At 33.9% G+C, this 72,089-nt stretch overlaps 1 protein-coding gene across 1 annotated transcript; it reads right to left on the bottom strand.

Annotated features, from left to right (window-relative positions):
- Positions 1 to 27,887: 27,887 nt before the first annotated feature.
- On the bottom strand, positions 27,888 to 61,726 carry LOC143232484 (protein Wnt-11b-2-like). Its single transcript, XM_076468020.1, has 5 exons — positions 60,128 to 61,726; positions 38,881 to 39,119; positions 36,413 to 36,690; positions 34,647 to 34,939; positions 27,888 to 29,667 (listed from the first exon to the last, which is right to left on the bottom strand). Exons 1-5 carry the CDS (start codon positions 60,199 to 60,201, stop codon positions 29,493 to 29,495), a joined length of 1,059 nt encoding a protein of 352 aa, XP_076324135.1. The 5' UTR covers positions 60,202 to 61,726; the 3' UTR covers positions 27,888 to 29,492.
- Between the last annotated feature and the right edge of the window lie 10,363 nt (positions 61,727 to 72,089).

The following is a 72,089-nucleotide window of genomic DNA, read 5'->3' as shown; positions in this document are numbered from 1 at the left end:
CAACTGATAGCCTTTAGTCAAAGTTAAGTGAAACAAATCAAATGATTGTTTGGGCATCATGAGAGAACTTCAGAGAGAGAGAGGGGAAAATCTTTAATAAGTTTCTCTCAGTAAGTCAGGTTCCCAGGTAAACTATTAACCAAGAAATGCAAATAAATAAAAATGAAGATGGTTAAACAAAATTTTTAATATTCAAAGTTAAACTTTAAACAGAAATAATACTTCATCCATACTTTCTCCCATTATCATAACGTATTCGTATAGCACAATGGAACCAACTGATTTGAAACCAACATGATGATCAACTTCCTTTTAAACCCTTTTTAAATAATTTCCCTATATAGGGGAGTGGCTGACCGGACTACCCTGTTTTTCTTTTCTTATGTCTCAGAGATTTTCCTTTCTCTGTCATAAAAATTGTTAACAACTACAAAAAGATAAATCTGATTCAACATGTTGCTTTCTGTAGGTTATTACAAAAGAAAAGAAAAGATTTCATCTTTAAAATAAATGGAACACAGGGACTTCAAGTACTTAACAGTAAAAAAGAAAGAAAAAGTAATACACTTGTTAAGTATTAATACGCAAAACTTCATCGTTTAATTTTAGATTATAAAAGTGTTTATAAACCCAACTGAACAGGAATAAAAGAGAACATATTTCCTTACTACGTATTTTAAACTATATATATATTTTAGAAGCAACTTCCAGTCCCCATAATCTCTTCTAACAACTCCTTCCCCATAAAAAAAGTTTGTCTTACGATGTTTTAAAAATTCCCGTTGTTATTAATGAGCTCCTGCCATTTTAATTTCTTTTGCACATTATTGCTGTGCACATGCACTATCCAGAACCATTTACAAATCGACAAATGGGCGTTAATTCCCCAGATCACCTTGTTTACCATGAGGACATATCTGTCTATAAATTATCAAATCGTACAGTAATTATTCTTTAATGACGAGGAAGATATCTGTAAAGACTTACCTTGTTTTGTGAATAACTAAAAGTGAGATAAATGGAATCTATATTGACTGATGTTCTAAACTAAAACCAAATTAAGTTGTAATTTGAAAATTAATCTAGAAAATAAGAGGAGAGAAACATATAGTAACTCCGCGTACCACATTTCAATATTCAAGTTTAATATGATAGTAATTTTGGTTTTTAAAATTCTGTGTGAAAAACCCAAGAGGCAAACCAGGGGTGCTTAGAAATTGTTGTTTCTCTTCAGTTCCACACGCGTTCATAGGTTAGGCCTGTCTTGAAGGATAGGGGAGTATCTTGTTTTCTGTCTGGGAAAACTGAGAAATCAAAAAGGCTGTGGAGAAGGACAGCTGGGCCATTTCATTAGGGGTGAATTCAGTCTTGAGATAGGGTTTTCAGATCCAAGAGAGATCCAAGCTGCAGCCCGTCACGTTTTATCACAGGATGCATTGAGTTAAGTAGATAGAGAGGTGAGAGAGGAAAAAAAAAAAAAAAAGAGCGGGAGTGGGGAAGGAGGAAGAAGAAGTAACAGAGATAAAGACAGGAAGAACTAAGTGAAAAATAAATAATTACAAAACAAAAAACAACATTCACTTAAAAAAGAAAAGAGAGAGAAAAGGAACAAAAAACAAAAAAGTTATAGAGGAAGGAGCCTTTTCAGGGCCTGGATGCCGGGGATCTATAAATCCAATGACTAGAAACCGGAGTGCCTGGAGAAAACCACTTTTACTGAGGGGGCGCAGAAAAATCTACCCACCCAATGCCCAACCTGAAATGTAAAGCATTATAAACGTATACATAAGATAGTACTAATCCGTGTGATTAATGATCCAGTTTAGTGGTGATGTGCACTTAACCCAGGGTTGCGGTGTAGTATCACATTTCTCTCACCCATTACTTTAAATTCAGGCCAACCTGACCATCCATTATTTTAAAACGTAATAAAGAAAAACATTTTAACTCGCATGTTTGTCAAGTGAGAGGGGTAACTTGCTCTCACCCCTGTAAAACACTTCCCTAACAATATAAACAGGTCAAACCATAAAACCGACTTTATAAAAGTACAGAAGTAAAGCAATAAAACCCTTTGCTATGGGTGATCTACCATTTTTAAGAGAGGGAAGCAAACAATAATACAATATAAAAACAACTCCGTTAACAAAGATGAATGTATTAAAACAGGTATATTTAATGATTAAATAAACTTATTAAAACATTAGCCCTTAAAACAGATCAAAAATACAAAACCGTCAAGGTGTCACTACAAAGTAATATAATTCAAATAATAATAATCTCAAGCTGTGTTATAAACAATGAAGAAAACTATTTAAAATTAATAAAAAATATGATAAACCAGTTAATAATGACAAACAAGACATAATAAGAAACACCTTTTTTATTAATAAACCATGTTGAAGAGCCAAATCTAAAATAAATCCTTCATAAAGTAAAACGTATAAGACAATCTCTTTAATAATGTACTTCATGGTGAAATAAGATGTTTGACAACAAGTGAAAAATACATGTGAAAAACCACCATTTTTCCAAACTCATATTACAATACAAGATACTAAATATTCAAGTCCTACCATTGACTGGTGAGAAAACATTAGTGTTTAGAGAGAGAGAGAGAGTGCAATCAGTCATATGGTGACGCTACTGCAAGACAAAGAAATCAGTGACTTTTATGGTTTTCCACAAGCTTGTATCGTAATTTTCTTTGTTTTTCCTCTAGAGATAAAAATCTGAAGATCTACCCACTGAGCCAACAGTTGTTGTTGATGTTTTGAATTAAGCACAAAGCTACACAATGGACTATCTGTGCTCTGCCTAGAACGGGTATCGAAACCTGGTCCGCAGACATACTGCTAAGCCACTGGGGGCCTGAGCCAACAGAAGTGATCGTCCATTTCTCTACATAAGTACGCACACTTAACTTTTGTTTGTCTCTTTTTTTTCTGTGTGTTTGTAATAAAAGTGTTCATTCTTTTTGTTTCTTGAACATCTGTTCTTTTAAACGGTCTTTTAAAGTTTGAGATAAATCACACATTTCTCGTTCGACCTTTCTGTTATTACCAGTTTTATCCTATAGGTGAGAGAAATCAATTAATCTGAAAATATCACAATGCCCCATTTTTCACTCTTTTACTTGAATTGTTGTACTGTAATTATGTTTTACCTAATAAAGTACACTTTTCGTGATGGAAACTATGTAAATAACCAATTATTTCAAACCTTTTTATAAAAACGATCACCATTTCTAACTAAATAATGTTCGTGCTATTTACGTAACCACAACAGTAGTAACTTAATTAAAGGAAGATATAAATTCAATTGTTTTGTTTTAATCGGATGTCCTTATTGGAAATTAGTATTAATTTAACTTTGGTCTTTCATTTTCAATTGCCACACTGACACTAATTATCACTCATCTAGTTAGTGTTAGCTTTGAGATTTAAATTTGAATTACGTGATCAAATGTTAACCAAACATAGTTTCTAATTCTATCCGAGAGTGTGTTTTTCTTGGCACAACAGGAAGCTCAAGTAATATTACAACCGTACGGATAACGTGGTGCTTGAACATTTCTATAGATCTTGGAAAACGTTCTATAGAGTATGTTAGGCGAGAGTAAGTGAAAAGTGTTGTTTATAGTTCAGTTAGTCAATTAGCAAGTTTGAAGCCTGTTTTTCGACAAAGGTATGAGATATACGAGAAAATTAGCGAAAAAATTAAATTTTCACTGAGACGTTATTTATTTGTGAAGGAAATCCATAGTTGGTTACTTTAACGATGTACACCTTGTAGAAGTTCAAGAAATAAAACACTTTTGTTATCATTAAGCGAACTATATTTTGTATTATTTTACCTAATAATTCAAAGAAATTCCAACGATAGAAGTCATCACATCAATATTTTTAGAACATCGTGAGCTGAATAACAGATTCGTATAAGTTTTGTAAAATAAGGCATATTAAAAACAATACGAAACTGTGCATCTGATTATTTCTTAGTGTGTTATTATCTCTGAGTTTCAAGTCGTTTTATTTTATATATGTTTCATTTTGTGAAATATTATTAATTATCTTATAGGTGTTATAAGCTCTAAATCAAAACTATAATCTCTGAGTTTCAAGTCGTTTTATTTTATATATGTTTCATTTTGTGAAATATTATTAATTATCTTATAGGTGTTATAAGCTCTAAATCAAAACTATAACCAGGGTTGAAAGTCTCAACAAAAAGTGATGTTATTCGTATATGCTCACAATAAAAAAATGTTTAAATGTGTAAAATATAATACAGTTTACTTATAAAAGAAAAGTACATACAACCACTGTTTGCTGGTTTTAAAGAAACAAATGCATATTAATTAAACAAATAAATTCATAATTGTAAACTAGTCGTTGGGCATGAAAGTTGATTATATAAATAATGCTTAGACCACTTTTACATTTGTGGTATTTCATCGGACCTGATGAACTCAAGGCCTTTTCGGCCCTGGATATGACAATTGTAATGTGGTTTATATATTATAGAATATTCTTCTTTGATTTTATTCATAAGATTTTAGAATTAGTTATGCAGTTTTCTACCGTTTACACTGTGTTTGCTCGATTTGCTTCAGGAATAAAAAGACTGGCTTGTTGGTTCGCCAAGCTCTTGTAAATGATGATAAAGTTAATTAAAAATAAAATACTTATCATAAATATAAATAAAAAATCGCTGTCAGAATTAAAACGGAATAAATAATTAAGTTGTGCCTTAAACATCTAATTTGTAAATGACTTAAATAAAATTGTTAATAAATACAATTAACTTGCTAAATCTGATTCACACCAAAACAGTCGTTGTTGTTGAAGACTGGATAATGCAAATATAATGGTTGATATGTGACAACTTTTATTTTAATTTTCACACATGAATTTTTAGAACTGCAGTGTTGATGTTGCATGTTAGGTCACTTTAATTCAATCATAATTTTAACGCTTAAAATCTCTTCATGATTTACGTTTATTTAGGCCTAACATCGTAGTCTTGCGTTAGGAGAGTAATAAAATTACTATCGCATATAAACTAGGGAGATTTAACATAAAGTCAACACTATGAGATTCTGGACAATTGGTTAATGCTGAAGTAATAAGTTCAGAATTATAAATGCTATCTTTAAAAATTACCGATAATTATTTTAGTTAATATTTCATATTTACCTTTTGGCCTAGACCTAAGTAATCTGCCATAAACATAATCTGTTGTGCCTTAAACATCTAATTTGTAATTGACTTAAATTAAATTGTTAATAAGTACAATTAATTTGCTAGATCTGATTCACACCAAAACAATCGTTGTTGTTGAAGACTGGATAATGCAAATATAATGGTTTATATGTGACAACTTTTATTTTAGTTTTCACACATGAATTTTTAGAACTGCAATGTTGATGTTACATGTCAGGTCACTTTAATTTAATCATAATTTTAACGCTTAAAATCTTATCATGATTTACGTTTATTTAGGCCTAACATCGTAGTCTTGGTTTAGGAGAGTGATAAAATTACTATCGCATATAAACTAGGGAGATTTAACATAAAGTCAACACTATGAGATTCTGGACAATTGGTTAATGCTGAAGTAATAAGTTCAGAATTATACATGCTATCTTTAAAAATTACCGATAATATTTTAGTTAATATTTCATATTTACCTTTTGGCCTAGACCTAAGTAATCTGCCGTAATAATTGAGGCATCAACCTTCACAAGTTATTGTTATGGTGTTTTTCGTTGGCGAGTTCTTTTAAATTAGTTGGTGAAAACTTTTCAGCGTTCAGTCCACTTAAGAATAATAAATTACATTGTTTCTTCCCTGAACGTTTCTGCAAGTTTTGACACTTGTACACTGATGTACAAAGTATCGGTCCAAATACTTCACGAAAATTCACTGACTGACTGTTGAAAAACAACAAAATCTATATATCGTTTAAATATCTCTGCCAAATCAATTCATGAAACAGCTCTACACACTTCACAAATATTTCGTATTTACAATCACGTTTTAATATACCAGAAAAACCAAAAAACACGAGAAAACGACAAATGGGGCTAATGAAAACAACGTTGGCCAGACTATTAAAAAAATTGAAAGATGTCAATTTAATCAAAATAATTACATTTCAACTAATCGTCAATGTGAAAAATTTTCATCAAAAAGTTGCGTGAAATTTGGCTTAATATCTATTCTCAATGAGCATCTTAGCTTTGCCTCTAAATTTATGTAAGATAGTCAAGATCTTATCTAAACTTGAGAAAATCTAACGTAGAAAATGTTGACTCACACACCCATGCGGATCCAAACATGAAAAGTAATTTTGAAATTGCTATCTTTAAATTTGTAAGACTCTCATTTATCAGAATAGGGAACCACATCTCTCTGATAGAACATTTTTGTTTACCTTTCATGTGTTCTACACTTTGCAAGGTAAACATCTCGTCTTCAAATCCACACTTATCCAAAGACAGAAAGGATATAATTTCCTTATTGAACGGCTCGACATGGTTAAGTGGATTAAGGCGTTAGACTTGTAACCTGGGGTTCGCGGGTTCGGATCCCCGTCGCGCCAAACATGCTCAGCCTTTCGGCCGTGGGGGCGTTGTAATGTGACGGACAATCCAACTATTCGTTGGTAAAAGAGTAGCTCGAGAGTTGGCAGTGGGTGGCGATGACTAGCTGCCTTCCCTCTAGTCTTACACTGCTAAATTAGGGACGGCTAGTACAGATAGCCCTTGTATAGCTTTGCGCGAAATTAAAGAAAAAAAACCTTACTGAAAGTTCCAAAGTCAAATTGAAATGAATCGTACAAAAATTCAATTTCAAATTTTTAAATTCGGAGAAACGTGATTCAAATTTTTGATATAGGTTTTTTGATTCAGTTTACATAGAGATCATCTTTAGCACCAGAGAAATCATAGTCCTTATTATTTTTTAGAAAACTATTTATCTTTGCAAAATGTGTCAAATCATTCTTTTTGTAATTATTCCGCAAGGAGGTTTAGCTTTAATTGAAATTCAGGAATAAACTGTGATCGCTCGCTTATTATTTTACATCTTCCCTGAAGCTTTGTATTCAAATTATTCAAGTAAACCATCATGTCGCACAGAAAGTGCAAATCAAACTGCCATGACAAAGTTTCAATTTCAGGGAAATTTTCAATCTTATCTTTTTCAACAAGATACTTTTTTATTTGAGAAAGTAAGGAAGTAAATTGTGTCAAGACTTTTTCTCTTCTTAACCGTCTTTCATTTGCAAAATCAGTAAGATCATCAAAATTACAGTCACTGCTTTTCTTCAAAGACTCAACACACTATCGATGAATGAGAGAGCTTCCACTTCTAATATAATTTACAACAATGTCCATCATATTTTTCAATTAATCGCTTTTAGGTATCTGAGCACATAAATTTTCCTGATGCAAAATGCAATGGAAAGATGGCAGTGTGGATTTCACATTATTTTCAATTAAATGCTGCTTCAAATCCTAATTTCGTCCCAGTCATGTCGGGAGCACCGTCTGTTGTGACAGAAACCAGTTTTTTAAAATCCAAATCGATTTTTTTTTGACATTTCAAGAATTTTTTCAAAGATGTTTTTCCACATGTTCGATCTTGTAATCCAAGCATTTCTTCTCTCACTTCAAGATCTTAAGTTACATATCGAACCCAAAATATCAACTGTGTAGTGTCACTGACATCTGTCGACTCATCTAATGCTAAATAAAAATACAAACAGACTTTCAGTTGTTCAAGCACCTGATATTCTATGTCTTTTGTTAACTCTAGCATTCTGCGGACAATTGTTCTTCGACGTAATTGCAAATTATTTACTTTTTGAATAATATCATCTTTTATTTTTGGATCATAATTCTCCAACAGAGTTTTAATGACCACAATCAATATTTCTTTTACTAGTTCAGCATCAGGTGTTCTAGACCTATTACATTAATCCTGATTTGATCTGAATGTTATCAAAAAGTTCTGCGGCTCGCTATAGATAACATCTGAACAGCATTAAGAACATAATTTATGACATTATAGTTAACCTAAATATTAACCGGCTAGAAGTATGTGATAATCGAGTATGACAAAGTGTCAGAAAGTCGTTTAACCTTAGTGTATATGTACAATGTTTTGAGCGACACAATAAAAATGTTATTACATAACTTAGAATGGTTCAAGCATGATTAAAATATTAGTGTACCAGGATGTAAATCTGAGAGTCTGTGGTTAGCGATCTGTTGCTTCAAGATCTTTTCCCGTCGTGGGTGGTGTGTAAAAGTAACGACAAAATACCGGTTTATGAATTAGAGTGACCCAAAAATAGGAAGTAAGTGTTGTTCAGCAATTAACTGAAACAATTTAACATTTTTTTTTAAAGTTTTGCTTCCTGAAAAGTTTTTGCTTATTGTGACAGGTACCTGGTGGGTATGTACAAATATAATTTTGGTTTTGCTTCATCACGTAGGAACTCTGAGAAAGAGACAGTTAACTGTTTACCGGCAATAACGTATTTAATTGTGTTTATGTTTCTAATACGCTATTAAGTTCAACAAAATTAAAAGTGTTTTGCTCCCGATTTTTGTTTGTATTCAATGTCCGGTGCATCACGTTGCAGTGTTCGACAGTAGTCAGCAAGCATTGACAGATTCCAGTTGCCTGATATCATTTTTCCATTGTAACAATGTCCTGGTGAAACCTTTCACCGTATTCGTCACTGACAGCACCGAGATTTGCGGGGAAGAAGTCCAAGTGTGAGTGGAGGAAATGAATCTTGAGTGACATGTTGCACTTCATTGTTTTGTGTGCTTTGAGAAGTTTGTCTAATAGCTGAATGTAATGTGGGGCTCTGTAAATGACAAGAAAATTGTCAACAACGTCTTTGAAGGCTTTCCAGGCAATCTTTTCCGGTCCAACTAACAGATCTTCGAACCGCTTGTCACTCATAACGTGTTTGATCTGAGGGTCAATAAAAATGCCTTCTTTGATCTTGGCCTCAGTTATTCTTGGGAACATCTGTCTTAAATAACGAAAACCTTCGCTTTCTTTGTTCATTGCTTTCACAAAATTCTTCATAAGCATCAATTTTATGTGAAGAGGAAGCAAAAAATCTTTGCCAAGTCGACAAGCAGTTCATGCGCCACATTTTTCTGTCCTGGAACTAACTTTTTACGGAGTGGCCAGCTTTGTCTAGAATAATGTGACTCTTTGGCAGGGGTGTAGATTTTTTACACCCGATGGGGGGATGATTTTTGCAACCACTTATGTGGACTGTTCAATTTGCAAATTGGTAATATCTGATTACGTGAACCTGAAAGCTGTAAACATGCAGTCACAGAATAATATTGTTGCCACGATACTTGGATGTATACTTAGACCAATTGACTGATACTTACGAAGTTACGAACTATAACTTAGATCGAAAAGCTTAGAAGCACGCCTATATTAAAGACGTACATTTCGGCTACTGAAAAAGCCTACATCTAGGCCTAATTATGTAATTCGATTGGTAAGAACATGAGAATCACAAGAACAAACACAATTTGTAGGCCTGTGATGCAAGAAAACAATTCAACAGACCAAACTGTAGGAGGGGATGATTGTATGCACCATATCTCCCACCTAAAATGAAGAGGGGATGTATACCCTCCATCCCTCCCAGGATCTACGCCGCTACTCTTTGGCGCGACTGTTCCATTCACAGCTGAAACAACAATACGTTGTATAGCCGAGCTACAGTCCCAGGATCAGAGTAACGACTTTCAGATCTCCACAGATATTCCAGTTGTACTTGCTATATTGGATATGCTTCAGCAACATTTCCATGTTCTCGTAGGTTTCTTTAATGTGTGCTGCATACCCAACAGATATTGAAGGGTGAACGTTGTCATTGTGTAACAGAACAGCTTTGATGAATCGATAAAGAGACGCCACTCTTGCGGGTCATGGTCACAACCAAAGCAGAGAACAATCCTTCGATGTCAACAAAGAAACAGAGACTGTCACCTTGTGCAAAGAATTTGGTTATATCATCTGGCGGCTTTGAAAAACAAAAATTTTTGCACCTGGTGACAGTAAACACCATTCCTGCAGTCTCGAACCCAGCAATTTGGCTTTTGCTTTTTACAGACCCAAATCTCTGACCAGATGGTTTAATTTTGACTGTGTTATGAGATGCGGATCGCCTGAGGAGCACGGTTCAAAATCCGGATCAACTTCACTGCTAGTTCCCTGCATTGCAGTTTCTTCATCAGGTTCGTCTAAGGTCCATTTCTCTGGTGGTTTCAGAATTGGAAGACTGTCATCATGTGGCACGGGTCTCATTGCTGAAGGCAGATTAAGGTATTCAATTGACTTTTTGGTTTTGGCAGAGAAACCAGACACATTAGTCAAACAGAAGTAAACAGTCCGTCACATGGTTTTTCTGTTCTCGCCATATCATCGGGACTGTCTTTCGAGTGCCTCTGAGCCAAGCTCTCACACAGACAGCACATGTCGCACAACAAATATGAGGCGCCCATTCCTGGTCTTGATCACCAATTTTACAGCAAGTACAGATGATACGCTTTCTTCACAAGAGCAGTCATTAAGCGTCTCTAATGAACAAGCGTATACTCGCCACATATATAGCAGAATGTATCGCGGCTGTTACGACATTGACGAGACATACTGACCGACACCAATTGTCCTGTAAAACGTCTATAACATTTAACTTACTTGTTACAGTGCTACTGAGGCAATGATATATTCTGAAACAATACGTACACACTATAAGGTCTATATTAATCCAATAAGCAGCATCTGTGTATACAAGCCACTTTTATAGCCTGCTGAGACGGTGTCAAGATAACTCCGGCCTGCCCAGGCATGCCTGGGCTGCATACTTCCACAGAACAGCTTCCAACCAGGCTCGATTTCATGCCTGGACATGCCCAGACTGCACAAAACATTGTGCATAGGTCTCTTACAGAAACGAAAACTTTTGGACACAAATATAAGAAAAAACATGACAAAACTGAAGATTTCGATAAAACGATACGTGATAGGCAAATTTGGATGTGATTTTCGTAATCAGTAGCCAAAAATCTATAAGAAACACCCAACAGCGTTCAAGAAGCAAAGACTTTGTTGTGCAGTGTAATTTGTAAAAGAGAAAAATCTTTAACATTTATCGAACACATAGAAGTAATTTTGTGTATATAAATCTAAGGAACTTCGCCTGTTAAAACACGATTTTGTTACCCTATAACGAAAAAAAACAACAAAAAACATTAAACCACATAGTGTATATTTCCTGTCAAATTATATTGTACAAAAGATAATTATCAGTTAGAACTATTATTAGTCGTGACTACATATACGATAGAATTATTACATATAATATTAGAGGCTGCAAGACTTTTATCTTGTGACAATCTACCGTCACATTAAAAACTCAAATACTTTCGTCTTCTGATAATCTCCCCTCACATTAAAGACAGCAAAATTTCGGTCTTGTGACAATATCTCTTGTCAAAACGTGAAAATACAATTAAACAATTCTAAATGCTCTTTTCAGTCTTTATTTGTTTGTTTTTCAAATTTCGCGCAAAGCTACATAAGGGTTATCTTCGTTAGCAGTTCCTAATTTAGCAGTGTAAGACTAGAGAAAAGACAGCTAGTCAACACCACCCACCCCCAACTTTTGGGTTTCTCTTTTACCAGCAAATAATATAAATTGATCGAAACATTATAACGCCCCCACGGCAGAAAGGGCTAACATGTTTGGTGTGACGGGGTTTCGAACCCGCGACCATCAGAGTCGAGTTCCCTTACCACTTGGCCATGCCAGGTCTTCAGTCTTTGTAAAGTAGTGTTTAATTATAATTTTGTAAGCTAACTTATTTGTGGATGTATTTGTATGTTATATTTAGTAAGGTTTGGGTGAAAAGGGTTTGTCGTAAACATAGAAGAAGAGGCTTAATTTTGATCAGGAGAACAAGCAAGTTTTATAAGGGCGTCTCCAATGTATGGATCCAAAGTAAAAGAGTGAAACGGTCTCAAGAAACGCAGGTGATCTGGCTCCAACGACATATGTAAAATAACATATGCACCTGTAGGTAGAAGAGAAATGTATTTTCATGTAAAACTGTTAATTATACATAGCAAGAAAATCCCTTGTATTTGATGAGATTGAAAAACAAAGGAATAAGGATCCGTTTGGAAATTCTGGATCTTCTAGAAAAAGATCTGGATTTTGATCATTAGGTCGTCGGATGCAGCAATAACGGATTTTGTGCGATTGAACAGTTGAAACAGGTACTGGCTAACCGTTGTCCTTGTATACTAGGTGGATTTTGAAGAGCATGAAGGAAGAAGTGATGTACTTTGGACATGAAAGAGTTAGCATGGAGCCTTTTACAATGTAAACTACTATAAGGGGCAATTGTCAAGACGATCGGTGGACAGATCGATAATGACAGGACGTGGTGACATATATTGTTACGACTTGGTGAAATTCCAGAATTGTAATAACACAGTGTACTTCACCATTAATACAACACTAACGAGACTAAAGGGCTCTTTTAATTATATTTTTTAAAGTGCTAATTATTCTTAGACTGTGCAAAAATACAGGGTGTTCGGAAAGTCACTGTGCAGTTTTGTAATCATATACATATATAAGTGCACAGTGACTTTCCGAACACCCTGTATAATCGCTATGGTATGCGTTAAGAAAAAAAAGTTAATTAGTCACATGAAAATTACTTCTCCAATATAAAACCCAGCGGTGGCTCAGCATTAGATCTGGAGATTTAAAACACTAAAAATCAGGTTTGAATACTTACAATGGGCAGAGAACGAATTGCCAATTTGTCTAACAACAAGAAACCCCGGCATGGCCAGGTCGGTTAAGGCGTTCGACTCGTAATCTGAGGGTCGCGGGTTGGAATCCCCGTCGCACCAAGCATGTTCGCTCCTTCAGCCGTGGGACCGTTATAATGTGACGGTCAATCCCACTACTCGTTGGTAAAAGGGTAGCCCAAGAGTTGGCGGTTGGTGGTGATAACTAGCTGCACTCCCTCTAGTCTTTCACTGCTAAATTAGGGACGGCTAGCGCAGATAGCCCTTGTGTAGCTTTGCGCAAAATTCAAACAATAGGAAGCAAACAAAATTTAAGCATTTAAATAAACAGCATTTTTAATATATTAAAGTTGATTCACTGGAGAAACATCCAAGTAATAAACACAAAATTTTATAGTTTAACTCCAATAATTATAATGTAAGGTTTTGAATGATAAACTAACAAACTTTTAAGCGATAAACACTGCTGCCGGGAAGAAACAAAATTAATTTATAAGCTATGTATTCGCATACATACGTTTAGGAACATTTTCGTTGTTCTAAAGAAGGGCGGAGAGTTACGAACCTTAACCAAGCAGTAGGTGTAAGCCTCCATAACAAAACGAGAAAATTTTGGACATAGACAAACTATTTCGTAGATAAAGTTTGCTTGGTTAAATCTTAACGTGACGCCCTCATAACAGAATAGTCAAAGTGAAAAATAATATTTGTACCCGACCTCAAAATAAGAATTAATAATTATTAGCTGCAGCAAGTAAACCCATTAATTACGCTATCTTTAATCTATGTCAACCTGTTCTGCTTGGAGTACATTTCGTACGATAGTCACAAGCACTTCTGTATCATTAGCATTCCAAGCAGTATGTTGGTAAGGCCTCGTCCCCCAAGAACAAAACGAAGGTTAGACTGGTATCACATTGCAGATGAACTTAAAATTCAATTATCTGATAACTTGTATTACAGAGCATCGTGTGTTCATTTTCTTTATGATTATCAAGTGGCGAAAAGCTTGAACGTCGATCCTCAGGACAACGAACTCAACCACGCTATCTCACAGATACTATTAGTAGCAATTGATATTTGAAAAAAAAAAAAAAATCATTTAGCTTCATTAGTTTAGTTTTCATATTTCAAAGTAATTTGTTAGTGGTAATAAGGCTTGGCTTTGTCGTTAAGATTCAATGTTCGGTGCATAATCGTTTCAAAACCTAAATTGAACCATAAAAACAAAACTTTGAAAAGTAAGCTGGAACTGAGTTTGTTCTAGACTTGAATTTTACAGCTAGTGAAATATTGGACTAGACACCATACAGTGAGAGGAAAGAAACGTTGAATACTGATCAAAGAATATCTGAGGACGTTGTCGTTTTATCTCAGAACTACACTATTTGAGCTCTGTTTACCAGGAGGAATCGAATCCCGTGTTTTAGCGTTTCACTTTTGTAAGTGCAACGCTGATTCACTGGGATTAAGAAGAGAGAAAGTAAATTAAAAGGTACTTTGAAAGAACAAAAAATACTCAGAGCAAAGCAAGGTTTAGAGAACAGAAAGATCACATGCCACACATTGTGAATTTCCTATCACTTTACGTCATCTCAAAACATGTCTTCTTTGTAATATAGTTCTCTGACATTTTCTTACTAATTTTCTATCGAAATTAAAATAGCTAAATAACTTAGTTAATCTTCAGACCATTCAGTTTCTTTCAGGAAAACTGGATAAGTTCCAACCGTTCCTGTTTATAAGATAATTTGTTTCCATGATATGTAAATAAGTTTGCAATTGAGAACATTAGAAATGGGCTTATGCATTATTTACAATGCGAGTTCCCACTTTCAATGGCCAACTGAACTAATCAGTCGGAAAACTGAAGGACAGATACTGCCAGTGATTAAGAATGATCTTAAGCCTCACACCTGTCCCGTACTTTCTGTTACGATATTTATAATACGTAAACTGTTGATTGTTCAAATTACTCCCCATGAAATTGTAATATATGTCTGTAGTAAACTAACGTTTCCTCCTGGTTTATTATCCACTAATTCGCTTTCAAAGTAGTAACGTTTTTTTGACTGTGCTTAGGGCATACAAATAAGTTAGACTTCATTTTCAAAGCCGTGAATAAAAGCTTTGTACGATCTCTAACACTAATGATGGAGTAAGACAGAACACAGTTATGCCGTGGTTTTCCCATTATTTTATTGTGACCCGGGGCTCTGGCCTTGAATGTGAGGTCAGTCAGCTGTCGAGAATTGTTTCAACTAAGTTAATGAAAATTGTTCAGCTTCGAAGGAACCCTTAGGCATAAGGGAATTAAGACGTCATTTAACTAGGGGAGATTTCTACAACCTTGGTGTGACTGGACACAAACAGGTAAGGGGATGTTGTTTTAAAGATTTCAACTTACTGGTGAGTGGTATAAGAAGTAAGGAAGTTAGAGGAACATATTTGACAAGTTCTCTGCATTAGAAGCGTTACTTGCTTTCATGCATTTTAATAGTTGGGAAAGTGGTGTATAAAAACTAGTTACTTACTGTTAACGTGGTAAGGAGCTATTTTAAACAAACGTTAGTCCTACCACTTTGACATAAATCTCATCTTTCAATCACAAACTACCAAACTATTATCCAATCATTATAAAACTACAGGTTGTTCGGAAAGTCATTGTGCATTTATATATTTATTAACAGACAAAACTGCAGTGACTTTCCGAACACCCTGTAGTTTACAGCCAAAATGACCGATTTCTGTCATAACTTTGATTTTTGATCTCTTCGTCCTATTCGCAAGGCCCGGAATAGCCAAGCGTGTTAAGGTGTTCGACTCGTAATCCGAGGGTCGCGGGTTCAAATCCTGGTCGCACCAAACATGCTCGCCCTTTCAGCTGTGAGGGTGTTATAAAGTGACGGTCAATCCCACTATTTGTTGGTAAAAGAGTAGCCCAAGAGTTGGCGATGGGTGGTGATGACTAGCTGCCTTTCCTCTAGTCTTACACTGCTAAATTAGGGACGGGTAGCGCAGATAGCCCTCGAGTAGCTTTGCGCGAAATTCAAAACAAACAAACCTATTCACAAAGTTTGTAAACGACGCTGAATGTCTTCTTGTGTGAGAAACATCAACACTTAGTTATTTTTTATGTTGACAGAAAATAATGCGAAATTTTTGTATGTTGGCAAAAAATATATTGAATTTTACAGGCATTTTAAACAGACTTGTTATACTTGATGTAAGTAAATGCACCTTCTTAACGTATGTTTACTGTCAGAATTGTATTTCGCCAATTGTTCTATCCAAAATACAAAGGATAATTGGAATATAAGTATTTAGAACTAAAATTTGTCTTGTAAGTGCAAGATCGTGTAGTTATTTCGCATTTTTATCAGCAAACTGCAAAATAATATATTTTGTAATAAGTAATTTTGTTTGTTTCAAATTTCACACAAAGTAACATGAGGGATATCTGCGCTAGCCTTCCATAATTTAGCAGTAAAAGACTAGAAGAAAGGCAGCTAGTTATCGCCACACACCTCCAGCTCTTGGGCTACTCTTTCAATAACGAATAGTGGAAGTTACCGTCACTTTATAACGCCCCTATAGCGAAAGGGCGTCATGTTTGATAGGATAGAGATTCGAACATGCGACCCTTAGTGCTGGGCCACTGAAAGTAATACTTATTGACTAATTTTTGTAAAATGGTCCCGATTCTCCGTTGATGGGAGAGTGAGTGTGATGGTGGTGCGTATTTTAAAGGTAACTTGGACTGCAGTTAAATATCAATTCACAAAGCAACCTTAGTAATCTTAAAATTCATTATATTGTTTTTACCTTTAGAATAACAAAACCAAAAATGAGTTTTAGATCTAAGATCCGGAAAGATTCAGCAGAAATTAACCATTTACTTACAAACTTTAATATTGTTATTGGTTCTAGGCCTCGAGTCCAAGAAGGTGTTATAAAATAAAATTTTGTAAATCAAAATAAACATTTTCTACCACCAGATGGGAGAGTAGTTAACTTCTACTATCGTTTGATATTTGTTAGTAATATTTTCACGAGAACGCTGTTTAGGTGAGTAATATTTAATATTTCAGTCAAAATCTCAGCTTTTGAAACGAGTGAGATGCAACGTGTAAACTTTCATCTCAAAAACAATCGTTCGTTTAACATTACTCACCTTTCAGAATGATGAATAAGATATATACATCGGCTGTTATATGTATATTTGCTACTGATGTCTTTTACTGCTACAGAGTTCTGAATTTAGAAGCTAGTGATCCAAGTTAGAATTGGTACGATGCAACAAAATATACCTTGAACTTTAAAGAGTGACAGGTAATCCTTTAGTGTGTTGTCTGGCTTTCATCGATCTGATTAGTTGTTAAAGATTATGGTTTGTTCTTAAATTTCATCCATAGTTACTCGATGGCAATCTACACTAGGGAAAACAGCTAGTCGACACCTCCAACTTTTGGACTGCTCTTTTACTAACCAATAGTTGAATTTACCATCACATTATAACGATTTCACGGCTGAAAGGGCGAGCATACTCAGTAAGGGAATTTGAACTCACAACCTGCAAATCACAAGTCTAGTGGTCTGACTACCATATCAAGCGAGGCCTAAAGAATATATTTTGATTTTTATGTGCCCTAAGTAAGTAGAAAATCCACTTCATAATGTTTTTACAAACATTTACAGAAGTGCCATCCACAAAACCTTGAACCTTCTCCCCATGTTTTTTTTTATTCATACGGAGATAAACAATAGACAGTTAATCTGACTAGACTGGCCTTATGGGAATTATGAAAGATCTTTGCATCAGATTCTATTGGGGAAGAGGAACATAATGAAATGTAATGTTATGAAGTGAAAACGTACTGAACATTTCCAAAGTTGTTAAACTGTTCTGACTCAAACCATTATTCGACAATGTCTGTTTGTTTATAACTGGCTTACCGCTGAATTAAGGGCTCTTTAAAAGTAGCACAGGATATTTCCAATTTCTTTAAATAATTACCTCAACCTGAAGATGACCTAAGAAGGTCGAAACGTTGCTCTCTACTTTATGTTAATAAAAGTTTTATTACCCATTCCAGCCGTCTTGAGATACATTTTTACTTCAAGTGGGTTTCTCGTCATCACATGGTATTATTTGGAAGTGGATCTTTTTAATCGTTAGCTCGAGGGAAATACAGAATGATCGTTTCATAAGATATTTTATAATTGACCAAAATGGTTTCTCTGTTCTCAGAATTTACCTCAAATAAACATACACTGGCATAAGAACCATAATAATACAGTACAGTACAATTCAGTAATAATTGTTCGATAAAGACGTCAATCGATAAAACTGCTTGAGAGAGTAAATGCAGACATACCCTCGAAAAGCGCATTTAGTCTCTATGACCTACAAAAACCCGGTTTACCGTGCATTCGTTTATATAACGTTATGACGCTAGCCTGGTATACTGGCATACGATGCGATAGGGTTAAGAGCCTAACCCGCGAATATGCGGGGCCGCGAATGGGGAACCGCGAATAGGTGAGGGTATACTGTATATTATTCTATACGATTCAACAGCCACCTGGTGTCCTCATGTTCCTCTGCACAATCAGGATATGCATATTTATAAATGAAATGGTTTCTTATTATTAGTTGTCATGTCCTTAAATCTAAAGAAGTACTTTATTTTTCGGTAGACTTGAGTATAAATTAAATTTCTATCTTGATATTCTTTGTCCTATTTGAAACCAGCTTCTGTCATATATACATTGTAACTGTTGCCCTAAAAATAGTAATGACATTACCACTGGTTTCTTCTGTTCATTAAATCTCAGAATTTAGGGGTAATTTGTGTAGTTGGAATTTCGCTGATATTTTTGTTTATCGATAATAATTTGATAAATAAAAATATCAGTGAAATTCTAACTATATTACATTTCGTAATTGTTTTATACAACTTATACACTTATGACGTAGAATAAATGCTTAAAAACGTTTAAATACGATTGGTAATCGTTTTAACTATATTTACGTTATATGCTTTAGAAGCGATATTATTAAAATGATCAAAATGTAATGAAACAAAGTTGCTTTACAATATATAAACATTTACAATGTACCCTGTTTATTGTTACAGGATCTAAAATGGCAAAGTAAATACCTCTTCACTTTCACCATGTAAGCTTTTTCATTGATTACTATTACTGAAATATTTCAACAATTGTCTAACAGAAAATAATAAATATATCATTGTACTTTATAAATAAGTAGTTTAAAGTTATTAGGGCATTATTTCAACCATTACCTACCTCATTCTTGTACGGTTAAAAAAACGATAACAAATCCAAAAATTCACTAATATGAGTTGTAACAGAAAAGTAATAAAGGTACATCATCTACAGAAAATTGATTTAAATTCAGTAAGACATTACTGTAACCTACTACTTGTTTCGGGAAAAATTCGAAAATGAATTAGCCTTTGCAGGTGGAAGCTTAGATCCTGTCAGCTTGATCATAAGTTGTTTGATTAAATATAAAACGTGATTCCTTAGCCGTAGAAAAACATGAACTTAGAAAACACGTGCTTAGAAAATATATTTACATTTTATTTGAAAGAAGAAAAACAACGCAAAAACATTTACCAAAATTTATTGGTCTTTTGTGTGTGTTTTCTTACAACAAAGCCACATTGGGCTATTTGCTGAGTTCACCAAGCGGGATCGAAGCGCTGATTTTAGCGTTGTAAATCCGTAGACTTACCGCTAAACCAGGGTGAGACTGGTACTTGGGGGCAGGACATTAATATATTATTAACATATTAATATATTATACTATATTATATTATAGCTTTTAAACATTTTCCTTAAACATACATAATTTGACAGGTCAAAGAAGTCTTTAGCACTAAGTTTATTGTTTGTATATTTTCGTAGAAATTGTACTGAAGCATGAAAATCTATTATTGCTAATGTCAATATTTGAAATAAGGAACATCGAATATATGAATTACAGTCAAATCATACTTCATTGCAGTATGGGAGTTATCCACTGTAATTTCTTGTTTACAGGTCTTTCAATTATACATACATATCCAACTGCAGCAAATTTCTTTGCAGTTTTCTTCCCACTTAAGTATTAGATCTTTATTTTCACATATTCCCTGCTATTGGTTTTATAATAGTTGACCATATCAACATATATTCTTTGTTTAAATTATCAATTTTACCTGGTTTTGCTGTGAAAAAATCAGTACGTTGTCCAAGACCAGTTATGGCTCTTTATTCTCTTTTAAGATATATTAAAAGATTTCTTTCTCGAATTATCGTTACAAAAATAAATCCATGCAAATATTGCTCGTGTAGATTTTCACTCTACATTTTTTATTAGAAATAAAATAAAAACAAACTTCTTAACAGAACTTCGAAAGAAGACAAACGTGTTTAAAATTGTAGACGTGTTGGAAAAACGTTCAAAGGTTTACCCACATACTTCTTAATTTTATAACGAGAATAATTAAAAACGTCTTCACCAGTTTGTTTATAAACGATTTTCCGTGTTACTTGGGCGATGACAGTTTAATTTACTTTATCGATTAATTCCAAACTTGGTTAATTTCCATTCAATAAGATTTTTAAATAGAGAAAATTAATTTTAAAACAGAGTTTTCAAAGGCTATAAGCTTTGTTCCTTTCAGAGGAATTAGTTAATGAACTTTTAACAACACACACATTTCCAAATCTGAATTTGCGTTCCTTTATACGAAACTAAATTGTGTGTGAAGAAACTAGCCTACACTGTTTAAGAAGTTCTATATTAAAATTATCGGTACAAAAATATAATTTTCCAAAAATTCGCAGTGTCAACATAGGTAGTTTAAATGAGGATGAAGAGCAGTCTTGTCCTGGTCGTCGTATAGTTAATATTTTCTAAATTTTACCCAGAAAAAGACGATCGCTGTTTTTCAACACTTAAACATATGTTTGCATTTGGTCTTCATGATTCCTCACTATGCTTCAAACGTCAGTTATCTAGTTATTAGTACTTTGTTAGACGGAAGGTTAAAAAGTAAACATTTCACTTAATAAAATGACAGTAAGCCGTGTTAGATACTTTAGACTGAACAGTCAGGTCAGAGACCATAAAGTTCAGGCATAGCTATTATTAATAGAAGGCAACCAGTTAGCAGTACCTACCATATGTGTGGTCATTCTTAATAGTCACAGATATTAAGTTCAACAACTATAGCATGGAGCTTATTCAGCATAAGAATCGTGACCTTACGACCCTTACGTTAACTTCTCATCAACGCCTTGCTTTTGTTAAGTGAAGAAAGTTTATTGTACATTGATGTACAATAGCATTTGTATTTTTTATCTTATATGTGTCTTCTGCTTCTTCAGTGTCTAGGAACATCTTGACTATCTTCTTCACACGAGTATTTTCCATAACCAACATACAGTGTACGTGGATTTTGTAGTTTTTAGTGCACTTTTACACAACCAAAAATCTTTCATTGCTCTTATACTTCACTGTTGAGAAATATAACCACAATGTTCTCAATGTAAGTATAATAAGGTGAATGTAATTTCCTACAGACAATGTGGTGATCAAATTTGCTTTTAAAAGCATTAATTTCTAGCGTAGAACCATAATTTATTTTGTAAAATCACTTTTTTTACGTACTCAAGTAAATTAAACAATGAAGTTATTAATTCTTAATGACAAAATTAATTTATCGTAACTTACTATATAAGTGACAGATAAGTAATTTTTTTTACATTGATTTTTCTAGTTCATAGCAAAAAGTAAAGTTAGCATGTAAACATATGGCAGTCTTATCGCAAGTTACAGCAGAAATATTGTTCCCAGAATGCTTAGAACATAAATCACCACCCCTAAAGTGATATGAGTTTTAGGTATATGTATACAATTCCAAAGTTACTATTCTAGAATATAGCTTTTTCATGGCTTTCAGTTTCTTTATATTTTTGAATTCCATACTTTTAGGAATTAAACGTTGGTAATATATGTAGTATGGCAGTTAACACTTAAAGGAATCTAAAGTTATTATATTAGGATCTTTAATCCATTATATCTAACCCATAATTCTCACTTATATCAGGTCATCCCTTAAGTAATGTCCGATTTTAAGTTGAGAAAAAGAAAAAGGATTTTAAACGCTTTTAATGTTATTTAATCAATAATGTATGTTACATTATTATTAATTACTTCCTGCCAATGATTCACAAGCTTCTGGATGACACTTCTATAAAATTCTTGGGGTTTGGAGGAAAATAATGTAGAGAGGGTAGTGTTAACATCTTCATGTGCTCCAATCTCTTTTCCATCAAGATAATTCTGCAAACTTCTGAATAGATGATTATCAGGTGGAGCAAGGTTTGAAGGATAAGGAGGATGTGAAAGTGTTTCCCAGTCTAGCTCTTCAATCTTTGCATCTGCATTCGTGCATTATCCTAATGTAACACAACACCTTTACGATTAATCAAAACAGTCTTTTTTTCTTTCAGTGCAACATTCAAGCGCTCTAACTGTTGACAACAGAAGTTTGACGTAATCGTTACTTTGAGTGGCAGCAACTCAGAGTGCATCACACTAATAATATCCCACCAAACGCTTAACAAGATTTTCCTAGCGTAAGGTCCATTTTGGGCTGTGTTTTAGCCAGTTTACCTGCACTGTACCATTGTCTGCGGTGCTTAACATTCTTATGCAATATTCATTTTTCATCTCTAGTCACTAACCTGTCCAAAAAAGGTGAGTTACATTCACGAGAATGCAGAGAAGTGCAAATGTCAGCTCTTGCTCTATGGTTGACTTTTGTTGAATCATGGAAGACCCATTTTCCAAGTTTTTACACCTTTCCAAGCTGTTGCAGTTAATGGTGAATTGGTTGAATTAAGCTTCTGTGCTAGTTCTTCAACTGTTACAGCACAATCTTCATCAAGTGCGGCCAGTGGCAAGTCATCATTAAATTCAACAGGACGACCTGAACGTGGCGCATAACTTAAACTGTAGTCACCTGATCTGAACTTCTGAAACCACCTTCGACATTTTCTTTCACTGAAAGATCCCGCACCATAAACATCTTGAATGTTTCGTGTAGTTTCTGCTGCACTATTGCCTCTTTTAAACTCATAATGCATTATATGTCTAATGTACTCCTCAGACACATCCAACTTCATAAGGGTTTATTTGATTAATGATTTGAAAAAGTGGAGTTGGGTTAGTGTCTTTAATTTGTCTGAACATTTTTATACACGTCCTACTACATATATTAGTCATTAAAGCCTACTACAAAGACAAAAATGATTATGCACTTTCTGTGTTAAATTTTCAGACATTACATATAGGATGACCTGATAGTAACTCACTTTCATACATTATATGTTAGAATCTTTAAACTATTTTATTTCACCAATGTTCCTTACTTATAATAATTTACTTTCATGTGTTGTATATCAAGGTCTTTAATCTACTCTATGTAAGCCATCATTCTCACTTATATTAATGTACTTTCATGTGTTGTATATGAGGTTCTTTAGCCTACTCTATTTAACTCATTTTTCTTACTTTCAATGATGTAATTTCGTACGTTATATATATTTGGATGTTTAGCTTGCTCATATCTGGTAAGGCTTAATGCTTAGAGCATTTGACATGCAATCTGCGGGTAGCAGTTTCGAAACCTATCACTGATCATACTCTCCATTTCTGTCGTGGAAACGTTCTAATGTGACAGTCGATTCTACTTTTTGTTTAAATGTTGGCGATGGGTAGTATTAAACAGCTGCCTTTCTTTACATTTCTGAGGATACATTTTCTTTAAAGATAAGATAGCACTATGATTAATATATAGCAGTATTTGCGTGTACTGTAATACTGCAGTGTCTGGCCATGTGACACATAAGCTAGGATTTAGATGTAATGGAAGAATCGTCGAAAATAAAAGACTTCAAATAAGAAATTTAGTTTTCTATAAAGCTGATAGATTCGACAGTATAAGGGACTTAATATCATTTTAATATCCGTCTTTGTTTCAGTTTAATGTATATTTAGGAATGTATGTAACTTGTACTGTTAAATGTGTATTACGCAAATCCCGCCTGATCTCTAAATTTGTACAATATTCTCGAGAGTAAGAATCAACAATATATGTATTACGAAACTGCTAGCATATCTGAGAATATTGTTGGGCCAACTCAACATTCTAAAACTTCACTTAAAACTTATAAATCGATATGCCCAGAGATAATAATAGAATATTGTTAATCAGCTACAGTCAGCACAGAAAATATAATTGTCTTTAACGCTTATGAATCGGAAAATTCCAAATTTGACCAGGAACGTTTATAGATTTCTTTCATTACAAACTTCAGTGGATTAACTAGGGACGTTAGTATTTCCACAAGGGCATGAGGTATTTATCTTCCTCTGTGAAAAGTAAGCTTCAAAACTCGTCGATAAAATATTCATTTTCAGACTAGATAGAAGACTTAATATTGTTTGGAAGTTTGTAAAACTTTTGTATGAAAGTCATTTTTTTGTAATAACTTTTTGTAATAACCATTATAAATAGTATTATTGTTTGCATATTAAAATATATTTGTGTTAAGAAAGAAAACTGAATGTATCAATCTTGATGGCAAATATAGTAAATATGATACATATCGACATTTAATTAACTTCTAAATTTGAATTCAAATTTCTGGTTGTTTGAAACTAATAGTAACGAACGTAACACAATAAATCGGAGATATGTTCGGGATAAATTATAATACGTAAGAACAGAAAATATTGCAATGGTAAATTAAATTACTATACATAATCCTTCCATAGTAGGATAAGTTACTTATGTATAAGTTTCATTTAACCTTTACCTCTAGGTGTGTAAAACTCACAAAAATTGGTAAATAACAATGTTTGAAAACTACGAAAAACAAGCATATTATAATAACAAATTTATTCTATCGAGTGCGAACATCAAGAAATTTGATACCACAATTTGAACAAATGTTTATTAAAGAGGTAAAGTGTACATGGAAAATTTTGTCACATAAAGAGAACATATATAAAATTCGTAGATAAGTTTCATTAGATTCTAATTAGATTTCCTCTTATATTCATGAGTTACGAACTGTAACTGTCTTTCCTTAGATCATTGCAAGTACGTCTAAAATACAACTCAGATTAAGCTTTTGTTTCAGAGCTAACGAACTCCATGTTAATTTAAGTTCATCACAAGGAGATGACAAACTTTGTATGTGCACGAGAAGCACGTTATTACAGAGCCACACCATAGATTTTCACGTACATTCTGAAGTAAAACACCCCATACTTTGTTCCTTGTTTATAATGTTGTTTTACTAAGTTATGTACATTTACTATCAAAAAATTAAGAATTCGAAACTAGACGCTGACTCTTAACGAAACATTAACACGAACATCCTAGATTTTTACTTGTTAAAGTATCGTTACTTAGTTTTCAACCTTCTCACGTCTTCTATTTAGTACTACAATTCAAGTACAATATTTTTCTGTACTTTCTGGCTGTATTCTGTCACAACTACTGCTACGAATATTCAATATTAAACATTTTATGTTATCAGTTTTTCTATACTAAACTTACTGAGAAATATTTTTGTTTATGTTTTCAAAGTAAAGTAAACAAATTGAATATTAGATCTTTTCTTTTTTATGCACCTCGTTCAGGTGGAAACAAAATTTGAATGCAGTTTGTAATGCTGATTTCAGAAATATAAATTAAAATTTAGAGAAAAAAAAACATGTTTTATATGTTTTATTTCCCTTTCGAAACAAAGGAAGTACGTCACATATATAACCTATGTTTGTTGTTTTCGAATTTCGAGCAAAGCTACTCGAGGGCTATCTGCGTTAGCCGTCCCTAATTTAGCAGTGTAAGACTAGAGAGAAGGCAGCTAGTCATCACCACCCACTGCCAACTCTTGGGCTACGCTTTTACCAACGAATAGTGGGATTGACCGTCACATTATAACTCCCCCACGCCTGAAAGGGCGAGCATGTTTTGTGCGACCGGGATTCGCACCCGCGGCCCTCGGATTACGATTCGAACGCCTTAACCCACCTGGCCACTTTAATTTATGTTTCTAAAACCATCATTAAAATAGTGTTAATTGTTTCTTCCATTTGAACGCGATGCAGGAAACAGAAAAGATCCCGAATATTTAAACTTGAAGTTAAAAAAAGATATATATACTTCAGATATATTGTTTTTTCTAAACGCTGACAACTAAAAAGTTTGGAATATGATTCAAATACTTTTTAACATCCAATGAAATATGAATTATGAACCTGAAAAATAGTAAAACAGTAATTTAGGTGATATTCATCCGAACAGCGTTCCTTTTAATCTGCGCGACGGCACAACAATCAATCAAGTGCCACGCACATCTCCAATAATTGTGAGGAACCTCAGCATTTTCACGGCCTTAATGACTGTGGCAGTCGGTAGGCCTAAAGCCCAAATAACCAACTGGAAGCAACTAAAAGCGGCCTAATGATCCAATAGGGTCAATGGTTTAAACATACCTTTCCCCCGCTTTAAAAAAAATACACAAAAAAAATTGGTAGCGCACATCCGCACATTGTTGTCTTCATAATGGTGCAGATGGAAAAATTCATTCCCCACATGGATAAAAAAAAATTAAAAAAGCATTGCTTTTGGGCTGCCGTTAAGCTATACTACTTGAAAAAAAAAAAAAGAGAGTCACATTCCAAAAGGTTTTCACGTTTAGAAAGACAACTGTGGTTACATTTGACAGGACGATTCGACGATATATGTGACAACCAGAATCTTGATATCTGAAGTTTTATTAAAATATGTTCTTAAATTATCAGATGTATTAAAATAAAACACATACAGATTATTACTTCAAAGTTTTTCAACCACACTGCTTCTTCTTAAGTCCTTGAAGTCCAGACAATACGAGCACAATAGCTTCTGCTTGGATTATACTGTGTACTTGTGCTTGAATTATATTGTACACTTGTACTAAGATTATTTTGTGTATTTGTACAAAGATTATCCTGTGTACTTGTGCTTGGATTATATTGTAAACTTCTACTAGTATTATACAGTGTACTTGTACTAATATACTGTCTACTTGTGCTTGAATTACACTTGCACTTGTACTAATATTATACTGTCTACTTGTGCTTGGATTATACTGTGTACTTGTACAAGGATTATACTGCGCACTTGTGCTTGGATTATATTGTCCACTTGTACTAGGATTATACTGTGTACTTATGCTAGAATTCTACTGTGTACTTGTACAAGGATTATACTGCGCACTTGTGCTTGGATTATATTGTCCACTTGTACAAGGATTATACTGTGTACTTGTACTAGAATTATACTGGGTACTTATGTTAGAATTATACTGTGTACTTGTACAAGAATTATACTGTGTACTTGTACTAGAATTATACTGTGTACTTGTACAAAGATTATACTGTGTACTTGTACTAGAATTATACTGGGTACTTTTACTAGGATTATACTGTGTAGTTTTGCTAGGATTACACTGTGTATTCTGTACTTGGACATCATGCACATTTCATAACAAAGAGTAAATAATTTTCGTTCATTTAAAAATATCTCGATTTTTATCGTTAATGTGGTATTAAAGAACATCTTAAAGTGTATACTGTAATAAAATCGTTATTTATAAGAAAACTGAAACTGCATGGTTTATTTTATTCTGTTACTGGCATACAATATATTTAGAGCAACTGGACTGATGTATATCGTCTTTTGTGTTTTGTCTTGAATCACAACAGAAGTAAAATATTGGTGTTAGTATACATTACTGTGTTTCATTTTTTTCACTAACGAATCGTAAGCTTCATAAGTTGCTCTATTTAGTCTCACACTACGTTTTATAACCAGTACCTTTTATGTAGTAACAAAAAAAACAAACACAAACCAAACTGTAGCCGTTTAGATATTATTTGCCTTTTATTATAAAGTCAGTTTGTTTTATTTTCATTTATTTATTGTTTATATTAAAGAGGTTTTACATGCAACAAAGCTGGTCCAAACTAGTTAAACAATAATTCTATACATCAGTCAATATACATCATATCCTAAACCAGCATTTTCATATCGCTTGCATAATACAAATCTCACGGTTTAAATAATGTGGAAACTTAAGCCACCAATTTTCTGTATCAAATCTTCTTTTATTTGTTAGAGTTTTAGAAATTTCTCCTTTTGCCCAACTGGTATCTAATTCAACTCCTGGAATTCCTCAGTTGATGAAGTAGTGTTTTCAACACGTTACCTCGTGACGCTTGTGATGCTAAAACCATGTTCTATACTCTAAGTTGTACAAGTTAAACTATGTTACTTAGTGCTTCTGCAATGGTGAAACCAGGTCCTGTACTTTACGTTCTAGGCTCGACTTTGTTACCTAGTGACTTTTGTAATGTTGAAACTAGATCTTGCACTTCACGTTCTAGGCTCGAGTTTATTACCTATTGACTTCTCTAATGCTGAAACCAGGTCCTGCATTTTGTATTGTGCTCTAGTTTGTTATCTACTGCTTTTGCAAAGTTGAAATCAGGTCTTACGCCTTTCTTTGTGCTAGTTCGAGTTTCTTATCTAGTGACTTCTGTGATGTTTAAATCAGGTCCTGCACTTTACGTTATACTGGTTCGAGTATGTTAGCTAATAATTCATATAATGTGGTAATCTGTTCATGATTTTGACTTGATATTGATCTAAGTTTGTTATTAGTGGCAGCTTTAATATTGAAGTCAGGTTCTAAACTTAAAGAAGTAATGGTCCCACGGTATTTATAATCAGAGGTTCACATAATGTTTCATAGCGGGTTCACAAATGAGTACCAGCAAAAATGGTCGATACTCACGGAAAATGGCCATTTCTATCCAACTCGTCAACAAAAATATGTTCATATTAAACTAGTAGACAAATGAGAAATAGATCTAAGATTTGTTCTTATTATTTATGAAATTATTATTCAGTTTATCCAACTAGCTAGCACAGTAAATTAATAACTAAGTTTTGTATATTTTCAGATATCAAAATCAAATTATATGCAACCTACACGAACTGGGGAATAAAACTCTGTTACAAGGTAAATTTCGGTTGTGATGGTATGTTCTTGCGCTTTTTGGCATCTTTAAAGTACGTATTAATTATTTCGGCCACGCATGCGTACTAGTTATGTGGACTCCTGTTTATAATGAACTGGCAGATTTCATAGTGAAGTCATGACCTAGATTTAGAGCTTTGTAAACAATCACAACATGCTGTTTAAGGAATGCTCTGATATTTAAGAAAGGTAACGATTTAAACAAGAAATTGTTTCGTGTAAATTTCTTAGAAACGCAATGTTGAAGTCAGAGTTTAACACGTAACGTAATAATTATTGGTTTAATGCGTTGCCTCTTGATACCCACGACACTAACGGTCGTATTCTCAGTGCAGTTAAGTAGCTTCTTAACACCAACGATGTTAAAGCCAGATCGTGCAATGGCTGTCGTTGTTGTACGTTTCTCCAAATTATTGATTTTGTGCACTCTCAGTAGCACTTTTGTTGTTGAACCCAGATGCGACAAGCCTTGCATTTGACGTAACAGCACCAGTAATACTTACAGTGACAACGTTCTAATTTCTCAATGGTCTCTATCCTGAAGCCCCGCCCACAACACATGGAATCACAGCCGAACGTTTCACTTGAGCTTTCGTTACATAACCTGTCAATAGAAAAACCCACATACACCATGTAGCTTCAATGTTGGAATAACTCATTCGTTTAGACAATCGCGTGTTTTGGTTACGCTTATTTACACCTTCTGTCCCAAGCATCAGAACATAAGAAACAACATACATTGTTATAGGACCAGTCTCGTATAAAATGTGCTCAAAATTTAAAAACAAATTTTAAAAATATTTAATCTTACGAGATGCTGATAGAAATAAATGAAGATTTACTGTCATATCGACTAGCAACTGTTGAAGTATTGATTAGATATAAAATAAAAATACAAAATGGTTGCCAACATTTAAAAATTAAAAACATCAACTATTGACTCCGGGCAGTATCAAACTTGCTTTCTCAAAGCAATTCCTTTCAGAATAGAATAAAAGTAAAAACATATTTAAATTAACAAGTTGAAACTTTCCACAGAATGGTTAACAAGTTTGAAAATTTTAAATTTTTCTCATAATTATTCTCATTTAGGGTTTCAAAAATAGAATGCAAATTATATTATTCTTAACAACACACTCACATAAGTTATATATTCATTGAAAAAAAAAAAAAAAAAAGAGTCCACTGGTGAATCAAATATAAAATTATGGACTTACAGGACTGAAAGGACCCGCATGGCCAGATGGCTAAGCCGCTCGACTCGTAATCTGAGTGTCGTAGGTTCGAATCCCCGTCACACCAAACATGCTCGCTCTTTCAACCGTGGGAGCGTTATAATGTGACGAGCAACCCCACTATTCATTGGTACAATAGTAGCCCAAAAGTTTGCTGGATGGTGATGACTAGTTGCCTTTTCTCTAGCCTTACACCCTGAAATTAGGGACAGCTAGCGCAGTATAGCCCTCGCGTAACTTTGCGCAAAATTCAAATCTAACCAATACAAGACTAAAATCCGGAGTTCAGTTTCACGCAGATAGCGTATTGTATAGCTTTCCTCTAACATAAATATATTGCTAAAAGAAATATGTCATACAAATAAAGTAAAAAACGACAACATTTAAATAGTATATTTCGATTCGTATAAGTAGACTGCTGTACAGCAATGAATGTCAAAATGTTTGGAATTCTATGGACAGCCAAACTTACATTGATCGTTTTACATGAGCTTGAAACAAATATCTCTGTGTAATAACCAAGTTGTTACTGATTTTATGAATCATTTTGAAAGAATTTTATTAGATGGGAAATCGAAGGCTTTAAAAATGAATAGAAACAAATAACTAATGAATGATTTTAATGCCAGTCAAATATTAATCTGACACAAAGTGAAATTGTTGAAATATGTATCCTTTTATTTTCTGTATAGAGACAACAACATGAAAAAGTGTTATTGTAAACTATTGGTATGTACAACGTCATATATATATATAACGTTGTACATACCAATAGTTCATAATAATACATAGCATATATATATATATATACATAATATATATATATATATATATACGGTTCTAAAAGCTTTGATTCTTCACTCTTCAGTTCTAGTGTTAGCTATTGTCCATCTATGTAACATTGTAACAGGTGTTTTTATAGGAGCACCTGCATCTAATCCAAAGCTTACAATTACAACAAAAGAATGCAGTAATGACGTGTGCGCAGTTGATGTTAAAAAGAGAATAGGGAGGGAAGAGTCGTTGATCCTATTGGTTTTAATGTAACTTAAGCCTTTTTGTTATCACGCACATCAAATGAACTTGCACCTGGATGTGCTCATTAAGCCACCCGCTGAAAGGAAACGAAGAATTTTCCTTCAGAAACGTTAAGAATGGATTCTTCTGTTCAATTTACTAATACCTGGGAATGAATACACTCATTATTTTTGACCGAACACCTTGAAGGCTGAATTAGTTGAACAGTCATGTTTTTTCAAATTGGTGTGCCTTCAACATTTGCCAGCGGCAAGCGTGTTATCTCAAAACGTGAAGGCACGACAACCTGTTGTATTGCAACTAAAGAAAATCACAAAATCACAAATTGGCTCAATGGTTAAAAAGGATGTCTTTATCGCTTAAGCTTATTCTATGTCTTGGTGTGTACGTGAACCTACGACCTTCTTTATCTGTCACATGGTACCCGTAGAAAATAATAAATTTCAAATCGTTTTCCTGTGATCGCATGTTTTTCTCATACGTTGAAGTTTTCCCATGGAACTTCTCATATAGAAGAATCACGTAAACCGTAGAGAAATATATACACAATTTGTAAGACCGAAAAGCAAAATTATAAAGAAAATAAGCTAACAACACCTTGATGTCCAATAACATTCACAATATAATTTTTTTTCTTCAAATTTCAGTATTTTCTTCAAACATTTTGCTGTCGGAGAGGTTCGAGTGCACAAATAGCCCATAAAAGTATACTGTATAAACAACAGCTCTTTAGAAGAAACATACTGTGAGAAACAAAAACATTTACTTGGCCGATAAAAAATGAAAGTTGTTGTTTGTTATTAAGCAAAAAGCTACTGAAAGGGCTATCTGAGTTATGTCCATTACAGGTATCGAAACCCAGTTTCTAGTAGTATAAGTCCGCAGACATGCCGCTGCGCCACTGGGGGAAGGGGAAGAAAAGAATGAGAAAAACAAAAATAAAAACGCGCCTTTTTTAAAGGCAATATTTCCTCTAGCTCTGCCGCCCTGTGGCTCCGCGGTATGTCTGAAGAGCTACAACGCTAAAAACCGTGTTTCAATACCCGTGGTGGGCAGACCACAGATAGCCCATTGTGTAGTTTTGTGCTTAATTCAAAACAAATTTTCTAGCTCTACATCGTGGAAGAGATGCAATTGAGAAAATAAGTTGAGTTTATATTTATGCATGTTGTATTAAAATTTATTACTTCAACAAATAGAAATAGACATACACTACTGGCCAAAATCTTAAAACCAATGAACATGAAGAAAAAAATATGCATTTTGCATTGTTAGACTCAACCACTTATTTGAGTAGAGCTTCGAAAGATGAAAATAAGAAAAGGAAAAATAAACAAAACTTTTTTAGCATTTAATAGGGAAAATGTGAACACTGTGAAATTAGCCTAAATACTAGCTGGTCAAAAGTTTAAGACCATATTGAAACGAGGCGTTAATCGGTAAACATGTAACGAAATTTAGTCATTTGTGTTCAGGCATTAGCGATGTCAACATCTCCCACTGACATTTCCTGTGTTACATTGGGTAAAAACATGGCAAAGGCTAAAAGGTTGACAGAGTTTGAACGTGGCAGAATTGTTCTGCTGCAAAAGCAAGGTCTCTCTCAATGTGCCATCGCTGGTGAGATTGGGCATAGTAAAACTGCTGTTGAAAATTTCGTAAAAGACCCTGAGGGATACGGAACGAGAATTTTAAGTGGTCGGACAAAGAAAATTTCGCCGGCGTTGAGCAGGAGGATTCGACGGGTTGTCCGTCAAGACACCATCCGATCGTCGGACCAGATTAAGACCCTTACGGAAGGAGAATGCAGCTCAAAAACAATAAGATGGCATCTACGAGAGAAAGGCTTTAAAAACCTCAAATGTCTTCAAAGGCCACGCCTCCTTCCACACCACGAAACAGCTTGGTTAAACTTTGCTGAGAAGCACCAAACATGGGACGTAGAAGAGTCGACGAAGGTTTTGTTCTCTGATGAGAAAAAAATTTAACCTGGATGGTTCAGATGGCTTCCAGTGTTACTGGCACTATAAGGATATCCCACCAGAGACATTTTCTAAACGACACAGTGGAGGAGGTTCCATCATGATCTGGGGTGCTTTCTTTTTCCATGGAACAATGGAGCTTCAGGTTATACAGAGGCGTCAAACATCAGCTGGCTACACTGGCATGTTAGAGAGAGCATACTTATTGACTGAAGGCCCTCTCTTGTGTGGAAATCCTTGGATATTTCAGCAGGGCAACTGCTTAAGATTTTGGCCAGTAGTGTATAAGAGACATATTTGTTTACAACAAAATTTAAAGAATGCAATGACAAATCACATAACAAAGAGCAAAAATAAACAATATATGTGTGTGTATCTTTTGCAAAGATTGAATATAATAAAATATTGTATGTTTTAGGTAATTGTAAAGCGTTTATAATAGCTTATTATTAATAATAACCCTTGTTTCAGTTTTCATACAATTTTGTTTCAAAAATTATTTTAACCGAAATGTCTGTATAAAACTGTCTTAAAGACAAGAGAATGTGTAAAACTTAGTCATAATAACATGTAACTCTAACAATGGTTTGTTTTGTTTTGAATTTCGCGCAAAGCTACTCGAAGGCTATCTGCGCTAGCCGTCCCTAATTTAGCAGCATAAGACTAGAGGGAAGGGAAGCAGCTAGTTATCACCACCCACCGCCAGATCTTGGGCTCCTCTTTTACCAAGAAATAGTGGGATTGGCCGTTACATTATAACGTACCACGGCTGAAAGGGCAAGCATATTTGGTGTGATGGGGAGTCGAACCCGCGACCCTCGGATTATGAGTCGAGTGCCTTAACCACCTGGCCATGCCGAGCCCTCTAACAATCGTGTTATGTCCCTTTAATGATAGTTTTGTTTCTTTGTTGTTGGCTCTCTGCGCTCTAGTGTTTCAAACTCTAAGAGTTACTGGTTTAGGGACGAAGAGGTTTAATGACAGCAAATCTTTTGAGCTTATAGCTGGAAACTGTTAAATTTTCAGATTTGTTCATGTAACCCAAACGACGTTTCTTACTTCGTTAAAATGGGGTTTAGGTGAAAAATAAAACAAAGAATAAGAGTTGTAATTTTAACTATCCATGCAAGAAAATAATTAATATAATTACATAATTAATAAAAGTTATATATTTGTAAATTTAATTATACTAAAGTTGTTGGTAATTCATTTGGTTCATTTTTTAAAAAAATATTTACGAGCCTTGCAGAATATACACAACGTATATAAACATACATATATTTGATTGTTCGTGAACATTTAATTACATACTAGAATTTCCAACTTACCGCCCTCTTGTGCCTAAAGAACCAACTTTTGGATTCGGTAGACAATAATCTGGTGACTTGGTAATAAAAATTAGATCATTCTTTCCGTACATTCCCATTTGACTATTAGCTGGAATTAGCTTCCGTCGTTTCCCTCTCCATTGACTAACAACTTCAGTTGCGATATAATACTTTCTTTTCAAGAAGTCCGAAACCTCCAAGAGTTTAGGTAATGCTCTCCAACATGTCTTAATATTACAGGATCCAGACACACCATGACACTTACACTGTGTGATTACACTAGCACGTGCTATCTGTCAGAACATAAAGATACATTCAGCCTCACTAGTTGTAATAACATATGCCTATATTCTGAATAATCCAGCCATATGACATGTAATAACAAGGAAAAAGGGGCAAAACCTTAAACCACTATGGACTAATAATGTTGTAATCTGATTGGAGTTGTCTCAACTTCTATAAAACATTCTTCAGAAGGAGTACAGCTTTCACCACTTTGTACTAAACTAGCTGTACAAGTGCTTTATTAACTGGTTCGTGCACTGGCATATTGGGATCGTGAGCACATTACTAGAACGACGTTTAAATCCGAAAATTCGGTTAAAGTAAGCTTACCTCTTGAATATCAGTTTCAAACTTAGGAACAACTAATGCAAGTAGCCCTCACGTGGTCTTGCGCGAATATAAGAAAGAAAACATATTAACCGATGGCGTAGAACAAACTAAAAAAACACAACAAAAACAGATATTTTTGTGTCTTGATTTTGAGTTTTTAATGGAGCGTTAATTCCTTTAAGAATTCAACCAGGAATACATAAACGGATTTGTTAAATAAATTAATAATTGTCAAAGTTTCAGTTAAATTGGTTAGTTCCCGCTTACGTCACATTCAAAAAAGAAAAGAGCTTTGTTATGTGGGTTGTTATCGGTTTTCATATTGTTAACGTTCTTAGTCGAACAGGTAGAAATGAACATGACACACATGAGATACAAAACATGATTTCCGAACAAACTGGACTTAATATTGAACAGCATGTTAGTAAAATGCATGAAATTATTAAGTCTTCCATACTACTGATATAAACAGTTTAGATGTTCATAAGAATCACTGTTTATGAACGAGAGTACGAACTCATAAACGTTAATCAATAGGAGTTATTGTGTTAACCTAAGGACGTCATTTTCACGAGTGTATATATATATATATACACACAAAGTACACTTTAACATAACCAAATCTACTAACGTAAACAAGGCTTACAAAACTTAATTCAAAACATTAAGAAGCTGGCATGCTACACGGATAAAATATTTTTGTCACTATATTTATTTAGTCTAAACAATAACAATGGGTCCAGAAATATGCTCCGACCGTTGCAACGAGAACGGTTACTTTGATCAAAAGTTAATAATAATAACTAATGTAAGAATTACATACAGTTTAATTTCCATAACGGTAAGATACATGGTAAATATTGTTAAACAAATCTCGAGAACAGTTTAACTCACATTTATAAATAAATACAATGCTTGGTTTTGGTTTCGCTTTACTTATGTGAGGGTTGAAGCCATGTTGCTTTTTTAATTTTGAAAAAGATATATTAAGTTCTAGGGTGTCTATTTTATTATCATCTTCCGTATGACTTCGTCGTTTTTAATGTTCAGTTTAATGTTTACATTTGAGCAACAGCTCTCATATCTTTTTTGCAAAGTTACTACAGCCAACAGTTTCCAAAAATGACATTAAAACTTATTATTTTTCTTACCCGCCTTCCTACTTTATTATTATGTCTGTTCATAATCGCTTCAGTTGTGTCTGTTCTATTCTTCTGCCTCCAAGGGCTGTCACAAAACGAGCGTGCAAACTTGAACCCATGACGCAGATTGTCAGCACATCCACCCCACTTGAAGGCTCCGTTAGGTGGCTCACGCGGGATGCGCCCACACCCACAGGAAAGAAGTGATCCCATACTGCAAGCGCGCGCTATAGTATGGCCAACAGCAGCAGATGCCAATGAAGACACAAAGGCTTGCTCTCTGGTACCTAAAATAATATGTATTTATACACATATATTTATAATACACAAACACACGCATATATATATATATATGCAAGCAAAAATTAATAACTGCAAATATAAGAACTTTCAACTGTAATGACAGAATTGTTTAAACTGATTTACTTATAAATAAATTATCAATGTATCGTGGCGTTTAACATATGAAACAAATAACAACTTAGCAATATAAAAATAAATATAATAAAGTTCGTAAAACGTAAAAATGAGAAATAGGAGAGTTTCATATATCTAATTATAAGATGTAATAATAATAAGAACTACATGAACTACTCCTGAATACAGGACGTGAAAATAAAGAAACTACACACATCACGGACATTAACAGAAAACGTAAGTATGAGGAAACATAAGAACTACTTATATCATACACCTGGATATAGACCGTGAAAAGTTTTAAATTTATAAAATATGTAAGTAAGGCACATACAACTAAAGCTGTAATGTAAGCTGTAATATAAAAGGCAATAATATAAAATATGGAGAGCGGTTTAATACATAAGAACATACGTTAATGGAAATAATTATGTAATCTTACAAGTGATATACAGTCAATAGTAAACAAGTAATGAAAGCTATTTGTTGAATTTACTGAAATTTCAAAACGTTATAACACAAATGAAGAGCTAATAAACTGTATAATGTGCTATTGGTTCATATGTGACATAGAACATCACACCTTGTTTAGATGCTGGCATTCAGTTATTCAATTACAATTATTAAATATTTTTTATAAATACAGTGCATTATTCTTCCCAATACAGCTTTGACGTTTGATTTCCTTTTAACCTCATTTATTACTTAATCCCTCACAGCGCCATTAACAGTTTTTGAAAACCAAAATATGGTGGCAAGATAGCCCTCGAGTAGCTTTGCGCGAAATTCAAAAAACAAAACATGGTGGTGAGTGCTACTTTAGTGAATTTGTATCAAGATTTCGTTTCACAGCATTTGCTATATGCATAAAATCAGTCTTGTTGAAATAATATTTCTCGCTCGATGAGTCATGATTCTGAATGAATTGCATTATGGGTCAGAATCCATATGTACTTAACAGCAGTCAGGGTGCCAACAGTGGTGAGTAGATTCCCAACACCATTAGCTGAGACTCAAATCTTCAGAAGTACCCAAACATGATTTACTCTCGATACTGTAAATTGGCTGTTATACCTTTTTCTTCTCTGCTTTCAAGCGAATTATCACAGGTTGTTGTTTAAAAATTCTAATTTGGATTCATCTGTAAAGCTCACATGTCACCATTTCTGCTGGTTAATAAAATAACATTGGAAGGAGTAATAACAGAAATTCAATAGAACAACACAGATGAGGTTTAACTATAGAATAGAATAGAATTTTGATATTTCTAAGTAACAGCTCTCATTTTCGCGTTTTTAGTAAATATCGTCATATATATAGGATAAATTTCTTTTATTTCTTTAAGAGAAACACCGCATTAAATTACCTTCTTTATATTTAATATTTAAACCACGTGTGTGTTGTTCTATTGAACAGCAGTTAGATCGAAAGATGCGATAAGAGAAGTTAATGAAGAAATAAGAACAAAAAAAAAATACTATTGCAGGTATTTAGTTTTGAGGAAAGGTTTTCCGCTTTCCCAACTAGAGTGTTCAGGGATGTAGATTATCTCCCTTCGCCCCGCTCAAGAATAAATTTTTAAAAAAAGTTCACAAATTTCTTCTTTCGGAGTCAGCAGAAAATTCAATTGATGCCTATTGCGAGATTTGATAAGATTTAGTAAATGTCTAGAGGGCAAGCGAAGGCCCAGGCCTTCAGTGACGGAGGTGGTGACTTCAAAGATGTCGACAGAGTTGTAAAGAAAAGAAGCAAGACGACAAGATCTTGTCGAACCATTAACTCAAACAATTGACGGACCTATGTCAGGGCCACCTGGTGGCAGGGATCTGTAAATCTAATGCCTAGGCTAGGATGAACCGAACGAGTTAGAGAATTACATGTGGGGGGAAACGGGAGATCCCCAAGAAAACACACTTTCACATAACAGGCACCGGTTAATCTATCTACAGTTTAATGAAGTGACATTGAAAGTAGTAACAACACGATCGAATAAAATGAAATTGTAAGAAATAATAACACAGACCAATAACGTAAAATTAAAAAATTTTAAAGATGCATACCTGCAGTTAGATCGTGCATTAAATTAGGGACAAAGTTTATAGAAGAACAGTTCCATCGCCTGTCTGCAAATGTTTCTTGGCATGTTTTCATTGTTGTTCGGGCAGCATTAGTGATCAAAGACATAACTTCCATATTGCGCTTACACAGTCTCCCTTGATTGCCATGCAGAAGTTTCTGTCTTCGGGCGTGCGTACAATGAGCTTTCTTGTTCCACATCACTTGTGTCTTGCCAATAGCTCTGTGAACAGAAAAGAAACTCTTTAATCCACAGATGGATATCACTTAGATTTCATATTTTTGTTTAAAAACAGATATATACTTTTCATATAGAATTTTTCCTAAGTGTGTTTTTAGATTTGAATCATAATTTCTTCCCGAGAAAAATAATTAGTAGTTAACTTCCGAAATCATAAAGAATCAACCAGGGATGATATATCTGTGTATTTGTAATACTTCTCCATTTCACATTTTGCATCATATTTTCAGTAAATATCATCACACGCATAAGATGAAGATTTCTATTTCTTTAACAATAACTTACGTCCGTTATATTTCACTTTCAAATATCACGTGATCTATTAAACGAAAATAAGACAACTCCGATGATATTAATTAGTGTGGTTAGCTGAATCATAACTCTCAAGAATTTTCTTTAAATAATTAAAAAAGAAACATTGTTACATACTAGATGTTTAAAATACTCCGATGACGAGATTAGAAATGGGTGGTAGTTTTAAGTAATTTTGTTCTGAACTTTTTTATGTAAAAAAACTATTTTATTTAGGAATTTAGTACTATAGAACGGGTTTATGAATGTAAACTTTATTTTTAGTAACACATAACCTCATAGGTATTTTTTGCTTCTCACTTTATATAACGAAACGTGAATTCACGTTTAAGGTTTATTGAAGCAAGTATTTTTACATGTCACCATGACAAAATATGTCTAAAGCACTGTTCTATCGCACTTTTAATCTCTTCTGTGCAATAGTTTTTCAACTAATTTATTTAGCGCTTTTGAAAATTTCGACAATGCTTCTTTGTTTGCCAACTATCCAAACATTAACAGTTGAAGTAAAAGACTGTGCTGTGCTTTATTTAAATATGAGGGCAGAACGTGACCTAGTGCTAGGCTGCAAATCCGAAGGTCTAAAGTTCGAGCCCTGATACTGCACCGAAGAGGCTCCACTGTTTCAGCTGTAGAAGTTGTTAAGCCATGACAATTCATCCAACTACTAGGTTAATAACAGCGGTGTAGACGGCAGGGGCTAATTGCTCTCTCTGGCCAGCAGTTCTAGGTTACAGATAGCCAAGACTGAATCTAGGATGCCATTCAAGTTGAAAATACTAAGTAGTTAAATATTAATGTCAAGAATAAAACTAATTATTTTGAAATTTTAGTGTTTCAGAAACCTGTTTCTTTGTTTTTTTTTTTAATTTCGCGCAAAGCTACACAAGGGCTATCTGCAATAGCCTTCCCTAATTTAGCAGTGTAAGACTAGAAGGAAAGTAGATAGTTATCACCACCCACCGCCAACTTTTGGACTACTATTTTAGTAACGAATAGTGAAATTGACCGTAACATTATAACGCCCCACGACTGAAAGGGCGAGCATGTTTGGTGCGACAGGGATTCGAACCCACAACCCTCGAATTACGAGCCAAATGCATTAACCACCTGCACATATCTGTTTTCCTTAGTTTATATTTGAAGCATGAATTCTTATTACTTTGAGGATGTAAAGAAAAATAATTAAAATTGTTTAGAGCATTGAAATATAATATGTAAACACGTTTTATTTCGCAAAAAAAGAAAGTATAAATTTAATAAATTTTGTCAACTGTTTTACTGACCAATATGGTTAATAACTTGAACAGAAAAATTATCGCAATGTTTTCACGTCTTTAGTGAAATAAATTCTTACGTATCTAATTAACACGAACTGCAATTAAAGAAGAAGTTTCACCGTTCATTAAAATAATGCCACCCAGTGGCACAGCGGTATATCTGCAGACTCACACTGCTAAAAACCGAGTTTCGATACCCGTGGTGGGCAAAGAACCGATAGCCCATTGTGTAGCTTTGTGCTTAATTCTAAACAAAGTAACATTAAAATAATTTGTACTTTGATTGAATTGAGCCAACTACTAGAATAGTGGGCTGGAAAAGGAGTTGGAATTCTTTAAAATCAAATTATTATGTACAGGATGTATTCGTTCAGACAGCTAGACTTACACTGGTATTATATCTAGTATTAGAATGGTGTTATATATTTAGAATGAATTCTATATAGACTGTTTTACTTATTTTTCTCATTGTACAGCTTTTATGCGAACTTCATTTAACTTCAGTTTTCTTTATTTATTTATTTTATTTTTTATATTTGTATTAATAATGTCACCCAAACTCTCTGTCTCACACTCACCTGATGTATAAAAATATATCTAATAATATGGATCGAAAAATAAAGGAAAGGATTTCAAGATAGAAATTCAAATACTAGTAAGTTTTCTCACACATATTTTATATTTTAGATGAAGACGACTTATTACCTTTATTTCTCCTATCTTTAACTTTCTGTCAGTGTTACTATAAACTTGTGTACTTATATTTCTATCCAATAGCGTAACATCATTTAAAAATAAATTAATTATCTTATTTGAACATAATTTACAGGTGTAGGATTGTGGAAGCGTGCGATCCCATCAAATATTCGGCATTTTTAAGTGTGGAATTTTAAAATTAGATGACTCGGCATGGCCAGGTGGTTAGGCTCTCGAATCGCAATCTGAAGGACGCAAGTTTGAGTCTCCGTTACAAAAAACACTCTCGCCTTTTCAACCAAGGAAGCCTTTTAAAGTGACGATGAATTCCACTATTCGTTAATAAAGATATAATCCAAGAGATGGTAGTGAGTGGTGATGACTAGCTGACTTCTCTCTAGTCTTGCATTGATAAATTAGGGACGAATATCGCAGATTGTCCTCGTGCAACTTTGCACGAAGTTCAAACTTTCTAAACCAGAAGGGGAGTACTAACGCCTCGCTATAACCACTGACAAGTACAGTTATGTATATTGCTCAGAATTTCCAAAACTGGAGAAGTCTGAGTGTAATGAACCACGCCTTAAGCTCACTATGATCAGCTTAATATGGGGAAAAAAAGAAACACGTATTATATACCCATATATATTACGTTCGACTAAATACCAAATCGTAAATTTTTCTAACTAAGACACTGATGAGCTGTAATATTTTAGCGTCAAATAACAAATCATGAACCGTTAAAACACCTGTGGATTGTATTTCAACACTAAAGTATCAATAAGCCTTATATTGTCATTATTATAATTCCTTATATTATACAAACAAGGAACACTACACAATGCCAGTTCTTTAGAAACATATTTGATAGTGTCAGTTCTTCACTTTATCAGTTTAATCAGTACTTGTTACAACCACACTTTGTTATGAACAAGTTTTGATGCTGTACATTTGATCTAAATCAAATATATTTAAATCCAGAACATAAGCTGCAGCTACTTGTCAGTCAGCATCTTACCAGAAAAACAAGCCCGCAGATAGCAACATATTTGATCAAGAAATATTTGACAACTTGACTGAATTTTAAGCTGGACACATCTGAAAATAAACTTTATTTGAACACAACATAAAAACAGTGTCCATGTTTTCGAAGACAAGTGGACAATCGCCTCTATTGAATCAGTGAATAATTCACCAGCTTTCTGTTTATAAAAATAAATACCTGCTGAACTAATCACGATGAAAGACAAGAAGAACTGAACAAAAATAAAGTGTTTCTGTGTTTCGAATGTCACCTCGCTTTCTTTGTCCAGTAGATAGCATCACCTCCTGACTTCTGTTCCCTTACAGTAATGGTGAGCCATCAGTTTTTAGCTGACGTCATGGTTTGTTCTAAAAATAATAATCAAGTTTTAACAAGTTCTAACTTACACTTGAAATATATACCCATATTTATTACGTTCGACTAAATACCCAATCGTAAAGTTTTCTTACGCAGACACTGCAGAGCTGTAATGTCTTTAAAATTAAATTATTATGTACAGGATGTATTCGTTATACAGTCGTTCAGACAGCTGGACTAACACTGGTATTATATCTAATATAATATTTCAGGGAGAAGACGACATTTGGAACAGAACAAAAACAGAGTTAGTTAGAATTAAGCATAAAGCTACAGAACAGGTTATCTGTCCCAACCACGGGCATCGAAACCAGGTATTTAGTTGTATGAATCTGCATACATACCAATGTGCCACTGGGCAGCGGCTGAAACAACATAATATTAGAAACTTTGAACCACGTGTTTCTGCCATTCGATGCAAAAACTATATCATCAATAATGTGGAGTAATTCTGTATTACTATAGGAAACCTACAATATGCCCGCATTTCACATTATAATTACAACGTTTATTGGGCGTATATAAGTAACCTAAAATCATTAATGAAGCATGTATTAATAAAGATGATAATGGATGATGTTTTTAAAACACTCTCTTTAACCTTGTGCCAGGTTTTTGGCAAAATGGACAGGTGTAAGACAGTTTGTGTTGGTTAGTTATTTCGGATGTTTGCAAGAAGCTATGCAGGGTCCATATGGAATAGCTGTCCCTAATATATATGTAAAAACGGCTCGTTTGGGTTGAGAAAAATTTTTACGTAGAGGAGTGAACAAAGATGACCGAAGAAGGTCGAAACGTTGTTCACTCCTCTACGTAAAAAAAATAAAAAAATTCTCAACCCAAACGAGCCATTTTTACATATATATTTTTCTACAAGTGGGTTTTCTCGACATCACTGAGCTGTCCCTAATGTTAAAATGATAAACTAGAAGGAAGGCAGCTAGTCAATAACACCCATCATGAACTCTTGGACAACTCTAATCGAATAGTGGGATTTAACCGTTACCTCTTTAACACGCCCATTTTACCCCAAACAATGGATTGCGATTATTATTACCATCATTTTTACTTTTAATTCGCTCTAAAAATTTCGAAATTTACGGCATTTGATCCTGATTATCTGGGTAGCCAAAGTAAATGTTAAACACTGGTTATGAGTTAAATATACAGAAGTCACAATAACACAAAAGGCGTCAAATGAATAATAGTTTCTACCTATGCATGCTTTTCAATCTGGAAATAGTTTAATTTATCGATTTAAATTCAGTACTTTTCTAATGGAATGATTAAATACTGACCCTGCATGGCCAGGTGATTAGGGCACTAGACTTGCAATCTGAGGGTCGCGGGATTCGAATACCCCTCCCACCAAACATGTTCGTCCTTTCATCCGTGAGGGCATTATAACGTTACGATCAATCTCACTATTCATTGGTAAAATAGTAGCCCAAGAATTGGCGGTAGATGGTAATGACTAGCTACCTTTCTTACATTGCTAAATTGGAGTTGGCTAGTGCTGATAGCCCTCGAAATTTTGAACAAAGTTTAAATATATTATGTATCCATGCTTTGGTCCTTCTATATTAACTGATATATGTACGTTTTTGTTTCATATTCTACCTGGTTTAACTGTGAAATGACCGTGTCGTATGCGATCAGTGGTTTAGCAGTAAGTAGCATACGTAAGGGTAAACGTATCGGATATACATGTGTATGAAAAGAACACTGATTATAGTGAAATAAGCTAAGCCAGGACTTTCTGTAACTGCTTTAGATATAAATTTTTGAATCATTTGTTCTGTAAGTTTAATCTAACCTAAGCTTGTCAAATATTATAGGTAACCACTTTAAATAAACCTTTGTTGAACTTTGGTATCATAATAAGTTCAAACTACCAATTAATGTGTTTGGAGTAAAACTAGTTTATTTATAACACAAATAACACAGATAAACGTTTCGGAATCCAATATACTCCATCTTCAGTATCTAAAGCAAAATAAACTTAACCTGTTAAATTTCATCATATTTCGCAAAGCTAACACTTGATGTGGTATTACTGATTAAAGAAACCTTCCATATCAAAGAACTTTCACCAACATTAGATGACATGCAGTCTTCGTGTAACTTACACATTTAATAATATATGAAGTATTTTTTTGTTATTCATTTAATTTCTACATTGTTGTACTTTTGATTAAATTACTATTATTATAATAATGTATTTTGATTAATTACTTAAGACTGATGTAATTCGTTTAATTTGCTTTAGATACTGAAGATGGAATCTGTTGAATTCTGAAATGTTTATCTGTATTGTTTCGTGTTGTAAATAAACTACATTTTTACCTCATGTATCGTTATTCTTTTTATTACGTAACAGATAATATAGCCAATCATAATTGTGTTTTTTAAGTCAGTTTCTACATACTGAATATTTAGTTTTGCCTCTTGAACTGACTAGAGCCTGCTTTCTTTTTGTTTCTTCGTAAAGAAAAATGTCTCCCATTGGTTAAGCGGTATATGGCTAAAAACTAGGTGTTTTGGTACCCGTGGTGGACGCAGCACATTTTCTCGATTCCGTAACTTTGCGCTTAACTATGAATAAAGAAAAATATAGTTTTAGAATATATTTAGTTCTGGTTATTAGCTATATTAATAATAGGTTTTAAATGAAAGACATCTGAGCTGACTAGATTTCAAATACGACGACAAGAAAATTAATACAGTGAAATTATTGTAAAATTCGTTGATTTGTTGTAATAGGCCGTTTTAACAACAATAAAATTTCCTATTAGGAATTATAACAACACTGAATAAATTTCATACAACATATATTTAACAGGTAATATAAATTCACGGTTGCATGTCCCCAATCTCTAAAACATGATCTTATATCACGCACTTTAGCCAATGGTCAAACTACAAGCAAATACCTGTTTGTTTATCTCTATATGTAAAGAAGTATTGTAACATTTTGTAACCTAAAGAAGTTGGTTTTCAGAGTTTTAAACAATAAGTTTTGTTGTTGCGAGACATTCTTGTAAGACATTTGTGACTTTACCTTGGGGGGATATATATTAAGCTTTGCTTGTATGATAAATTTTAAAATGTAAATATGTGTAACAACATTACAACTCAACTTGTTATTTAGGCTAGTGATATAACACTCTTTGTCCATTAAGTTGTAGTTTCATAGCCTAGGCAGTCCAAGCCAAATACAATGTTTTTTGTGTTACCTGAGTAAGGTATGTCATATTATTTACTTACTGTTACGTTCATTAACAGTAGTAGTTATATTGTTTCATACATCGAACGTCATTATTTTTTAATTTCGTTTTTATTTTATATTTCTATTGCAGAGATTGTTTTGAAACGTTAGCTCAATATATATCTATTTAGGACCAACTTAAATCTCAAGTCTCGTAAGACATTACCAGGATTATGTCCAAAAATATCTTTAGCATCGAGGGTATCCGTTTAGTGAAACTGCACATTATAATCTTTACAAGCAGAAACTTAAGAAAAGTGTAATTCAATAGGTGTAGTTACTGTTAGATTGCTTTTTAGTTTTGTTCCAAGTACATAGCTTGCTCTAATCGGAAGTTATTATAAGCTAATAATACCTTTATATAAGTAATGCTGCCATAATATAAATAATTATGTAATAATCCAAGAGGCGTTGCTATAATCTAAGTAATGCCACTATCTTAGTAATAATACCATAATCTAAGTACTAATACTATAATCTAAGTAATGCCACTATCTTAGTAATAATACCATAATCTAAGTAATGCCACTATCTTAGTAATAATACCATAATGTAAGTACTAATACTATAATCTAAGTAATGCCATTATCTTAGTAATAATACCATAATCTAAGTACTAATACTATAATCTAAGTAATGCCACTATCTTAGTAATAATACCATAATGTAAGTACTAATACTATAATCTAAGTAATGCCACTATCTTAGTAATAATACCTTAATCTAAGTACTAATACTATAATATAAGAAACTATACCATAATTTAAGTAATGATAGTATATAAGTAAACTAAGAGGCTGGAAACAATTTTGACATTTTTCGTAAAGCAATAACAACTGTCATAAGTTATTAATTTACTAAATTTGTTTTACTGTCTGTTTAAACGAGCCGAGAGCTGCAATATGTTAATATTATTTTCAGAAAGTTTGTGAACCTAGAGGATGACTAGAGTTAATACACATCCATGTAACTAGGGTTAAAAAATGAATTCCTTTCTCTTGTCATTCTCTTTTTTTTTTAACTGTATCAGCTTAAAGCTTTTAAAAATTCTATGATCAGTTTAGTGGAAAGGCTAGTGAGTAATGTGAGTGAGACGTGCAAAGTATGCAGTGCACCACGAACTTTGGTCTGCGCAAAAAGTAAATTTCTGGTCACAGCGGATAAGATTTCATTTCATTATACATTAGCTTTATCATATAGCAGGAAGTTATAATGGGTTGAGCAGTACAGGTCAAGTTAGTGAAGGAATCATAACGGAGGCCAGAGTCTTTATAGATCAAACATAAAGACCATATCATCCAAACAATGCCATTGTATAACTGAAATGTCTTTAAGATTTAATCACCTTTATCAACTGTTACATGTCCGTCTTTACTCTAGAAGTACTAAAAGCTGTTTGGAAAAAATAAAAAGTAGTAAAGACCGCAAGACGTGGAAAAATAATGAAAACATATTCAAAAACCTTTTTATTATTATTAATTGCAGTTGGGCAGTTTAGACTGTGTTGTATATAGAAAAAAAGGCTTAAAAATCCCTTGAAAGGTTAGATTGATTGTTTGTTTGTTTTTATTTTCGCGCAAAGCTATATGAGGGCTATCTATGCTCGCCGTCTCTAATTTAGTAGTGAAAGACTAGAAGGAAGGCAGCTAGTCATTGTCGCCCACCGCCAGCCCTTGAACTACTCTTTTACCAACGAATAGAGGGATTGAACGTCACGTTATAAAACCTCTACGGCTGGGACGATAAGTATTCGGGCCGTCAAGCGCCCCTAACCACCTGGCCAGGAGGAAGAGGTCTAATAGAACCAGACCCTCCCTGGTCTCGAAGACCAAAAATCCGACAAGGAGCGAACCACTTGGCCACGAAGAGTTAGAATATACAAGTTTTCTAAAGTACACACGTACTGCGTGGAACACGTTAACAAAATATTGTTAGAAGGAATATTATTGAAATGTTTTTAAACAGTTTTTAAATGGGATGGATGGCAAGTATTAAAGTGATAGAACTTGGATTTAGAAATTAAAGGTACACAGAAAAGTAATAAACATATATTCGGAAAGAGATAAAATAGTAATTTAATAACGATAGTCATCTTGGAAATATAGGTGGGCAGTGTCAAGTTAACAGGAGTAGCATTTTAAACATAACTTTGCTAAGACTGACAAGTTAATTTGTTTAACTTTGTCTTAACCCATACACATCTGTGCCTTATTCCACATGTTTGAGTTTTTACTCTATCTGTATTACATTCCGTTGTTTCTCAGAATTTGTAGCGTACACTGGAGAGATTTAAATATTTTGCAATGAGACCAGATAAGAAGAAAAGAAAAAAAAAACCTTTAAATAATAATAACATTTTATTTCGATCAATTTTTTTCTTTTTACGGGTTCGTTCGGGTTAATATTACAAGACACTCTTGTTCCTTGTTTTATCTCTTCGTGTCCTACTCTATTTTAACCAATACATATCTGTACCTTATTCCAACCGTGCATGCCTTACTACATCTGTATCTTTGTCTTATACCACCTGCACGTGCCTTACTCGATCTTTCTTAACCAGACACATATCTTTGTCTTATTCCACCTGCACGTGCCTTACTCCGCCTATCTCTACTAGGATCATAAATGTACCCTATTCCACCTGTCTGTGCTTTGTTACATTTGTATAACCAAATCCATGCCTTATTTTATCGGCTCGTTCCTTGCTCAATCTGTCTCAACCGGCAACAAGGACTCTTGGCAAGGGGAACACGGGAACCTTTCCACATTTTCATAAAACCTGTAGATACCTATATCGTATTTCGTTTGTCTGCGCCTTACTCTAATTGTCCTAACTGACCAATCAGTGTGCATTACTTTGCCTTTTTAAAATGAATTGTTAAATACTTATGACCCTCTCTGTTTGTATAAACCATTACACTGTCTTTTTCTTGCTATGTTTCACTTGGCTGGCTTTTTCTTCCATTTTTTTCATTCAGAATATTCACCCTTCAAAACATACGTCTTTAAGGTCTGTGTATTAATCTTCAAATTACCAGCTGGTTTTTAAACCGTTCACTACCAGTGGACGACTCCACGTATTGCATAATACTGAGAATTTTAGGTTTTTTGCCCATTACAACACCTGATTATTTCACGTTAATTTCTCACTCAGTCTGCCTTAGTAGCTACATCTGCACATTATTTTTCCTATTGTATAGTTGCATGCTTGTACTTACTCTGCCTATATCATAATTATATGTTCACACATTACTCTACTTGTTTTACAGTTGCATGTTCGTACATGTCTCTGCCTGCACTACAATTATGTATTCACGCATTGTTCTTCCTGTTTTAAGGTTACGTATTCGCATATTACTCTGCCTGCATTATGGTTATATACTCACCCGTTACTCTGCCTTTATTATAATTACTTATTTGCTTAGTAATCTACCTTTTTACAGCTAGATATTTACACATTACTCCACCTATTTTAGAGTTACATGTTCGTTTGTTACGCTTTCTTTCTTAAAAATAAAAGCTATAGTGTTTTTTTTTTACATTTTTTTGAAACTGGTACTTACTGCAGAAAAGATGGCGTACGAATTATGCTTTGTTGTAAATAAATTCTACTAAAGCATTTTTCTTTCTCTTTCGTTTAATAATTGGCATATTTGAAATTTACACCAGATGATATTGTCATGTGTTAATTTTTGATAGTAAATATGGAAGTTGGGAATGCTTGGTTTGGTTTGTTTTGTTTTAAATTTCGCGCAAAGCCACACGAGGACTATCTGCTAATTTAGCAGTGTAAGACTAGAGGGAAGGCAACTAGTCATCACCACCCACCCGAACTCTTGAGCTACTCTTTTACCAACGAATAGTGGGATTGACCATTACATTATAATGCCCCATGGCTGAAAGGGCGAGCATGTTTGGTGTGACCGGGATAATAAGGGCAGAATCACATGAAATACCCAGAAATTAAATGAAGGAGCCATTAATGTAGAATGGCAAGGGTGCAATAGCTCATGAAGGGGGGTTCAACTTCAACCAATGCCAACAGTACTGTAGTAGGAAAATCTGGCTTATGGTAGGAAGAAGAAGGAACTAGAAGGGAAGATAATCTTCCATTCAAAAGACTCACATTACTTAGATGCTGGTTGGAAGGCAGACAGTAAAGTGGCAGTTAAACGTCAGTCCAGAACCAGGTAGTATTGAGGAATAAATCATCCAGTCCACTGTAGGAGAAAGGTATCTGGGCTGCTAACAGGTGAACACTTATGTGGCTGGTCCAGCTACAACCATCGAATAGTGGGATTGACCGACACATTATAGCGCTTTGACGGCTGAAGAGGCATGTTTGGTGTGACGGAGATTCGAACCCGAACCCTCGGATTACGAGTCGAGTGTTGGAATGTTAATAAGAAAAGTTTGACAATAAAGATAATTATGAAGTCTTATTTTGATAGAGTGAACCACATTTATTTTAAATAACTTGTTCATTGAGAACAAAAAATAGTTTTCAGAAGGTGGAATAATGTTCCTACGATTTCTATATACATAAAAAAAATGTAGAAAAATAGGTTTTCGTATTTTATTATTAATTGTGTATAGTTGAAAAAATGTGTCCGCTGCTAACCTACATAAAACTTGATGTATGATGCTCAAGTGAACTTCTATCTCAACGAAACACACTTTATTTGGTCGGGTAACAATAATATCCTTATAGTTAGATAGTTATTTTAGTACTAAGAATTCTTCTCTAAACAGAGGAAGAGTCTTGTGAGAGTTAAAGTTGTAGAAAGGCGATAAGGCAATGTCTGTCATACTAGTTTTAAAGGCAGTGAGTTTTATTCTAGTTTTAATAATTTGTCAGTATCAAGAGTGCTGATACAGTTGGGATTTTAGCACTTTGCAAGCAATCTCAAAAAGATAATGGTAACCTTTGACTTCTGCTCATTAATTTTTTAAGTTAAAATTTAGTGGTTACTTTTATCCTTTTGAGCTTACTTGCAAAAAGTTAAAGACCCAAATTGCCTTTAAAAGTACCAGCTCTTTTGATATTGACAACGTTAATAAAACTAGTATAAACTAGTCTATCTGGGACTTCAGCTCTTACAAGACTCCGTCACCTCTTCTCATATTTGATTCATTATAACTAGTAGTTTACGGATAGAACTTTTTTATTGTCATTTTTGTGTTTAAGTACGTTGCAAATAATCTAGATCTAAACATAGAAATATGGTTTAAAATCTTTAAGTGCAAAATGATTTAAATTTTTACCCCATCATGTTTTTATTAATTCAACCTGCCTTGTATGTATACTACAGTTTGTATGCTTAAGTATTATATAAGAAATGAAATGGGCAGAACCGACAACTTGCTTGATTTCTGAGTTGTATATACATACATGGTCTGATACTACATATTCTACTATACAAGTAATATAATCCACGTGTGTGCATCTTCATAAAACTTAAAATATCACTCATGTGATGATACATCTTTGTAACCATGTAAATGTCATTTTATTCATGTGCATGTACTTTTCTTAATCTAACTATTAGCACTGATGTGATGACATATATCAGTAATCATATTATTCACGTATGTGCATCTTTGAATCTAACCGCACTACTGATGTGAATCTATATCTTGGTAAGTACCGTGTTACCCACGTGTGTGCATTTTTGAACCTAACCGTACTACTGATGTGAATATATATATCTCGGTAACCATGTAAATACCATGTTACCCACGTGTGTACATCTTCAGGAACGTAGCAGTAGCAGCAATGTAATAATATATCTGAGTAACCACATACATACTAAGCTATCCACGTGTGCATATTTACTGTTTTATGTTATATATCACAGGAAATGATAGAGAATATTTAGTGAATTCAAAATAGCGTAAACACGAAGGTAATTTTAATTGGTAACATAGAATCCCTAATTATTCATATAGGATATTGAGGTCACCATTGTTCGTTTATTTCGACATGATCTACACAAGAACAGCTTAGAAATCTTGACAGTATTAATTTGAATTTTCCAGATATTTTCTTTAAAGCTAATACATTGAGTCAACGTGCCCACTTGTCTGACAGCTTCCATAAAAGCGCAAGTTCAACATTTATGAATTTGTCCATCAGTAAACATGTGTATTTTCACCTGTAGTGACCTTCTTAGTTACCTTGACCTCATTCTTCTCTGCTCATTCATCAATAATTATCTTTCGAGGAATTCAACACTTAGCTTCATTACCCAGTCATTGAAAAGTGCTATTTATCGGTGGAAACAAATTCTGTAGAGATAATAAGAACAGCAGTTCATCTTTATGAGCAGCCACATGTTTTTTGTTATTTTTCTTCTATCGCACCGCTCTTTATTTTTCCTGTGTTTTGTCGACTTGGGCAATTACTGTACTACTAGGTTTGAGCATCTAGTTAAAGATCTTCGGGCAATTGTCGTTTTCTCCTCTCCCGAGGAACGTACTCCTCTACTGGTTTCACAAAGTCTGCTTGTTTCACGTTCTGTCTACATTTGCAAAAGTTTCGGGAGGGACAAAATTAGAGGTTGTTGTAAAAACTAGTGTGAAACTACTGAGCCGTTACGAAACTTTGGATGTTTTAGATACTGGCCCGAAGTAAAATAGCACGTGTTCAGTTGTTGTTACTCGCTTAGAAGAGTCTCACCGAATCAGATATCTAGTCCTGGAGTTATTGTTCTTTTGTTTAGATAGCCCGACATGGCCAGGTGGGTTAATGCGTTTGACTCCCCGTCGCACCAAACATGCTCGCCCTTTCAGCCGTGGGGGCGTTAGAATGTTACGGTCAACACCACTATTCGTTGGTAAACCGATTCACTATCACAGGAGCTTATTATTTCTTATTTATTACCATAAGCTTTGAACTTTACTCGCAAACTCTTAATTAGCTAAATGATTTATTTATTTCCTTTTTTTAATAAACGTGTAACGCATTATTCGCCTTCATGAAGCCCACCAGTGGAACAGCGATACGTTTGCGGACTTACAACGCTAAAAATCGGGTTTCGATACCCGTGGTGGACAGAGCACAGATAGCCCATCGCGTAGCTTTGTGCTTAATTAAAAACAACAACAACAGCTTTCATGGGAAGTATAATATATTGAAGTTTCCCCCACTTTCAAAACAACACTCAAAACTCGTACAGGAAGTCGTTGAAAATTGTTAGTAAAATTATTGTCCTTAATGGGTTTCGCCTTGTTATCTGACGAAATAAAATTTCACCAACAGGAAGAAAGACTTGTAATTACTGACTAGACGGCCGACAGAAGATTACAGAACATACAACTTCAACCTGAGTACTTTGTTGCGTGAATGGCGATTTGTCTTTCCGTAACTTGGACTTTGAGATAAATGCAAATGGCGCTAATAAAAGCAAAGTAGATTGTCTATTAATTTGTGGTGTATTAAATTAATAACCTTTTTTACGTCATACAACTTGGCTTATAAACCTTTATTTTTTTTTTCACATTTCCACATACATGTCAGTTATAAAACATTAGTCATAACTACTTCTGGGAATATAGTTTTATACAATTGTTAATTACTGAAAATAGTTTAATCATGCCTACGAAGCTTATAACGTTCAAACTATCACGCACTTATTCCCATCCTTTTAAGTAATAATTATAGTACTTAAAAATATTGGACTCTCAACATAGTATAAATATATATTTCAAAGTACCTTTCTGCAGACGAATGACATCTTTTCTTTGTTCAACAGTTGCTATGAGAAGTGCTAAAGAATATGCTTTAGATTTACATTTCATGTATGTTATTTCAACGTTTCATCTCATACCTAATGTGTAATATTCGCAGCATAACTTAGTTTTCATTTAAGTATCATGCTGCAAACTCCTCTTCATCGTTTTCATTCAAAATAAAATCTTAAACATGTTAGTGACTATAGTTAATATGTTGTTCGTAAAACTTGTCTACTTTTTAGTCGCGGCATATCGGCTCATAGAACGGATCTGAGTTTTTGTTTTGTTTTTTCACGTACACATTTTTAGCTCATAGTCCCGTCATATCTTGACTAATTTGAGATTTAATTACAGTTTTGGAATCAGGAGATCAACCCATTTCATTTGACTTATCTGACCACGCCCAGCATTTCATACGTTAATTTATTCTAATCTTGTATAAAAAAACTTCAATTTGAGGGTAGGCTGGTAAAGATCCTGGTGAGTAATATACTCGAATTGCTTATATGCGTGTCCCACGCTTTGTATTTCTAACGCACCAAAATATACCTAGTAAAAGAAAAAAAGGATCATAGATGAATTTGCCCTAATTTAGCCCAAAATATTTCAAGTGCCGCAGCTATTGAGAATTTTCTCTTCTTTATTTTTTAAGTGAATATTATTAAATTAATGATTCAACTTTGATCTTTCAGGCGTAAAAAAAATACAGCAATAAAAATTTTAAAACGTGAATCTCCATATAAAATCTTCTGAACAGTATCTTTAAAGTAAGACTGTGAAATGTACCATTGGAACTTCTTTCATGTGTATCTAGGGCACTTAATATCCTCTGTTTTATTGTGGTTTGTAACAATTCACTACTTTGTAGCATTGCCTTAGGAAAACATGTGAGTACGTTATATGAGTGACTCTGAAATCTTACTGTTTAATTATATTAGCCCAATAATTGTTATTGGGGACTGTTAGCTATTTGGTTTTCTTATAGTCTTAGCTTGAATTAGGAACGGTTAGCCTAAATAACCGTCAGCGCAGATAGCCTAGTTGCTTTGCACCATTAAACACCACCAAACCAAGATAATCGTCATGTACCTTTACGCATATATTGAAGAATAAAGGGAATAAAAACATATTGTTGAGAAGCCATCTCAAACATGGTGTTCTCCGGACTTTACATAATATTTCTCAATGCCATTATTATGTCTAAGAAATAGCTGTATAAAAACCGTTACCCATGAGATTTTTGAGGCGGTGTTGTTCTATTGAATGGTCAGGAATTCACTATGTTCAAAATATGTATGGGCTAAATGTATTTACAATAATCCCACTGCTCGCGCATTCGACACCTTCACTATACTAACACACGGCCTGGCATGGCCAGGTGGTTAAGGCACTCGGCTCGTAATCTGAGGTCACGAGTTTGAATCCCTTTCAGACCAAAGATGTTCGCCCTTTCAGCCGTGGGGGGGTTATAATGTTACGGTCAATTCCACTATTCTTTGGTAAAATGGTAACCCAAGAGTTGGCGGTGGATGGTGATGGCTAACTGCCTTCCTTCTAGTCTTACCCTGCTACATTAGGGACGGTTAGCGCAGGTAGCTCTTGTGTAGCTTTGCGCGAAATTCAAAACAGACCAAACCAATACTAACAAATGCTAACATTCTCAGAAAGAAGGACGAACCATTTGTGTTCTGGTAAGTAATGAGATTTCTGGTTTCAATTTCGTACAATACCATAAGTTTTATCCATTACGTTCTCCAATAATATCCCAAAACTGAAATAACATCTGAGTCTGTTAACCGAAACATAATTAAAAAAAAATAAATACAATTTACAGGAGAGATTAATTTAACACGCTCCAAAGAAAAATCGTACTTTTAAGTAGCCCATAGAAAGTAGTATAAAAAACCGAACTTACAAAAGTAGCTAATGAAACATTTAAAGAAAACACAAAAGGCCGTGGAACTTGAGAAAATCGAAACAAAGAAAAAGTGGTCGGATCATAAGTTAAAGTCGTCAAATTAATCACTGTATAGTTTGAAAACTAAATTCAACAGTGACTTAACTGTAAAACACTTTGGTACCAATATACTTAAATGTCTTTCTACTTAAGAAAACCTGATCGTAAAACAAACTGTTTGTTTGTTTGTTTAATTTCGCGCAAAGTTATACGAGGGCTATCTGCGCTAGCCGTCCTTGATTTAGCAGTGTAAGACGAGAGGGAAGGCAGCTAGTCATCACCACCCACCGCCAACTGTGGGCTACTCTTTTACCAACGTATAGTGGGATTGACCGTAACATTATAACTCCCCCACGCCTGAAAGGGCGAGCATGTTTGGTGCGACCGGGATTCGCACCCGCGGCCCTCGGATTACGAGTCGTACGCCTTAACACACTTGACCATGCCGGGCCTCATAAAACGAACTAAAAATACAATTTATTGCAAAATAAGTGTAATAAAAACTTAGTCCGGAGATGTAACTTATTTTTAAACAACTGATAAAAAAATTATATCATAGAAGGAATTTTACGCATAATAACACATTGAATAAAAAAGGTTAGTTTGATAACTTCCAGAAGACTTTGAATGTACAGCAAAAATGATTGTCGTCAATATAACTAAAATACGAAGACAATGAATACACAACAGAATGAAGGAAGAACAGTATTCTGAAGAAGGAAATGGATACAAAGTAGATACAAAAATTATTGAATGTGACATATACAAACAAGTATAAAAATAAACGAATGTATTGGAAATAACTTAATTAACAGTATGCAAAATAATGTACAGAAATTAACTGTACAGGAATCTAAAATAAAACATTAAGGCAAGAGAGCTTACAGGAATAATTAAAAATAACATAACTTATGAAAGACACAAGATAACGAAAAATGTACACAAGGTGTTGAATGTATGTTTGTATTTTCTTATGGCGAAGCCACATTTAGTTATCTGTTGTGTTCACCGAGGGGAAAAGATGTTGAATGACAGAAGGTATTGAATGACAGATAACTTACAGAAGGTATTGAGTGACAGATAAATTACAGAAAGCAGTGAAAGTAACAGAAAGTACAAATAGCAGACAAGTTACACAAATTTATTATTATTATTATTTTAGTTTATATGGAATGTAGTTTTCTATACCCAATTCGAAAAGATAAAACTCGTAGCGCATTAGAAACAGTTTAAAGTTGCCTAGTCGTTTTCAGAATAGACCTAAGAACCAGATTATATGTGTTATTCTTAGATTAAAATAAGTGATTCAGACGCATGCGCAGAAACTCATAAATGAATGTGCAAGATTTCCTTACCGTTCTTTACACTATTTATAAGAGTTTTATTGCGAGGTTTCTGACAGTGGAACCGTTACTTCTCAAGCAATGTATAAAATAAATGTTGTAAGAGTTTCCCAAAGCTGCTCTTTTAGATAGAAAATCGTCTGATATGTCTTTTACTGAGAAATTTAGCATTGAGTTTTTTAACATTTTTTCATTATTTCTTTAAAGCTATATGCCTGTGCAATAATTACCTTTATCAAGTGATAACCTATTTTGGACCTTACAATTGTGTTGCATGGAGAACAACAGTAACAACCTGACACGAAAAAGATTTGTTTGTTAATCAAACAAAATCATTTATTTTAAGACTACATCTACACGAAGTCGTTTAAAGTCGGTCCGGCATGGCCAAGCGTGTTAAGGCGTGCGACTCGTAATCTGAGAGTCGCGGGTTCGCATCCCCGTCGCGCCGAACATGCTCGCCCTTTTAGCCGTGGGGACGTTATTATGTGATGATCCATCCCATTATTCGTTGGTAAAAGAATAGCCTAAGAGTTGGCGGTGGGTGGTGATGACTAGCTGCCTTCCCTCTAGTCTTACACTACTAAATTAGAGAGGGCTAGCACAGATAGCCCTCGAGTAACTTGGTGCGAAATTCAAAAACAAACAAACGTTTAGAGTTTAAGCATTAGACGTAATTTTTCATGATATAATCATTACATTTTTATAGAAGCTTAAAAGTAAAAGCAATTAATTATCCATTGTAGTTCAATACCTTCAGAATATTCCTCTAAATTCTAGTAACTATTATTGCCTTCTTTTGTTACCCGTGAAATATTCTTGCAAGCAGTAATTTGGGTGGTATATGTGAAACGTGTGAACTTTGACCACACTGTTTCTTTTATACAAATTCTTATTAAAAATTATTGAATGATCGATTGCGCCACCTCTTGTTGTAAAATGCCTAGCTTGTAATTTAGGTAACCAATACTATATTTTGCTTTATTTGTTGTCGAGTATTTTTCACGTCGGAGAGGAGCATCACACAGATTCCACTGAACTTTAGTTTTACTTAGTTTTAGTAGATTTGTATTTTAATGCTGGGGAAAAGTATTCGTTTAAGAAGACAACAGTTTGAATTCGCAATACGTTAAATACAAACTGTGATTATTTTTTAAATAACGGTATCACGTGCTCTCCAAAAGCAGCTTAACTTCTTGCTGTAAGAACCATAACAACCTTTACTGTTTTGAATTAATCATCAATTGAAGTAAAATACTTGTTGTTACGAAACTAATAATTTTCTTCTCACATTTAGTCTAGAAGCATAATTTAATGCTTTTTGTTATATACACTTTTGAATATACACTTTTGGTTTTCACGGAATTCCTTTCACGTAACTTACACACACACGCATAAATATATGATGTGTATGCACATACTTCACAGTTTCTCTAGCATATCAAAGTGGTACAAGCGATTACTTGGCTCTGCAAGTCCTTATAAGATAACTGTAAAAATATACGATCGTATAAATACATGTAAAAATGTTATAATTAAAAGATTGAAATATCTGACAGTTTTTATTGTACTTTATTTGGTCTCTTATTAACTGTTCAGTCCTAAAATTCAACATATTGTCATGTAGTTAAAAAATAGGATATTTTGTTTTGTATATCCGCTCACTTCGGGATTTCCTTCCTTAGATAATTTTTGTGGTCATTATGTCTTTGGTATTCTGTCCGAACGCCCTCCCTCCCTCTTAGGAACTGCGAGCAAATCCTGCCATAAAGCTCTTTTCGTATTCGGTATTTGTTTACTAGACACCTTTCAATAGATAAATAACAAGGGAAGTATCATAACTGTAATCCTTGGCTTTCAACCTGTGATTAATGAATCTGATGAATTAAAATATTTTATTTGCCATAGCTCTTAGTTCTGTTTCAGCTAGATCCCCTTGACATTAGGGGTGTAGCAGGAATTTAAATTTGATTATTACCAAGGAAAGGAGTATTTAAACAAACTTCTATTTTATAGATATATATGATTCATATAAATACACACGCATACATCATATGTCTAGAAATAATAGTATTGTACCCACCAAAATGACCGAGTTCGTGTTCATTGAATTTTTAGGAAAGTAAACTTATTTGTTTAAATACTTCATTTGCTTCAAATGATTTTTTCTCTGTTATTAATTCGTCAGTCCTAAAAGTTATTGAGACATAATTCATAATTATAGAAGTTACAATATATTAAATTGTACAATATATATATATATATTTTTAGCATTCCTTCGTGTGTCCCAGAGATGAAGAAAGCAATTTTGGTTTGGTCAGGCAATTCAGAATAGAGGTCATACAAAACCTTGAAAAATAAGTGCTACAAGATTGACTTGTGTGCTAATTTTACTGTAATTTATTGAGAGTATTATTCATTTGCAAGCGCTTCGTTATGGTTCACAAAAATAGTTGCTTACTGGTACTTACTCTCACCATAGCACAAGCACGTACGCTTACAGATTACACATGTAATTTATTATGCATTGTTATAACGATTCATACATAGTATTATACTACTATAAATTTATCTATTTACCAAGTAACTATTTTTTTAAGCGCAACTAAAAAGCCCTATATTTACTGCAACAAAACATTGGTCCGACATCTGCCTAGTCTATCTGACCTGCTCCAGCATGCATCCACATTTTAGCCTTTGTTTTTTCGTTGGATATAAATTCAATTGGGAATTATTTCTCTATTTTCTCACGGGCTTCTCCTAACGTTATATATCTATAACGCTACATTATTCCTCTAAATGCAACGTTGCTCAACCATTGAATGTTCAATTATATGTAAACCTAGTTTCATAATGAGAAATCAATATTCACCGCTAGATAGATTTACATTTAACAATAAAGTATTTGAATACCCTCCAGAATATTTTTAACACGTCCGGAGTTATCCAGCCAATAATAATAAAAGGATAATAATATGCGATCCAAAGATATACTTACAGCCACTGAAGAGCAACCACGTGGGATATAAGTAGCAGTAAAACAAGGTCGATCGTAAATACACTCGTCTGCATATCTCTGTTACACGATATTTGTTCAGTTGGTTGAAGAGATCAGGATTTTGCTAAAAGTGCCATTTTCTATTATTATGACGAAGAGAAAAACAAGTAACCGTTTTATTCTGAGAAAAGTAACTTCTATGTTATCAATCCTCGCAATATGGCACTTTAATATTGATCGTGTGTTATAATTTTATTAGAAACCGACCAAGGCAATTTTATTTGGGGTAAATCGATACTTTTACCCAAACTTTTTTTCGTTAACTATGATTACTTCATTTTGCAGAACCGCTTGGCTACTTGAAATACTCCACTACAACCGTTTGATGTGATAAAACCTGCCGCGGCCAAACCACGGGCGTCCTACAACACCAATAACACTAACTATGTGAATCATAAACTGTGGCAGAACTGAGACAATTGGTTTCCCCCACTGTGATGACACTCCCAACTCCACCGATGGTGTCTTGTACCTGCTACGAAAGAGATAACACCAGAAACTGACACCATAGGTGTGTCTGACAGCAGCAAACCACAGAAGGCCAGAGTTACACGGCAAATAGGCCGTCTCTAACTCAGCGGGATGGCCAATTACAGTTTTCGGGGCTTCACGTGCCTAGTTCGCGGTCATGTTGTGTCAGCATTGGCTTAAATTAGCTGCCAGCGGTGCCTCTACTTCACTTAACCAATCCTCTTTGGCAATTACTGGTGTGCCCCTTTAGCGCCATTGCGGGCCTTTTATACGCTATTAAACTTCGCCATCGGCCTGTTTGCTAAATGAGGTCAACACGCATTCTTACGTATGGGGTGACAAAAAAAGAATTCAGCAAACTAAGGCATCAAATAACTTATTAATTTCACCCTACAGTAAACAAATAACACTAACATACTCGCTATTCACTATTATTCATTGCGCTATCTAACTCATCTATACGGAACCGATCTCATAAGCTGTAAGTTCTAAGCAGGACGATTTTTGCTGTTGTTGTTGGGTTAAGTATTATATGACTAACTTACTTTAAAGGATTACATTTCATAACATTATATACTATAGACACACAAAGACCCAAACGGTAATTTCTCTTGCTTGTGTTTTGAACTGGGACCTATATCTTTCTTTGTTTAAAACAGAACTTTCATTATTCAAAATTTCAAAAACAGTTTTAGGGAAACTGTTATGGGGATTTTTGTTGTTGTTGTATTTTTGTTCATCATCTAATGCTTCCCTTTCTAGATGGTTCAGTGGAAATTTGAAAGCTTATAACACTAAAACACCGAGCTTTAATACCCGTCCCGTGGGTGACACAAATAACACACTGTGTAACCATGCGCTTAACAATAAAACACACAGTTACAGACAATTATAGTTTCCATCACTTTTAACAGCTACTACCAATATTAATCTTCTCCACCACAGAAATAATCATGATGTTTATTTATTTATTTGTTGCAATTCAAACTAGGAAAGTCATTTGGTTCATTAGCAATGTGGTTAAAAAAATTATTGTTCTTTTATTAATGCGTTCACTGTTTTTATCGTACTTATTTTCAATATGGTTAGCAATAATTATGATGCATTTTTAACTTGTTTCCGTTGCTAAAGACAGGGCAAACGAGAAACAAAAGTAAAGTCGTGTAAAAAAGACGTTCGGACGTAGAAAAAAGGCTTAACGGTTTATATGTATTATAGTGAGACTAACGGTATTGAAAGAGATAATAAAAATAGTTTATTTCGTCAAAGAAAGTTCTAGAGTAATTGAACCTGCTTGTGTGGACTTTGATAAAAAGCAGACCTGTTTTGGAAGTAGGCGTAAGTACGAAAGAGAGGCAGACGAATTTTAGGATATAATCATAGTAACTCGACAAAACATAGTGAACTATGCTCGGATAGTTGGGCGATAGTATTAAAGAAAAATAGTTCGGCTTGTCAACTGAAATTTTAAAGGAATTGAACAGGCCTAAATAGACTTTTGACAACAAGAAGAAATCTAGACAGTGTTTATGATATGCCTATAATCATCTATAATGTAAAGAATTTGTTGTACACATGTTTAACTAGTTCCGAATATATATGTCATTTTGAAAGCAAGTGAAATGAGTGCTATTCGTTTATTTTTTGTTCTTTTTAATTTATCACTAACAAGTCACAGACACCTTCTGTAGAAGAATCCTTACTCCAACAACAACAACGCACGGCAAACAAAACCTTTACATCTGACATACTCCTTTTTCACAATAAACAATTGTTTAATAATATTAACAACAGAGATACATGTAAAGATATCCCTTATTAACAATAAACTATTTTTAACAATACAAACAATAGAGATAACAGTAACAGTATTCCTTCATGATAATAGACAATTTTAAAAACACAAACCATAGAGATGATAGTAAAGGTGTTCCTTGACGATAACATACAATTTTAATGTGTAACAATAAAAATAAAAGTAGAGGTATTCCATTCTCACAATATACTATGTAATAAACATAAGTGATTTTTTTTTCTGATCGTGAAATTAAACAGCTATTAATTTATCACATCAACATGTGACATGGACCATAAAAAGGTTTCTTAAAGAGTAATAAAATTTTGTTTCAAACGAATCAACTAAATTTAGTAATTATTTAGGCCAGTTCGTTTTATAAATAGTTACATAATAAACAACAAAAGCTACTGTTAAAGATCTAATCAATTAAAAACAGATGAATCTGTAACTAATTGATTTGTATCATTTATCATTCAGTATGTGTTTTTTTTATTTGGCTTCATCAGTATCACCAAATTAAACACATTTTAACTCTCCATCAGTCAAATGAAAACCATCTAATAGAATTAAAAAACAAAACTCTTAAATTTAATTCAAGAGATTTAATTATCAAATTATATATTATATCGTAAAGTCTTCTGTAATTAATATGCAGAAAACACATTTAAATTTCCACATGTTCGACATAGGTATATGTTCTTTCAAGGGTGTTTTAAGCATTACAAAGAAACTCAAGAGGTATGTCAAAAGTTCAGAATAAAATTTATTTAAAATATTGAAAACCCTCTAAAACATCTTAATGAGAGTGAAACAACTCATTTACAACTTAAAAGAATGAAAACTAATCTACAAAATGCTGTGTTCGTGCGTTGGAGAAAAATGTCGAAACGCAGTACAAAGACTAAAAGAATATAAGAACGAAGAGAGTGTGACACATCCGGAAACGTCGGCATTGGCAAAACACAATTACAATCCAGGCCATATCGCAACACACACATTCTGTACACGACTCACTATTCTCAAATTAAAGAATTTCCTTTGCACCACATTAAACAAACCTACACTCAACAACAGCTATGGCGTCAAAATTCTCTGGAAAACCTTCTCTCACTAAATTATACAATATAAATGATGAAATTACATATCAAAGTTCCATTACGCCTACTCTTACGATAAAGATAAGATACTCCGTAATAGGACCACGTTAACTGACAATAGGATACCATACAATTAACAACTTTGAATATCTACTGATAGCCACTAAACATAGTATCACCTCCACTAATATCACTGATAGTCTTTCTTTTACCGTTAGCCATACATAGTTATTTGTAATACACTTTATACCACGAGAAAAAACTTTAATTTCCCAGTACTCCGAATATTACATACCAGAATCCATGCCACTAAACACAGAAGACAACTTCGACTTTGGCCGTAATAAGGTTTCAGTATGATATTTTAAACGTCGTCCATTCTAGAGACAGACAGGTCATTAAAGTCCAAACTTCACAAAATTGTTACATTCTTATCTTCATTCAAGGTGGAAATAATAAATTGTTCTTCTGTAGCTATGTTTTTAGTAACTAATTAATTTGATGTTTGATATTTTCACCTACCATGGTACCTTGGCTGAACGAAAGACCCCGAAAGTTCAGGAATAACCATCCTTAATTTAGAATTACTGACCAGAGAGTGTGCGTGTGTTGTTATAGCACAGACACATTGGACTATCTGCTATGTTCACTGAGAGAAATCGAACCCCTGATTTTAGCATTCTAACTCCGAAGAATTACCACTGTCTCACCTGAGAATTGATCAGAAGGAGAGCAATTTTTCAGTAGCTACATCCGCATGTGCAACAGCTCTTAACAAATAATAGGATTGACTGTCAAGTTATGACATATCATAGTTACAAATACTCAGCATGTTCACCAGCATATCGTGGCGCGAACTTTGGACGTTATGTTCCACAAAAGAGCAAGCCAGCCAATAATCCATTCTTGGTGTAGGTTAATTTATAAAAGAGAATGTCCATCTACAAAATGTTACATAACGTGATCCACGTGAAGAAACATGTTAGTTCTTTTAATGCACAAACACCCGCTCTTCAACATATATGAAGTAATATAAAGCTTTTATTGAACGACCTTATCTATCATTGCTGATTAGAGTTAATATTACTACAGTTGTGATAACGGTCATAGTTTTAGTTTCATCATCCTGCTAACGTTTCGTATTACAAAGTCAGAAGGTGAATAAATAATAAATTATAAGCAAACAGCTGAATTGTGGACAATATCATCAACTTTCTCTTAGTGAATCGGTTTAAAAAAAAACTACGTCTGTCGTCATTCCTAATGTAAATGCATATAAACTTTCATTAGACACCATTCTAAGGCAACAATCTAATTGTTACGACAACAGCTAAAGGAGTGTGAAACAGCAGCTGATTGGTCGTTACCAGAAGTAAGTCGATACTTTTAATACTGATTATATATGTATTCATGTATTAGACCTTGAAGTACCATACTGAAAATAAAATTAATCAAAGCATTATCTGATTGGTTGGTCAGATGTGTTGGTTAAATATTTCGTGGCATAGACTAGTCAATGGTATATTGAACGTATTGTATATTATGTGCTGAAGTGATGTTCCATTACAGTTTGTACGGTGAATCTAAATGAATTTAGTGTCTGTAAAATCAGATAATATATCTCACGAGCGTGTATTTTGTGAATCTATCTGATGATATTATGTCACACTTAAGAGTTGGATATTCTGATATTTTTACGCTCTTCTTTATGTCCTAATGTAATAAATATTAACTAACATTGTAAATATTAAATAAAGTGTTTTAATAGTGAATGAAGTTCACTAAACAATTAATTCTCGTGTGTTTCTTTGATAACGGAAAGGGTAAAATGCTTTAGTCATCTGTTTCTTCTTCAGGTAAGTCTAAAGCTCCCACCTCCTTGATATGAAAGGAACATAGCTCATATAGGTTTTATACTATTACAACCATATCTCGTAGATTTACAAGATCCGTTACATATTCTACTAAATCAATAGCACATTTTAAATCACTTTTGAATATGGACCTTATTTACATTTTCAACAAAAACTTTTGTTGTCCATAATTTTTGTCGCCATGGTTTCTTCCACGCTTGTGGCATCTTTCCACATTTCCATTGTCCATATCATACATTCATGAATTTGATTTCTTGTTTAACGATATCAAAAACAGAGACTGTGATGCCACCCATAAGAGAGAGGAAATATCCAACCTGCAGAGTTTTTAATACAGTTCTTTTGTCAATATAAATAACGTGCCACTGTATTACATCTTGCCAAGATATGAGAAGATAACATAATTTAAACTTTCGCATACAATAACACATAAATACATTCAAGCTCTCTGCTAGATTTGCGATTTCTTAATTACTTTGTGCTGAAGTCATTAGACTCTGATATAAGATGCATATCACCTGCAGTAAGCAGTGGATTTTGAAATTGTTGGCACAGTCTTTGACAGTACTACTTTCTGGCCAATGTGCTAGAAATAAGATTGTCGAATTATCAGTGATTATACAGATTCCTTATTGAAGGATGACTTGTCGACGTCTCTTTCAGCGACAGTCTTTTTAATTTTGACTTAGCTTTGACAATAACCATACTGTCATCGACCTTTCAGCGGTCTCTAACTGATAGAACTAGAGGACGTGATTTTACAAACTTGGAAAAAAATAGTCTCGATCCAAAGTTCACAGGGTTGGAAGAAATTTGTTAGGAAATGCCTTAGTAAATATGTATACAAGAAAGCTACTATAGTGTTATATAATCACATTATGTGAGGCTGACCACAACCTCTATCCAACTGAAAAAATTATAAATAAATTTCTTACTTGTTTTCTGAGTAGACCTTGATTCTTTCTTCTTCATTTTGTATATTTTTAATCCCTTTGTTTGTCACATAATATTCCGCATAGTCTTTTACACTTGTATAATATTTTGCTTCAGTGTCTATTATTCACCGGCGAGACCTTCTCAGCCCTCTGGTTACTGTCCACAAAAGATTTTGGAAATTGATGTTTTTGTGGGATGATGTCCTCTTATCAGAGAACGGAAATTCAACGACCTCTTTCGCGAAACTTAAGTTTGTAATATAATTCTTTAGTTCATTTCCCGGTTTAGAAAATCAACTCGCGTATATCAGAAGGTACCATCGTTAAAGTGTCACAGTAATATGTTATAAGAATGATAAAAAAGGCTGTATTCTATGATTATTTGAGTAGCACAGTTACGGATTCTAGTGTGATCATAAAAAGGCTGTATTCTGTGACTATTTGAGTAGCACACTCACGTGTCCTAGTGATCATAAAAAGGCTGTATTCTATGACTATTTGAGTAGCACACTCACGTGTCCTAGTGTTCATAAAAAGGCTGTATTCTATGGCTATTTGAGTAGCACAGTCACGTGTCCTAGTGATCATAAAAAGGCTGTATTCTATGACTATTTGAGTAGCACACTCACGTGTCCTAATGATCATAAAAATACCGTATTGTATAATTATTTGAGTAGCACAATCACGTGTCCTAATGATCATAAAAAGGCTGTATTCTATAGCTATTTGAGAAGCACAGTCACGTGTCCTAGTGATCATAAAAAGGCTGTATTCTATGGCTATTTGAGTAGCACAGTCACGTGTCTTAGTGATCATAAAAAGGCTGTATTCTATGACTATTTGAGTAGCACACTCACGTGTCCTAATGATCATAAAAATACCGTATTGTATAATTATTTGAGTAGCACAATCACGTGTCCTAATGATCATAAAAAGGCTGTATTCTATAGCTATTTGAGAAGCACAGTCACGTGTCCTAGTGATCATAAAAAGGCTGTATTCTATGGCTATTTGAGTAGCACAGTCACGTGTCCTAGTGATCATAAAAAGGCTGTATTCTATGACTATTTGAGTAGCACACTCACGTGTCCTAATGATCATAAAAATACCGTATTCTATAATTATTTGAGTAGCACAATCACGTGTCCTAATGATCATAAAAAGGCTGTATTCTATGACTATTTGAGAAGCACAGTCAGGTGTCCTAGTGATCATAAAAAGGCTGTATTCTATAGCTATTTGAGTAGCACACTCACGTGTCCTAATGATCATAAAAATACCGTATTCTATAATTATTTGAGTAGCACAATCACGTGTCCTAATGATCATAAAAAGGCTGTATTCTATGACTATTTGAAAAGCACAGTCACGTGTCCTAGTGATCATAAAAAGACTGTATTTCACGACCATTGAGGTAACACGGTAGTTCGTTATAGCAATCATACAATAGCTGTAGTGCATAACTCTTAAAGTATCACAGTAGTATGTTGTAGGAATTGTAAAAAGACTATTCCACGGTTTGCCAGCTCATCGACAAACTTTAAGACATAACTTCTCCAAAATCGATGGTAACAACTTCTTCACATTAATAGAAAAAAAATTACCAAAAAGCAAAAATATTTAAAAAATTGTCGGATATTATTGTTGCGCTGAAATCATATTTTTAAAAACTCAGATTACATTTACATTAGACTCATATCTGAACAATTTTCTTTGAGTGACTTGTTTCCAAGTTATTGATTCAAGCGTTTAACTGTTTGTTACACGCTTTGAGTGTTTGCACTAAGGCGAAAAAGATTAACATCGATATGACAACTAATAAAAATAAAATCTTCATTACATTGATGTGACTGTAAGAAAAAACATGCGTAAGGTGCTTATTACTATTGTCACCTTAAAGCATTTAATTATATAATTGGTTCTGTATTATTAAATTATATTGTGCCAGTCTTTTAAAAAGAGCTTTATTATAACCGAATAGCAGCAAGGTTTTGTTTATTATCCTTGAAAGCCAAGTCTGTCTCGGTTAGAGTCGAAAAAAACGTCACTTCAATATGAACTCGCCCGCTCAGCATATACGGTTCTTGTATTGTGTGCGTTTCTTGCGTGAAAGAAATAAACAGATTTATGTTGTCAGACTATGTACAATTCAACTAAAGTCATTAATGTTTACTAGAAAACCGGATGTGCAACCATGGAAACTGATATGAAACAACATTCTATTCTTCCTAAAGTAAAAGCTGTTTTCATTATACTAAATGATACAATATGTAATATTTGTCGAATGTAATATTTGTTGTCATTTAAGTATACATGTGTGGTGATTAGACATGGTTTCAATAAATATTCCGGTATTATAAAAGTAAAATAAGATTGAGTCTTGGACGAGTTTATTTCAATGAATCGAAGAAAACACCCAGATCTTTAGTTCACTCTCTTGAGGGAAGTATAGATATAATCATGATAATTAACTCTTATAGTAACTCCATAAACTCTGTCGACAAGTTTTTAAAGCCTCTTCTTTTCATCCTGTACCTTCCAGCTCTTCTTTCACCCAGTGAAGAGAAGAAAATTCGTCCAGTACAGATAACTTGGAGCTGTTGGAGAAGATTTGTCTTGTTAATAGTTCACCTTATAACGGTGGTTGTTTGGCTGCAGATTTACCTTTGCTTCCCGCACGATATCTTCTGGTTGCACGTCAGGAACTTCTCTCTGTGTCTCACTCTAGTGTTGAGCTTATGTGTGTTAAACCGAAAGAAAGCACATTTGCACAGGGTTCTCGTGATGTTAAACGACAGAGCTTTCCAATTCTCTGTAGATTTTAACAGGAAATATCGATTAGGTATGTTAATAAGTATAATACTGATAACTAATGATTATATCTAGAGCTGTGCTTGTGGGATTGTGGTTATTCCACAAGACTTTAGTATCTATATTCATAAAGAACATATTACCCAATCTATTAGCAATCAGAACAATCAGCTGGTTAATATTGTCTTTGTCTCAGTGTCTGATTTGGGGAATGATGTGGTTTATCCAGTTGTTTTGTATTACCTTGGTTGTTGTTATGAGGAAGCTGCCAATCAACACATTGTAGATAAAGACCTGAAATCACCAGTGAACTTTTTCTCGAGCTCAGGATGTTGCATCAAAATGCGATGGTCCTCATTGGAGATATGGATCATGTTTTCACTGTTTTGGTTTTTATGTGGTACGATTGGATAATATTTACTATGTGTTTAGAAGTCACATTCAGAGCAATAAGACACCCTGATGGATCAGGGTTATCTTTCGAAATATTTATTTTCTGCGGATTTGTTCTGATACATTCTCTGGCAGTATTTTTTGGCATCTCTGTTGCAGCTTCTCTTGTCAATGAAGCTTCTTGTAGCATACTAAACAACGTTCGGAGGCTAAAGAAGAAAAATCAAGAAGTAGACATCAGGTTTTGTTACCAGCACAACTTATTTGTTCACCAGTTGACTACACCAACTGCAGGACCGACCGGCTGGAATTTTTTTGTCATCAATCGAGGATTCATGTTGACAATCTGTAGTGTATTGGTAACGTACCTTGTAGTTTTTATACAGTTTATTCAATAACTTTAACACATACAGTTTTGTTTTGCTATGTTTTCAGGTGTAAGGTTAGATGACTTTAAAATATTTGATTATAATATCAAAATTATAAGTAAATTGTTTTGTTAAAATATCTTATACAGAATCTTGTGTATATCAGTTTGGACTAGAGATTATTTGCTTTCCTTAAATATATCTATATATAGTAAGTAACATACTTTACTATTAATAATTAACAGAACATTGTCTAACGATACACAGAGTTAATAAAAGAACGTGTTTAAAAATTATGTATCCAATGTTAAACCGTATATAGTAAATCGAGAGAGACCAGCTGATATTCGTTCATGTCAGAAACAACAACGAATACTTTAACGCAAAGAAGTAGAAAATTTTCCTTCTTTCGAACTTTTTTCTACACATTTGTAGCAAAGACCCCCACATTCTAGATTTTGCAAATTGTTTGAAAACAATTGAAACCAAGCAACTGTTTTGTTTTCATAGTTGTGTCATAAAGTTTAATAAAGATCAAACACCAATGATTATTCCAATAATAGACTCCTTCGTCTTCCTTCGCAAATACACTCAGTTGATTTAATTACCTCTATACTAATTTTAAAATGTAGATCCAGACTGTAGAGATGTGTTTATAGTGCTTGCCTCTTTGTGACTTTCAGGTATTTTCAAGTGAAACCAATTTTCACCACAAGCAACGATTATAACAGCACTTTCGATAAAGAAATAAAAGGAATGTCCTGTGATAGATAAGTTAAATAAGTTTCTTTGCGTCTTGACGATTCTGGACAAATGTGAATAAATAAATAAAATTTTCCTTACCAAAAGTAAACAAAAACACAGTGTGGGTACTACCTACTCAGACGAAATTAAATTCTTTTTCTACTAGGCTACGCTTAGATTAACTCCTTAACTCTGTATAGTTAAAACATGTTGTTCTTGAAAGAAGTCTCCACTTGAAGAAAAGAAGACATGACTGGATTCAACAGATAAACTCCTTCTCTTTGTCCACTTAATGGTGTAACCTCATGGCCTTTGTTTCCTCAGAGCATTCGTCATTTATTGCGCTCAGTTAAAGACATAATCGACAAGCAAAGGATATTACAGTGTCATACGTTTCACTCCTGATGTGGTATATTACTGCAATATCCTCCAGGTACAAGGGACATCATCTACTATATTAAGCAAAGAAACGAACAATCTAGAACAAGGTAATTTTAACAACTAACTGAATCACGTGCTGCTGCAATTACAGTAAAGATTAATTAAACAACCGAAAAACTTTAAACATTTCTACATCAATAAAACAGGCAAAGAATACACAATATGCTGACGCATAAAAACTTAACCAACTGCACCTACAGAACTTTCAACGCCAGCACACTAAAATAATGAAGATTTATTTCATATATTGACATTATATACTATTCTACAGGAAGTAATAATATTCACAGTGAGAACTAGGCCAAAGTTTATTACACTTTATGTTTGTAGAACTTAGAAAATAAGTAAACGAGATATATAGAGAGTTTGAAATAAAGTTCCTGAACTATTACCTTTTCTGAGATCAAAATCAATAATTATGATAACAAAACATATGTTTTTATTGAAACAGGACATCTCTAACCACATATATATCTAAGCTAAGAAGTATGAAAAAATATGATTATTCAGATGAAAAAATCACCAAAAGCAATAAACCTTGTCTATTGTTTTTGATAACGCGCATGTCAAAGGTCTTATGATAACATTCATAAAAGATTTTGCATCTGAAAGCCAGAGAAAATAATCCCTCCTCATCACTGTTCATATGAGTAAATATCTCCAAGTCACCCCATGTAGATATCTTCGTCTATTTTACTAAGGAATAAATACCTCAGATTCACCTAAGATAAATATTCTCATCTGTTTCCTCTAGAAATAAACATTTCTTAGTTACGTAATTTAGCAGTGTAAGACTAGAGGGAAGGCAGCTAGTCATCACCAAACACCGCCAACTCTTGGGCTACTCTTTTACCAATGAATAGTGGGATTGACCGTAACATTATAATGCCCCAACGGCTGAAAGGGCGAGCATGTTTGGCGCGAAGGGGATGCGAACCCGCGACCCTCAGATTACGAGTCGCACGCCTTA

This window comes from Tachypleus tridentatus, chromosome 11, assembly GCF_004210375.1.
Source record: "Tachypleus tridentatus isolate NWPU-2018 chromosome 11, ASM421037v1, whole genome shotgun sequence".
Lineage (NCBI taxonomy): Eukaryota > Metazoa > Arthropoda > Merostomata > Xiphosura > Limulidae > Tachypleus > Tachypleus tridentatus.
This window is presented reverse-complemented; position numbering and strand designations above follow the sequence as displayed.

Bases quoted from the DNA above. Each gene is read 5' to 3' on its own strand.
- LOC143232484 (XM_076468020.1), bottom strand. From the start codon at position 60,201: ATGCAGACGAGTGTATTTACGATCGACCTTGTTTTACTGCTACTTATA. The intron at 36,691-38,880 runs GTATGCATCTTT...ATATTATTTTAG, and splicing joins AATGCACGATCTAACTGCAG to GTACCAGAGAGCAAGCCTTT. The intron at 29,668-34,646 runs GTAAGTTGGAAA...TTCTATTGACAG, and splicing joins TCTTTAGGCACAAGAGGGCG to GTTATGTAACGAAAGCTCAA.